Raw genomic sequence first — 60,948 nt, forward strand, 5'->3', positions numbered from 1 at the left:
CTGCATTGCCGACAGTTTTTACCCCGTAAAAACTAAGGCAGGGAAAAACGAAATCGTGCCCCAATTACATGACATTCTTTTGTCTGTCACCCCTGAGAAGGTGATTGAATGTCAAAAGAAGACACCAGTCTTCGCAAGTGTTTTGCTTCGGTAATTTCCATTGAGGAAGCTAAAACTAGAGAGACTGCCTACTTTATGGAAGCAGGAGTTTTGATGCGTAAATGGGCATCTCATGACACCATTAATGACTGGAGTGAAGTGTGTCAAGTGGTTGTTCCTACACCGTTCCGACAGCAGGTGCTGTCACTCGCCCATGACCAGGCGTGGTCTGGACACTTGGGGATCACAAAGACCTATAACCGGGTCCTTCGTCATTTCTTCTGGCCAGGTTTGAAGTCTGACGTGGTCCAATTTTGTAAAACATGTCACATGTCAACTCACTGGGAAAGTGAATCAAACAGTTCCACGAGTGCCACTCTGCCCGATTCCTGTGGTAGGGGAACCGTTTGTAAAAATTGATAATTGATTGTGTAGGTCCATTGCCGAAAACCAGGTCAGGTAACCAGTTCCTACTAACAATAATGTGCAGTGCTACTCGATACCCAGAGGCTATTCCTCTCCGTACTATAACGGCTAAGACTGTGGTGAAGGGCTCGGCGAATGTGGTTGCTGACGCTCTATCACGGGTTTACTAACTGGGGATACGTTGGCATTTATTATTGCAAAACTAGGTTTGCAATTTTTGTGGTGGGCGTGTTACGTTCCCCAGATTATGTGTTGTAGTTTGTGTATTTACATGTTTATTTCAGGAAATGGCTTCCTGAAATCCCTCAAGCAGCTGATTGGTCGACTCCATGGCTAATTGGAGAGCTGACCCCGCCCCCTCGTCAAGACGCAGCTGTCTCCAATTACCCATTCCTTCTGACGCTATATAAAAGCCAGTGTTCTGTTCAAGAGGGGATCTCTTCTTTTTGGAGGTAGAGATTTTGCTGGAGGTAGGGATTGCTGAGATTGATTGTGATAGAGGTTGATTTTGTTGGAAAGTGGTATGTTCTGTGAGTTTGTTGCTCAGATAGAGCTTATTTGACATCCTTTTGTTTCTTAGTTTGTTTGAAATTGTTTAATATTCTGTTTCATTTGTTCCCAGGGGGAAAAGGGGAAGGCACCTAGGGAGTGCTTAGGCAAGAGGCCCGCGGGCATACATATACCGGTAGCATATTCGCTGTCTAGACACACTAGGTAAGACCTGGGCGGACCACCCCTTGTATTTTGGTTAGGGCACCAGGTGGTGCTAAATTAGGTAAGTAGTGGGTAGGCAGGTAAAATAGGAGAGGGGGGGGCTTTGAGATTTACTTTCTTTGCTTTGGTTCCGTCCAGCCACTTTTCCCCATATTACCGTGTAAAGGAATAAAGTCCTTGTAAACGGTATCACATTCTGCCTGTTGTCATTCTTACTTGCACCTACAGTCCATACCTTTTTCGCTTCACGGAGAGTTTAGTTGTAGCAGGGTGTTGCGTTCCCTCTTCATAGAGGCGTGCGTAACACTCATCTCTTGGCAGTAGTTCTGTAGACTACTTTATCACTGACCTCAACCCAGAGTCTCTTAGAGTGTTCACAGTCAGTCCACTGACACCCCTATCAGATCACAGCAAAATCACAATCTACTTGAACAGTGCTATAACATTCATGAGGCATCAAAGCCAAAGGAACTGATTAATATTAAGAAATGCAATAGATGGAAGGAAAGTAGTGTGGAAATGTACTAAAAAACAATTAGGCAAAAGCAAATTTAGTCCCTTTTAGACAATTTCCTGGACAAAATGTTTCACTGTAATAGTGAAGTCTTAAACTTAGAAAACCTAAACAGTATAGTTGACCTCTCAGCTTCCCTATCAAATCTAAAACATGTAAAGCAGACAACCTAAGAAAATTAACAACAATGACAAATGGTTTGATGAAGAATAAAAAAAATAATAATAATAATTTGAGAAACCTATCCAACCAAAAACAGACACAGAAAACCTGCGCCTTCACTATGGTGAATCACTAAAACAATACAGAAATACACTACAGAAAAAGACGGAACAGCACGTCAGAAATCAGCTCAATGTAATTGAAGAATCCATAGAATCTAACCACTTCTGTGAAAACTGGAAAACTCCAAACAACACGAAGAGTTATCTTTTTGGCTCTTTAGCAAAGGACAAACAGCAAAAACATATACATGATCAAATATAAATCTTAGTATCAGCTATTAAAGACTATCAGAACCCACTGGATTCTCCAATTACATTGACTGAACTACAGGACAAAATACAAATCCTCCAACCCAAAAAGGCTTGTGGGATAGCTAATAAAAATGATAAAAAATACAGGCCACAAATTTAAATTGGCTATACTTAAACCTGTTGACATAATCTTCAGCTCTGGCATATTCCCCAATATTTAGAACCAAGACTGATCACCCCAGTCCACAAAAGTGGAGACAAATTTGACCTCAATAACTACCAGGGGATATGCGTCAACAGCAACCTTGGGAAAATCCTCTGCATTATCACTAACAGCAGACTCATACATCTCCTCTGTGAAAACAATGTACTGAGCAAATGTCAAATTGGCTTTTCACCAAATTACAGTCGACAGACCACGTATTCACCATGCACACCCTAATTGACAAACAAACAAACCAAAACAAAGGCAAAGTCTCCTCATGCTTTGTTAATTTCAAAAAGCTTTCAACCCAATTTGGCATGAGGGCCTGCTATACAAATTGATGGAAAGTGGTGTTTGGGGAAAACATACAACATTATAACGCAAACAACCACTGTGCGGTTAAAATGGACAAAAACACAGACCTTTCTTTCCACAGGTCCGGGGGGTGAGACAGGGATGAAGCTTAAGCTTCACCCTATTCAACATATACAGTGCCTTGCGAAAGTATTCGGCCCCCTTGAACTTTGTGACCTTTTGCCACATTTCAGGCTTCAAACATAAAGATATAAAACTGTATTTTTTTGTGAAGAATCAACAACAAGTGGGACACAATCATGAAGTGGAACGACATTTATTGGATATTTCAAACTTTTTTAACAAATCAAAAACGGAAAAATTGGGCGTGCAAAATTATTCAGCCCCCTTAAGTTAATACTTTGTAGCTCCACCTTTTGCTGCGATTACAGCTGTAAGTCGCTTGGGGTATGTCTCTATCAGTTTTGCACATCGAGAGACTGACATTTTTTCCCATTCCTCCTTGAAAAACAGCTCGAGCTCAGTGAGGTTGGATGGAGAGCATTTGTGAACAGCAGTTTTCAGTTCTTTCCACAGATTCTCGATTGGATTCAGGTCTGGACTTTGACTTGGCCATTCTAACACCTGGATATGTTTATTTTTGAACCATTCCATTGTAGATTTTGCTTTATGTTTTGGATCATTGTCTTGTTGGAAGACAAATCTCCGTCCCAGTCTCAGGTCTTTTGCAGACTCCATCAGGTTTTCTTCCAGAATGGTCCTGTATTTGGCTCCATCCATCTTCCCATCAATTTTAACCATCTTCCCTGTCCCTGCTGAAGAAAAGCAGGCCCAAACCATGATGCTGCCACCACCATGTTTGACAGTGGGGATGGTGTGTTCAGGGTGATGAGCTGTGTTGCTTTTACGCCAAACATAACGTTTTGCATTGTTGCCAAAAAGTTACATTTTGGTTTCATCTGACCAGAGCACCTTCTTCCACATGTTTGGTGTGTCTCCCAGGTGGCTTGTGGCAAACTTTAAACAACACTTTTTATGGATATCTTTAAGAAATGGCTTTGTTCTTGCCACTCTTCCATAAAGGCCAGATTTGTGCAATATACGACTGATTGTTGTCCTATGGACAGAGTCTCCCACCTCAGCTGTAGATCTCTGCAGTTCATCCAGAGTGATCATGGGCCTCTTGGCTGCATCTCTGATCAGTCTTCTCCTTGTATGAGCTGAAAGTTTAGAGGGACGGCCAGGTCTTGGTAGATTTGCAGTGGTCTGATACTCCTTCCATTTCAATATTATCGCTTGCACAGTGCTCCTTGGGATGTTTAAAGCTTGGGAAATCTTTTTGTATCGAAATCTGGGTTTAAACTTCTTCACAACAGTATCTCGGACCTGCCTGGTGTGTTCCTTGTTCTTCATGATGCTCTCTGCGCTTTTAACGGACCTCTGAGACTATCACAGTGCAGGTGCATTTATACTTGATTACACACAGGTGGATTGTATTTATCATCATTAGTCATTTAGGTCAACATTGGATCATTCAGAGATCCTCACTGAACTTCTGGAGAGTTTGCTGCACTGAAAGTAAAGGGGCTGAATAATTTTGCACGCTCAATTTTTCAGTTTTTGATTTGTTAAAGTTTGAAATATCCAATAAATGTTGTTCCACTTCATGACTGTGTCCCACTTGTTGTTGATTCTTCACAAAAAAATACAGTTTTATATCTTTATGTTTGAAGCCTGAAATGTGGCAAAAGGTCGCAAAGTTCAAGGGGGCCGAATACTTTCGCAAGGCACTGTATAACAACGAATTGGCGAGGGCACAAGAACAGTCTGCAGCACCTGGCCTCCCCCTACTAGAATCTGAAGTCAAATGTTTACTGTTTGCTGATGATATGGTGCTTCTGTCCCCAACCAAGGGGGGTCTACAGCAGCACCTAGATCTTCTGCACAGATTCTGTCAGACCTGGGCCCTGACAGTAAAACTCAGTAAGACTAAAATAATGGTGTTCCAAAAAATGTCCAGTTGTCAGGACCACAAATACAAATTCCATATAGACACTGTTGCCCTAGAGCACACAAAAAACTATACATACCTCGGCCTAAACATCAGCTCCACAGGTAACTTCCACAAAGCTGTGAATGACCTGAGAGATTTTGCAAGAAGGGCCTTCTATGCCACCAAAATTAGCATAAATTTCGACATACCAATTAGGTTCTGGCTAAAAATACTTGAAAGTTATAGAACCCATTGCCCTTTATGGTTGTGAGGTCTGGCGTCCGCTTACCAACCAATAATTCACAAAATGGGACAAACACCTAATTGAGACTGCAAAAATATCCTCTGTGTACAATGTAAAACATTAAATAATGCACGCAGAGTAGAATTAGGCCGATACTCGCTAATGATAAAAATCCAGAAAAGAGCTGTTAAATTCTACAACCACCTAAAAGGAAGCAATTCCCAAACCTTCCATAACAAAGCCACCACCTACAGAGAAATTAACCTGGAGAAGAGCCCCCTAAGCAAGGTGGTCCTGGGGCTTTGTTCAAGAACACAAACCGACCCCACAGAGCCCCAGGACAGCAACAAAATTAGACCCAACCAAATCGTGAGAAAACAAAAAGAAAATTACTTGACACATTGGAAGGAATTTACAAAAAACCAGAGCAAACTAGAATGCTATTTGGCTGTAAACAGAGAGTATGCAGTGACAGAATTCCTGACCACTGTGACTGACCTAAAATTAAGGAAATCTTCGACTATGTACAGACTCAGTGCGCTTAGCCTTGCTATTGAGAAAGGCCGCCAAAGGCAGACCTGGCTCTCAAGAGAAGACAGGCTATGTGCACACTGCCCACAAAATGAGGTGGAAACTGAGCTGCACTTCCTAACCTCCTGCCAAATAAATGACCATATTAGAGACACATATTTCCCACAGGTTACACAGACCCACAAAGAATTTGAAAAAACAAATCCAATTTTGATAAACTCCCTTATCTATTGGGTGAAAATACCAGTGTGCCATCACAGCAGCAAGATTTGTGACCTGTTGCCACAAGAAAAGGGCAACCAGTGAAGAACAAACAATTCTGTGAATACATCCTATATATTATGTTTATTTTCCCTTTTGTACTTGAACTATTTGCACATCATTACAACACTGTATATAGACATAATATGACATTTGAAATGTCTTTATTCTTTTGGAACGTTTGTGAATGTAAGGTTTATTTCACTTTTCTTTATGATCTATTTCACTTGTTTTGGCAATGTAAACATATGTTACCCATGCCAATAAAGCCCTTAAATTGAAATTGAATAGAGAGAGAGGGATGGAGAGAGTTACTTCCTCACTGAGTGATTCACTAACTGATATCGTGACAATGTAGTGTCAGTGTATAGAGCAATAATGGTTTTAGAATAGCCTATTCTGTGGAATGTTCACGGTGATAAAGATACTGAAGATATGAATGAAGACTTTAGTTCCTTACGTACTTCCTGACACAAATCTCTTAACTTGCATACTGAACTCCAGAGTATTCATTTTTCCACACAACTCCGTTGCTTTAGTTGCTGTTATTAGCACTGATGACGGAGAATTATATTCAACTTCAGCACACAATATGTGATGGTACATACAATATTCAGCAAACAAATATGTAGGCCTATTACTACCATTGTTGAGAACAGGCAATTAAACACAATTAAACATATGAATAAATACTGGGATTGATAAACACAATAGGCTTTACAGACATCCGATTGGAAACGTAAACACTGACAGCGATTGCATACAAATAAAACAAAAATACATTTAAAAAATACATGTAAAAACATATGCAAGGCATCCACTGCAACTCTCTGACCATATCAGTAATGAATGTCCACGACCTGAGAGAGCACATCCTTAAAGTCCCTGTGAAGTTCCTGTATAGATAGTTCTTCATTGAAATAGTAGCTTGTAACATTTTGTAGAATGTTAATTCAATGTTTGTATGTGAGGTTTTTGAGCTTGCCCCAAATCATAGCACTCAATCTACCCTACAGATGTATATTTGATTTGTGGAGTTGTGAGCCCCCTAGTGGATATGTTGTGAATAAACTCCTTTATACATCGGTGCTCACAGCGTAGACTTCACAGGCAGAGTTGATAACATCGGAGCGGATCAGTGCAGCGCAACCATTGCCTGTTCAGGATCAAAAGAAGAAACGTTACCAAATCTAACCGGTGGATAGCAAGATTACTTACAAAGTTTTGACACCACACTCGAGTCTTGACAATGCACCTGAAAGAAGAAAGCGGGCGGTTTCCATTGGAAGAAAATATTTTAAAAGTCAGCCGGAGGAATGTGTGTGCGACATGAATCATCATCATGAGCGCAGGGGAATTGACAGGCTGTAGTTGATGAGACGTATTAATGGATTTCGATTGGGTTAGAGGATTTGAAAAGCAAGCTTAATTTACCCGTGTAGAGATTAGGCATTACACAAACCTTAAACAATGATACATTTGGGATTATATATATATATATATATATATATATATATATATATATATATATAAATTATATATAAATTAAGTAAAACATATGAATCACCACATTGTTGGAGCGATTTGGTGGCCCTAGTGCATAGGCCCTACACTACAGTGTAGGCTAGTTTTGATTGTCCCAATACTGCAGGCACAACGATGAAGTTAAATTCAAACAACTACAGAGCAGGTAGTTTAGGGGTTAACTCCCAAATGTCTGTGATGAGTAAAAATGAATTAACCAAGAGATTCTTAATATAATGTCCATCCATCACAGCATACTCTTTGTTTTTGGCGTTGCATTAAAAGAAAAGGAAACTGTTCTCTTTGCTTTCAGTTGACTGTATTACATTGCATTGTTTTGTTCAGAAAAGTGGCACACCGATCAGGCCAAACTGAGTGGGAATAAATAATACACAATAGCAGTTTGGTTTTCAGACAGTGCTGATTTTGCTGAAGGACAAGCCAAATCACTGCCTCTCTCCCTTTGTATGCCTATCTCTATTCCTGTCAGCAGTTCAGATCTATACTGAACAAAAATATAAATGCAATAATGTAAAAGTTTTTACTGAGCTACAGTTCATATAAGGAAATAAATGAGGCCCTAATCTATGGATTTTACATGACTGGGCCTTGGAGGACATAGGCCCACCCACTTGGGAGCCAGCTTCTCAGTACCCCCACAGAAACCCTCCATAGAAACCTATTGAAATATAGATAATAGAATACACATAACCTTTGAAGGTGACATTCGACGGTGGGTGGACCAGCGGTCACCGTTTAAAAAGTCGACCGTTTATATTTTCCACTGTTGAAGACATGGATGTCTCATGGTATGGTGGGGTATGCAAAATGGGTTCACTTTGAGCACCTTTATCTCCTGAGTGTTTTGGCATTCAGGTCTAAAATGTCACTTTTTGAACACTTCTTTCACGGCCAAATGTATAAAGAGTTTTGTTTTAAAATCAAAAGGGATCCTCTCAAAAAGTGATTGAATTCAAATGGATTTACCCATATGTCAACCCTCTGAGTGGAGGCACACACACACACCCCTTTCTCCTTGTTAGCCCAGCATCTGTTAGCTTTTACAGAGCATTTAACTGTCATTTGTATTCTAGAGTTCCAGGATTTTCTTATACTAGAATGATCAATAAAAATGTCATCTTTAGAACTCTAACTTTTACTTTCAGTTAGGACTGTTTGACATGTATGAGGGTGATGGTGCCACTTTTCCTATGGTTTTAATGCCTGTTCTCTCTCTCTCTCTCTCTCTCTCTCTAGGCATGCAGAAGCCACCGGTGGCCACCAAACCAAAGATCACTCAGCCCCAGAAGCCAGGGCCCTCTCCATCCTCGGCTCCCAAACGAGATGGCCTCTCCCAGGCTCCCCTCGGGACACCAAAGAGGGTTAAACCAGCTGTAGCCCCCAAACCACCATGCTTCCCCAAACCATGCCTCACCACAGCGTTGGAGTCCAAACCACTCTCATCAAAGACTGTAAGTCACAATCAGACCACAGTGAACGATGGTCAGAGACCATCGGAAATGTCCAGAAGTATAGGTCTTCTGAAGTGCAGAAATGGAATACAGCATCAAGAGAACAAGAAACCAGATTGTGATTATATTATTCCAATTTGTCAGTGTAGCCAGAAGAACTGTCTGTGTGTGGGGAACGATAACACACCAGATGTAGAGATTGACAAAATTGAAAAAGACTTGAAAACGTTGCATAACAATAGCAAAATGGAGGAATCCAGAATAGAGCTTGTTCCCAAATCTCGATCTCGAGAGAACAAAGGAGACGATAACTACAAGAGCCAAGCAGTAAACAACACTTTACCAGATGTTTGTGTACAGGCTGTGTTGCTGTCCACTAATAACCACCTCTTAAACACAAATCAGAACATCAAATCAGACATTGTGACGTCAGCACACCCTGTCTAGTGCCCTCTTCCTCAGGAGAGCACCCAGAGCAATGACGCCAATGGTGGTGGTGACACCATCCCCTCCTCTTGTTCTATTGGTAGAGACACTGGCAAGCCCAATCAAAACCCATCTGTACCCCCTCCCTGTACCACGGAAACCCAGGAAGTCTGCCCTGGTTAGACAGGAAGACCCAGAGGAGGGGAGGGGTCAGGCGGAGGGGAGGGAGTGGAGGGAAACAATGGTCAGAAAGGTGATGGTGTCACTGGAGAGGAAGAGTAGCCTGTCTCTGTCTGCCAACGCACACCTGCTTGTCACGCACACAACATTCCTGACAGGACCAGTGAAAGCTGGGAGGGTCTTCCATCGTCCAGTACACCCTGCCCTCCACCTGCAGCCCCTTCCAGAAAGAAAGCCTTTCTGTCTGAACCTGAGAAAGCAGCACAGACCTCTTCCACCTCCTCCCATCCGCACCTCCCTCAGGATGTAGAGGAGGAGAATAAGGGATGGGTGGATGACTGTGTCTATGAAAAGGAGTGTTCAGTAGACAAGGAGGTGATCCATGGTGAGATTACTTGTCATCCTTTCTCGACCAGTCTGCCCAACCAGCTGGAGCTCAACTCCAACTGCCACTCGCCTTTCACCGTGCAAGATGGCCGTTGTCCCCAAGAAACCACAGGGACACAGAACCCCGTCAGCATTGGTACTGAAGAAGGAACTGTCAGAAGAGGGAAAAGGGGAGAAAGGAAAGACCTCAGACAGTGATGATGATGGACGTGTACTCGCTAAGGGCAGTCAAGATGGCAGGGCTCTAAATATGAAAGCTATGAGAGCGCTAGCTGTAACCCCAGGGGAGCGACCAGGAAGGAGCATCCTGCAGATGCTGGTATCACCTATCTCCAGTAAGAACAGCATTGGTGAAACACTGATGCTGTCCAAGCCGCCTCGCTCCACCCTGGGGAAAGGGAGAACCAAGTCCTTCTCCTCTGCCGACTTCACCCGCTCCGATGGACAGAAACTTAATTCCTTCCGGAGGCTCCTGGAGCTGAAGCTCTCTGTCAAGACGCTGCCCGAGCTGCTAGCCAAGGCAGGCCAGTCTTTAGACTGCACTGCAGCTGACGCAGAGGCTGAGCAGTATGTGAATGGTGGCGGCCAAGATATCAATTTTCAAGATCACCTGGGGATGTCGGGCTCACGCAAGTTCTCCTGTCCCCAGCTTGGGGTGATTGAGGTGGGGGTGGAGCAGAGCGTGGATGAGTTCCGTTACCTCGGAGCGGCACAGGCTCCGGAGATGGAGTATGAGAATGTGTGGTATTACGAGGAGATGCCAGAGTATGTCATCCTACCTCTGGGACTGGGGAGTGGGGGGCTGGTGGGTACACCTCCGGACCAGTCGGACTGGCACAACCACCTGTATTATGATAATATATACGAGGAACGGGAGCCGTACCATCCCCTGGAGAAACACACTGAACATCAACAGCGGAAGCATAGTGTGTAACGGTATTCGTCTTCTGAAGAAGAGGAATCATCGGACCAAAGCGCAGCATGGTAAGTGTTCATGCTTTCTTTATTAAAACTGAACACTATAACAAAATAACAAAGACAATAACCGAAACAGTCCTGAAAGGTGCAAAACCCTAAACAGAAATTAACTACCCACAAAAACCATGTGGGGAAAAGCTACCTAAGTATGGTTCCCAATCAGAGACAACGATAGACAGCTGTCCCTGATTGAGAACCAAACCCAGCCAAAACAAAGAAATACAAAAACATAGAAAAAGGAACATAGAATGCCCACCCAAATCACACCCTGACCAAACCAAAATAGAGACATAAAAAGCTCTAAGGTCAGGGCGTGACATAGTGAGAGGTTTTTCTTGCTCTTTTTGTAATTTTTGTATTTTTTCTTCTAGGTAAAGGGACCCAAATGCTTAAAAAAAAAAATATATATATATATATATATTTAAAGGATTAAACAAATGTGTGTGTTTCATTGGAGAGAGGAGAGATACTGTAGTGGGAAAGATAGATGGAGAGTGAAAGTGTCACAAAGGCAGTTGGTCTAATTCAAACCCACAGCAACACAATGTGACTAACTTTATTTGAGCTATTCCACGCAAGTGTGGACGGGAAATATTTCTGGTATCTCAGATTATTTTGGCAAAAATATTATTATGATTATCTCAAAACTAACCTTTTTGATTTTGTTCATTTTTAAACATATTGTATATCACATTTCCAGAATGGGCTCTCTAGTACTTTTGAAAATATGACCCATTTCATACATAGAGATTGACATTATAGGTCATTAACCAATCACAGCCTTCCTTTAGGATTGCACATTCAGCAAATCACTAGCAGAGTGATATTCCACTTCCACTTCACTGTTTTGGGAACAGTGGGTTACCTGCCTTGTTCAAGGGCAGAAACAGCATATTTTTACCTTGTCAGCTCAGGGATTCGATCTAACAACCTTTCGGTTACTGGCCCAGTGCTCTAACTCCTAGGCTACCATGGTTTGGTAAGAAGAATGCCCCTCTCCCCACAGGTGTGATTATTACCTCTGAGGGTTTAGAGCTTGAAGTAGTCACCTCATACAAGTACTTGGGAGTATGGCTAGACGGTACACTGTCCTTCTCTCAGCACATATTAAAGCTGCAGGCTAAAGTTAAGGTTTCCTCTATCGTAATCGCTCCTCTTTCACCCAGCTGCCAAACTAACCCTGATTCACATGACCATCCTACCCATGCTAGATTATGGAGACATAATTTATAGATCGGCAGGTAAGGGTGCTCTCGAGCGGCCAGATGTTCTTTACCCTTCGGCCATCAGATTTGCCACCAATGCTCCTTATATGACACATCCCTGCACTCTGTACTCCTCTGTATACTGGTCATCTCTGTATACCCGTCGCAAGACCCACTGGTTGATGCTTATTTATAAAACCCTCTTAGGCCTCACTCCCCCCCTATCTGAGATATCTACTGCAGCCCTCATCCTCCATATACAAAACCCATTCTGCCAGTCACATTCTGTTAAAGGTCCCCAAAGCACACACATCCCTGTGGCTGCTTTGCGTGATGTATTGTTGTCTCTACCTTCTTGCCCTTTGTGCTGTTGTCTGTGCCCAATAATGTTTGTACCATGTTTTGTGCTGCTACCAAGTTGTTGTCATGTTGTGTTGCTACCATGCTGTGTTGTCATGTGTTGCTGCCTTGCTATATTGTTGTCTTAGGTCTCTCTTTATGTAGTGTTGTTGTCTTTCTTGTCGTGATGTGTGTTTTGTCCTATATTTACTTATTTATTTTTTAATCCCAGCCCCCTTTCCCGCCAGAGGCCTTTTGGTAGAACATCATTGTAAATAAGAATTTGCTCTTAACTGACTTGCCTAGTTAAATAGAAAACTGTTCAGTGTTCTGTGCCTTGAACCAACAGCTTAGTGTGTTAGTCAGTCCACTTTATTTCAGAGTGAAACAATCATATGCATCTAACACAGATTGAGCCTCTCACAAATATAGCCATACCATAGAATATCTACTTTAAACAGGGCATGGCCCCATAATGCACAGAGAAGGAGGCTACTTGAAGTAGCAACTCACCATGGTCCAGTTCTAAACCAATACCTAACAACAATAGTTCTGCTAAGCCTCCTGCTTGGCTAGGTGGTGTTTTTGTCATATTATAGCCTGTTGGAGCCAAGGGCCTAGGATTAGGGTAGAGTTAGCGGGTTTGGAACCAGGCCTTTCTTATGTCTGTGTTGGCCTGTGACACCTTTAATTTCCTCAAGATCAAGTCAACAAGCAGATAGGTAGAGAGGAGTGACCAGCTTGGAGCAGAGCCCTCCGTAAATGTTTGGGTTGGCAATAGTGTGGACATCCAGCCAAACTACTCTGACTATGATCCAGCCAAACTACTCTGTCTGTCAAACACCTATTTCCTTTGTGTTCTCTGTGGTCACTCCAGGAAATGTTGGAATACTGGTGGATTGATGATTTTTCTTCCGTAAGAAAGACACCTCCCTGATGTGATATGCTTACTCAGGCGTTTTATACCAACAAACCTCTCCTTCCTCTCTCCCTCTTTCACCATCCTACTTTTATATCACACTCTCCTCCACCCTTTCTCTCTCCTAGGTGAGTGGTACGTGTGTGTTTTTGTGTACGTGCATTACTGACTAATCTACTGTCCTCCCAACAGGAGCTCTATAGATGAGGATGTTGGCCAGATGGATGATGAGGACATCATGGTTCACAGCTTGGACGAGGACGATGACACTTCCTCCTCCAACAAAGGGGAACCTGAGCAGCATGGGGAGAGGGAGGTGAGCTGCTAGAAAATAGAAAGAAAATATGCCACTTAGCAGATGATTTGATGTAAGGTTACTTCCAGTACAGTGAGTGCATGCATTTCTAGTATATAATCCCTATGAGAATTGAACCCACGATCTTGGTGAAAATGTAGTGATTGACTTAGTGTTTGTACCTGTGTCTGCGCTAGGCTGACAGTGGTGCCAAGGAGAGCAAGGTAGTCCACATTGCAAGGGAGATCATGAGCTCCGAGAATGTATTGTCAACGTCCTGAAGCTTCTCCATATTGTAAGTATTCTGGTATTTTGCCATCTTTGTGCTACGTTTGATACAAAAAACATGTTGACAGACTTATCATTCTCTACAGAACTGTGGCTTGCGTTTTACTGTTCATGAAATATCTAGTGAGAACTCCAGTATGTACTGTAAGTGAGACTTCTCCATTTGTGTTTTGATTATGCTAACCACTGGGGCACAGTCCACCATGAGGGACATACATTGGGTTTCTGAACTGTACACTACTTTCCTCATTCCCGCTATGCCCTCATTCCTAACAGGCAGTTAGGAAAGCCAAGGCTAGCTTTTTCAAGCAGAAATTTGCTTCCTGCAATACAAACTCAAAAAAGTTCTGGGACACTGTAAAGTCCATGGAGAATAAGAGCACCTCCTCCCAGCTGCCCACTGCACTGAGGATAGGAAACTCTGTCACCACCGATAAATCCACTATAATTGAGAATTTCAATAAGCATTTTACTATGGCTGGCCATGCTTTCCACCTGGCTACCCCGACCCCGGTCAACAGCCCTGCACCACCCCCAGCAACTCGCCCAAGCCTCCCCATTTCTCCTTCTCCCAAATCCAGTTAGGTAATGTTCTGAAAGAGCTGCAAAATCTGGACCCCTACAAATCAGCCGGGCTAGACAATCTGGACCCTTTCTTTCTTAAATTATCTGCTGAAATTGTTGCAACCCCTATTACTAGCCTGTTCAACCTCTCTTTCGTATCGTCTGAGATTCCCAAAGATTGGAAAGCTGCCGCGGTCATCCCCCTCTTCAAAGGGGGACACACTCTTGACCCAAACTGTTACAGACCTATATCTATCCTACCCTACCTTTCTAAGGTCTTCGAAACCCAAGTTAACAAACAGATTACCGACCATTTCCAATCCCACCGTACCTTCTCTGCTATGCAATCTGGTTTCGGACCTGGTCATGGGTACACCTCAGCCACGCTCAAGGTCCTAAACGATATCATAACCGCCATCGATAAGAAACAATACTGTGCAGCCGTATTCATTGACCTGACTAAGGCTTTCGAGTCTGTCAATCACCACACCCTTATCGGCAGACTCAATAGCCTTGGTTTCTCAAATGATTGCCTCGCCTGGTTCACCAACTACTTCTCTGATAGAGTTCAGTGTGTCAAATCGGAGGGCCTGTTGTCTGGGCCTCTGGCAGTCTCTATGGGGGTGCCACAGAGTCCAATTATTGGGCCGACTCTCTTCTCTGTAAACATCAATGATGTCGCTCTTGCTGCTGGTGAGTCTCGATCCACCTCTACGCAGACGACACCATTCTGTATACTTCTGGCCCTTCTTTGGACACTGTGTTACCTAACCTCCAGACGAGCTTCAATGCCATACAACTCTCCTTCCGTGGCCTCCAACTGCTCTTAAATACAAGTAAAACTAAATGCATGCTCTTCAACCGATCGCTGCCCGCACCTGCCCGCCCATCCAGCATCACTACTCTGTACGGTTCTGACAAGTAACACTTGTTAAGTGTAATGGAAAATGTATGGTGCTCTCACTGACACATATTTCAAGGGACGTGGGGACCCCCCCCCTGGTCCCCCCTCTCTTCTGTCAGCTGAGCAGTGCAGTATGTGAGCAGATGTAAACCACAGGAGATCCCTGCTACAGGGCCTGTGCCCCTTAGAGCCTATCTGGTACTGTATGTGTTGTACTCTGCCCTGTAAGCAGTTGCTGTGCTGTCCGAGTTGTCCCATGAACCACAAAAAAGCACCAAATACGTTCACCACCATCATCAGAAAGAGAAGCAGAAACAACTTTCCCTGAGAGCCCCAAGGCTTTCCTTCTCTCCTCCTTTTTTAAGAGGACTGGGTGTGTGTGTGGGGGGTATTGGAAACTAAACAGGGCTTTCATGTAAGAACATATAGAGGTCAGAGGTTGAGGATGGCTCATTCTTATGGCTCAGGTCTAAGTGCACTGAAATGTTCCAAACTTGGAACATTTGATGTGTTGTGCTTGCAGCCTAACACTTTTCTGTGTGAAAACAATAAAAGCTATACAAAAGGAAAGTGAATGGGAAAGGAGATACCTAGTCAGTTGTCAACTGAAATGTGTCTTCCGCATTTAACCCAACCCCTCTGAAAGACATTGTGTGTCTGTCTGTGTGTTGTGTGTCCTGTGTCTCTGTCTCTCCCACTGACCCATCCATCCCTCCCAAACAGAACTTCCGTGATGCGGTGGCAAAGGTGTCTCATCAAAAGTGGGAAGCCTATTATAGAGGTTCCAGATCCTGTACTACCTTCCTCAGCTCTATGAATTGAACCATGACCTGCTCAGAGAGCTGGAGGAGAGGGTCACACAATGGTACCAGAATTGTAAAATTGGAATTTGTATATTCTAGTTATTATATTTCTATTGCCAGAAGCAATGTTACCTGAATTAAAATTATATAATTAGTCTATTCAAATCAAATCAAATCAAAATCAAATCAAATTTATTTATATAGCCCTTCGTACATCAGCTGATATCTCAAAGTGCTGTACAGAAACCCAGCCTAAAACCCCAAACAGCAAGCAATGCAGGTGTAGAAGCACGGTGGCTAGGAAAAACTCCCTAGAAAGGCCAAAACCTAGGAAGAAACCTAGAGAGGAACCAGGCTATATGGGGTGGCCAGTCCTCTTCTGGCTGTGCCGGGTGGAGATTATAACAGAACATGGCCAAGATGTTCAAATGTTCATAAATGACCAGCATGGTCGAATAATAATAAGGCAGAACAGTTGAAACTGGAGCAGCAGCACAGTCAGGTGGAAGTTGAAACTGGAGCAGCAGCATGGCCAGGTGGACTGGGGACAGCAAGGAGTCATCATGTCAGGTAGTCCTGGGGCATGGTCCTAGGGCTCAGGTCAGTTGAAACTGGAACAGCAGCATGGCCAGGTGGACTGGGGACAGCAAGGAGTCATCATGTCAGGTAGTCCTGGGGCATGGTCCTAGGGCTCAGGTCCTCCGAGAGAGAGAAAGAAAGAGAGGAGGAGAGAATTAGAGAACGCACACTTAGATTCACACAGGACACCGAATAGGACAGGAGAAGTACTCCAGATATAACAAACTGACCCCAGCCCCCGACACATAAACTACTGCAGCATAAATACTGGAGGCTGAGACAGGAGGGGTCAGGAGACACTGTGGCCCCATCCGAGGACACCCCGGACAGGGCCAAACAGGAAGGATATAACCCCACCCACTTTGCCAAAGCACAGCCCCCACACCACTAGAGGGATATCTTCAACCACCAACTTACCATCCTGAGACAAGGCTGAGTATAGCCCACAAAGATCTCCGCCACGGCACAACCCAAAGGGGGCGCCAACCCAGACAGGATGACCACAACAGTGAATCAACCCACTCAGGTGACGCACCCCCTCCAGGGACGGCATGAGAGAGCCCCAGTAAGCCAGTGACTCAGCCCCTGTAATAGGGTTAGAGGCAGAGAATCCCAGTGGAAAGAGGGGAACCGGCCAGGCAGAGACAGCAAGGGCGGTTCGTTGCTCCAGAGCCTTTCCGTTCACCTTCCCACTCCTGGGCCAGACTACACTCAATCATATGACCCACTGAAGAGATGAGTCTTCAGTAAAGACTTAAAGGTTGAGACCGAGTTTGCGTCTCTGACATGGGTAGGCAGACCGTTCCATAAAAATGAAGCTCTATAGGAGAAAGCCCTGCCTCCAGCTGTTTGCTTAGAAATTCTAGGGACAATTAGGAGGCCTGCGTCTTGTGACCGTAGCGTACGTGTAGGTATGTACGGCAGGACCAAATCAGAGAGATAGGTAGGAGCAAGCCCATGTAATGCTTTGTAGGTTAGCAGTAAAACCTTGAAATCAGCCCTTGCTTTGACAGGAAGCCAGTGTAGAGAGGCTAGCACTGGAGTAATATGATCAAATTTTTTGGTTCTAGTCAGGATTCTAGCAGCCGTATTTAGCACTAACTGAAGTCTATTTCTATGACCCAGGCTATCATTCAAATCTTTTCTCATAGGATTGATAATCTAGGATCGGATCAGACAAACCCCCCCCGTCCATATTTTATTATTCATTATGATCAAAAATACTACACTCATCCTATATCAGCATTCCTACTCTGAGATGTCTGTGAATACGGGCCCGGAACCGGCACTAGCACTCAACTCTATCACCATCAACATAAATTACAACTACAAAATAATAACGCCTACATACATCACTGACATTGTGACTCACAAACAAACATCTATCATTCCTGACACAGTCGGCCAGTGGCACCTTAATTGGGGAGGACAGGCTCATAGTAATGGCTAGAACAGAATAAATGGAATGGTATCATACTCATCAAACACATGGTTTCCATGTGTTTGATACCATTCCATTCACAACCATAAATAACCACACATTTACAGGTTAATTAAGAAAGCAAAACTTAGATATGTGTTTTTGGTTGTTGATTCAACTAGATCATGCCCATTTCAAGCGTATCTTTCTAAAGAATAAGGAGTTGTGTCAGAATATTTAGGTAAGTTAGCTGGCAAACAAAATTGATCCTACCCCCCAGGGACGAGCATGGTTGGCTAGCGGACATCTTTGTGAAGAAAGGGCCCTATCTGAAGATGTACTCGACATACATCAGAGATTTTGAAAATAATGTGGCTCTACTGGACAAGCAAAACAGGAAGAACCCAGCCTTTGCTGCAGTAATGCGGGAATTTGAGGGAAACGGACTCACTGGGACAACCTGTTTTCTGTGTGTGTGATTTGTTTAAAGTGAAAGGTGTGTGTATCTTTGTTTGTTCGTCGATCTGTGATTGTGTGTACTAAAGTGTTTATTATATGTCTCAGGCTAGTCCCTGCTGTGCCAGCCTGACTCTGAAGCATTACCTACTGAAGCCTGTTCAGAGGTTTCCCCAGTATCAGCTTCTGCTCATAGGTAACTGAGGGGTCTCTTTGGTTTCACTGACAAGCTCAGTCCTGAGGGGTGTACTACAAAGTAGGATCATTAGCTAGGCTCCCATCCAATAGGCTCTATGCATTATACCGCCTCCAACGTTCTAATTTACTTCCTACCAGGTTGTTGACTTTCGGAGCGATTTCTGCTATTGTTTTTATCATTAGCTTACTAGCTATCGTCGATGCATTTCTCCGGAAGTCATCGACCCGGTAGGAAGTCAATTAGAATGTTGGAGGTGGTATAATGTATTATTGTTGGCGATAGAAATAAGTGCATGATGACGTAGCGCTCACAAAACGTACCGAATAAAAATCTAAAGTCTCCATCGTATTTTCAACAGTTTTGTCACAAAAACGGTTGCGACTAAATAGAAACATGTTCGCAGATACAGTGCGGGTAGTCTAGTCTACAGTACATGAGAAGATTACTGTGGATAATAGCAAGCATATTTTTATTTGTCAAAACGGCAGTCAAGCATCGACCATCATGTCACCAGAGTAAGACCTGTGATATTTATTGGAAAGTAGCATTAAGCTCATCATCATAATTTATTTCGTCTGTAGCAGAAGAAACTGTATGGTTTCCCGAGTTGTAGTGGGAGGACCACAACCCATTTCATTGCTTGACTACAAATTTACTTCGATATGATGGTTAATATCAATATTTGCGCATAAAGGCATTCCCACATAATTCATTTTACTGACAGAAAAGATCCCACTATGTAAAGCGAACAAATTATCTGTTCGCATTTATAAAATTACACTGAAACTTCCTGTTTCCATCACAGCTGTTGTGATTTTTTATATATATACAATATGACTTTACTCGCATAAAAACTGTGGATGGATACTGGTGAATGAGTAGGCCAGCTAACTTGGATAAATAACCAGAAATAACTGTTGATTTTCTAGTTTATTAATTAAGAATGCTAAACTTGTGTTTTTGGTTGTTGAGTCAATCAGACCATGCCCATTTCAATCCTATCTATAAGAAATAAAAGCATTTCAGAATATTTAGGTAATTTAGCTGGCTAACTCCTTGATACTGCTTTGTAGTGTATTCTCCTCTGGACTAAAAGGCATACTCAATGGAAAATGTCTTCAAAAAACCAGAGAAATGTAATAACACTTTGACAGATCATTGCACAATAACACCCAAAATAACAGCAAAAAACAGTAAACAACTCAACACATTCACATGGTCAAGTGTTTAATTTGTTGTGTTTAATTTGTTGTACATCTACTGGTCAAATAAGTGACAACTTATCATGAGTATTTGATCACCTACCAACCAGTAAGAATTCCGGCTCTCACAGACCTGTTAGTTTTTCTTTAAGAATCCCTCCTGTTCTCCACTCATTACCTGTATTAACTGCACATATTTGAACTTGTTACCTGTATAAAAGACACCTGTCCACACACTCAATCAAACAGACTCCAACCTCTCCACAATGGCCAAGACCAGAGAGCTGTGTAAGAACATCAGGGATAAATTGTAGACCTGCACAAGGCTGGGATGGGCTACAGGACAATAGGCAAGCAGCTTGGTGAGAAGGCAACAACTGTTGGCGCAATTATTAGAAAATGGAAGAAGTTCAAGATGACGGTCAATCACCCTCGGTCTGGGGCTCCATGCAAGATCTCACCTCGTGGGGCATCAATGATCATGAGAAAGGTGAGGGATCAGCCCAGAACTACACGGCAGGACCTGGTCAATGACCGGAAGAGAGCTGGGACCACAGTCTCAAAGAAAACCATTGGATTAAAATCCTGGATGGATTAAAATCCTGCAGCGCACGCAAGCTCCCCCTGCTCAAGCCAGCGCATGTCCAGGCCCTTCTGAAGTTTGCCAATGACCATCTGGATGATCCAGAGGAGGAATGGGAGAAGGTCATGTGGTCTGATGAGACAAAAATAGAGCTTTTTGGTCTAAACTCCACTCGCCGTGTTTGGAGGAAGAAGAAGGATGAGTACAACCCCAAGAACACCATCCCAACCATGAAGCATGGAGGTGGAAACATCATTCTTTGGGGATGCTTTTCTGCAAAGGGGACAGGACGACTGCACTGTATTGAGGGGTAGATGGATGGGGCCATGTATTGCGAGATCTTGGCCAAGAACCTCCTTCCCTCAGTAAGAGCATTGAAGATGGGTCGTGGCTGGGTCTCCCAGCATGAAAACGACCCAAAACACACAGCCAGGGCAACTAAGTAGTGGCTCTGTAAGAAGCATCTCAAGTTCCTGGAGTGGCCTAGCCAGTCTCCAGACCTGAACCCAATAGAAAATCTTTGGAGGAAGCTGAAAGTCCGTATTGCCCAGCGACAGCCCTGAAACCTGATGGATCTGGAGAAGGTCTGTATGAAGGAGTGGGCCAAAATCCCTGCTGCAGTGTGTGCAAACCTGGTCAAGAACTACAGGAAACGTATGATCTATGTAATTGCAAACAGAGGTTTCTGGACCAAATATTAAGTTCTGCTTTTCTGATGTATCAAATACTTATGTCATGCAATAAAAGGCAAATTAATTACTTAAAAATCATACAATGTGATTTTCTGTATTTTTGTTTTAGATTCAGTCTCTCACAGTTGAAGTGTACCTATGAATAAAATTACAGACCTCTACATGCTTTGTAAGTAGGAAAACCTGCAAAATCGGCAGTGTATCAAATACTTGTTCCCCCCACTGTATATATTCAATATGTAGTTTTAGAATTGTTCCACAATCCCCCCCCATAGGAACATAACACAAGAATGTCCTTCACAGAGGACTGAAAAGGAACCAGACCTTTTTATTTGGCACTAGAGCTCAAACTCCCCTCAATAGAATAAATAACGTTAAAAGGTAACCCTCTAGCCATCAGATTGGCCCTCTCAGAGGCCAGGCCCATAGGAACCAAATCTCCGGCTTTGCGTGCCAAACCTGGCCATGTGTCGCCCGAAGGGAGAGCATGTACACACTACTCCACAGCAATGGGGAGCACCAAGGTTAGGAGGGAGAGAGACTGGGTCCCTCACTGTATGCCACTACCGCCATAAATATTGCTGGTTCTGACCAGCACAAGCTGGCCCGACAAAGGTGGAAGGAAGCACCTGATACCCTTAGGGGGATGTGTCTGTCATCAGCATCCTGCATGTTACAACTCAACTCATGGGAGCCCCCTGACAATAACAGTGGGTCCCACCACTGGGCCAGAACCTGTAGGCCCGATGGGGACACCCAAAGCAACCGGTTTAGACTGTGAAATGCGTTTATGTGAGCGACTTGCACTCAGCGCTGGAAAGGCCACAACACCAATAACCCCAGGGGAATGGCTTCTACCACAGAAGTCATCCTCCCCATTAGGCCTAGGCACTGGTGAAAACACACTGCCGTGACCCAGCTGAAATTTGATTAATCAGAGCCAGAGTGAGTCGAACTCGAGACCCAGAAATGGAACACGCTGAGAGTCAGACAGCAAATTTTCTGGTTTCCTATGAAGCCTAGAGACTGAGTATAGGAAACCAGCATGTGTGCATGTAACACTGCTTGCCCCCAGCCCGTCAACTGTAACAGCTGGCGGCTCGTGATGCATTCTGAATTCATAGACTCTTAGGTGCTTGCTGAGGACACATAGGTCTCGACCAGGATTTACCGGCTGTACCAGCCGTCCTGGAGCCAACATGGAATCCACTCGGATTGCCCGCTTCAGAAACAGTCGATGTGATGACCCCACAGAAGTGTGGGGAACGCGCAACAAATGGGGTCGCGCAACAAATGGGGTCGCGCAACAAATTGTACCCTGTACCCTGACGTCACTGTTCACATGATCCAGAGCAACACTGCGCATTCAAGCCATTGGTTCGAGCAGAAAACGAGCCTCCTGTCAAGTGCCATCTGAAGGAGTGGGACGCCACATTGTGGACTGGGGGAGATTGGTTCTTCTTCCCTTTCCACTGCTCTCGACCACCATTTGTCTGGATGTGGCGAATGAACATTTTCCATTGAACCCACATTCAAATCAAATCAAATTGTAATAGTCACATGCACCGAATACAACAGGATACAACAGAATACAACCTTACAGTGAAATGCTTACTTACGAGCCCCTAACCAACAATGCAGTTAAATAAAATACAGATAAGTGATAAAAGTAACAAGTAATTAAAGAGCAGCAGTGAAATAACAATAGTGAGACTATATACAGGGGGGTACTGATACAGAGTCAATGTGCAGGGGCACCGGTTATTTGAGGTAGTATGTATATGTAGGTAGAGTAATTAAAGTGACTATGCATAGATGACAACAGAGAGTAGCAGTGGTAAAGAGGAGGGGGGCACTGCAAATAGTATGGGTTGCCATTGGACTAGATGTTTAGGAGTCTTATGGCTTGGGGGTAGATGCTGTTTAGATAACTCTTGGACCTAGACTTGGCACTCCGGTATCGCTTGCTGTGCGGTAGCAGAGAGAACAGTCTATGACTAGGGGGGCTGTAGTCTTTGACACTTGTTAGGGCCTTCCTCTGACACCGTCTGGTATAGAGATCCTGGATGGCAGAAAGCTTGGCCCCAGTGATATACTGGGCCATTCACACTACCCTCTGTAGTGCCTTGTGGTCGGAGGCTGAGCACTTGCCATAGCAGGCATTGATGCAACCAATCAGGAAGCTCTCGATGGTGCAGCTGTAGAACCTTTCAAGGATCTGAGGACCCATGCCAAATCTTTTCAGTCTCCTGAGGGGGAATAGGTTTTGTTGTACTGTCTTCACGATTGTTTTTGTGTGCTTGGACCATGTCAGTTTGTCGGTGATGTGGACACCAAGGAACTTGAAGCTCTCAACCTGCTCCACTGCAGCCCGTCGATGAGAATGGGGATGTGCTCGGTCCTCTTTTTCCTGTAGTCCACAATCATCTCCAATGTCTTGATCACGTTGAAGGAGAGGTTGTTGTCCTGGCACCACACGGCCAGGTCTCTGACGTCCGTCCTATAGGCTGTCTCGTCAGGCCTACTACTGTTGTGTCATCGGCAGATTTCATGATAGTGTTGGAGTCGTGCCTGGCCTTGCAGTCAGGAGTGAATATGGAGTACAGGAGGGGACTGAGCTTGCACCCCTGAGGGGCCCCTGTGTTGAAGATCAGCGTGGCGGATGTGTTGTTACCTACCCTTAACACCTGGAGGCGGCCCATTAGGATGTCCAGGATACAGTTGCAGAGGGAGGTGTTTAGTCCCAGGGTCCTTAGCTTATTGATGAGCTTTGTGGGCACTATGGTGTTGAACAATGAGCTGTAGTCAATGAATAGCATTCTCACATAGCTGTTCCTTTTGTCCAGGTGGGAAAGGGCAGTGTGGAGTGCAATAGAGATTGCATCATCCATGAATCTATTGGGGCGGTATGCAAATTGGAGTGGGTCTAAGGTTTCTGGGATGATGGTGTTGATGTGAGCCATGACCACCCTTTCAACGCAGTTCATGGCTACAGACTTGAGTGCTATGGGTCGGTAGTCGTTTAGGCAGGTTATCTTCGTGTTCTTGGGCACAGAGACTGTGGTGGTCTGCTTAAAACATATTGGTATTACAGACTCGGACAGGGAGAGGTTAAAAATGGCAGTGAAGACACTTGACAGTTGGTCAGCGCATGCTCGCAGTACACGTCCTGGTAATCCGTCTGGCCCTGCGGCCTTGTGAATGTTGACCTGTTTAAAAGTCTTACTTACATCGGATGCGGTGAGCGTGATCACACAGTCTTCCGGAACAGCTAGTGCTCTCATGCATGTTTCAGTGTTATTTGCCTCGAAGCGAGCACAGAAGTAATTTAGCTCGTCTGGTAGGCTCGTATCACCGGGCAGCTCTCGGCTGTCCTTCCATTTGTAGTCTGTAATGGGCGGTGTAGTATGATTCGAATTCACATGTGGGAGATACAAAACTTTTGACACCCATGAACTCTGGAACTTTGGATTGACGACTGTTTATGCGCCAAGGTTTGCCTGACGCCTGCCACTCTGGGTTCGGGGGCTCCAGCAATCGTTGTCATACCCCAACTGGCAGTGTCACTTGGGGGCACTTTTGTCACATCGAGCTTCACTTGGTTTAGGCAGTAGGATGTGTCCCGGCACCTAGCACTGTACCGCACATATTTAACAATAGACTCAGATAAAAAAAATGCTATCATGGAGGTTATCATGCCCACCAGTGCCCCTTGTGGACAGAGTGAATAGCCCAACTCCTTACTCTTACCTTGGGGAAATGTACACTACATCGCCAATAGTAGGTGGACACCTGCTCGACGAATCTCTCATTCCAGTCAAGTTCATCCACACCAATCTCGACAAACCCATTTACAGTTGAAGTCGGAAGTTTACATACACTTAGGTTGGAGTCATGAAAACTTGTTTTTCAACCACTCCACAAATTTTTGGTTAACAAACTACAGTTTTGGCAAGTCGGGTAGGACATCTCCTTTGTGCATGACACAAGTAATTTTTCCAACAATTGTTTACAAACAGATTATTTCACTTATAATTCACTGTATCACAATTCCAGTGGGTCAGAAGTTTACATACACTAAGTATCTAAGCATGCCTTTAAACAGCTTAGAAAATTGCAGAAAATGATGTCATGGCTTTAGAAGCTTCTGATAGGCAAATTGACATAATTTGAGTCAATTGAAGGTGTACCTGTGGATGTATTTCAAGGCCTACCTTCAAACTCAGTGCCTCTTTGCATGACATCATTGGAAAATCAAAAGAAATCAGCCAAGACCTCAGAAAAAAAAGTGTAGACCTCCACAAGTCTGGTTCACCCTTGGGAGCATATTCCAAACGCCTGAAGGTACCACGTTCACCTGTACAAACAACAGTATGCAAGTATAAACACCATGAAACCATGCAGCCGTCATAACGCTCAGGAAGGAGACGCGTTCTGTCTCCTAGAGATGAACGTACTTTGGTATGCAAAGTGCAAATCAAACCCAGAACAACAGCAAAGGACCTTGTGAAGATGCTGGAGGAAACAGGTACAAATGTTTCTATATCCACAGTAAAAAAAAGTCCTATATCGACATAACCTGAAAGGCTGCTCAGCAAGGAAGAAGCCACTGCTCCAAAACCGCCATAAAAAAACAGGACTAAGGTTTGCAACTGCACATGGGGACAAAGATCGTACTTTTTGGAGAAATGTCCTCTGGTCTCAAACATAGAACTGTTTGGCCATAATGACCATCGTTATGTTTGGAGGATAAAGGGGGAGGCTTGCAATCTGAAGAACACCATCCCAACTGTGAAGTACGGGGGTGACAGCATCATGTTGTGGGGGTGCTTTGCTACAGGAGGGACTGGTGCACTACACAAAATAGATGGCTTCATGAGGATGGAAAACTACGTGGATATTTTGAAACAACATCTCAAGACATCAGTCGGGAAGTTAAAGCTTGGTCATAAATGGTTCTTCCAAATGGACAATAACCTCAAGCATACTTCCAAAGTTGTGGCAAATGGTTTAATGGCAACAAAGTCAAGGTATTGGAGTGGCCATCACAAAGCCCTGACCTCAATCTTATAGAAGATTTGTGGGCAGAACTGAAAAAGCCTGCGCGAGCAAGGAGGCCTACAAGCATGACTCAGTTACACCAGCTCTGTCAGGAGGAATGGGCCAAAATTCCCCCAACTTATTGTGGGGAGCTTGTGGAAGGCTACCCGAAATGTTTGACCCAAGATAAACAATTTTAAAGGCATTGCTACCAAATACTAATTGAGTGTGTGTAAACATCTGACCCACTGGGAATGTGATGAAAAAAAAAATTATTCTGGCATTTCACATTCTTAAAATAAAGTGGTGATCCTAACTGACCTAAGACAGGGAATTGTTACTAGGATTAAATGTCAGGAATTGTGAAAAACTGTAAGAAAGCGTTTCACTGTAAGGTCTCTACAGCTGTGGTATTCGGCGCATGTGACAAATACATTTTGATTTGATACAGAAGATAGCCCTATTTGGTAAAAGACCAAGTCCCTATTATGGCAAGAACAGCTCAACTAAGCAAAGATAAATTACAGTCCATCATTACTATAAGACATGGTCAGTCAATGCGGAACATTTCAAGAAGTCGCAAAAACCATCAAGCGCTGTAATGAAACTGGATCTCATGAGGACCGCCACAGGAAAGGAAGACCCAGAGTTACCTCTGCTGCAGAGGATAAGTTCATTAGTTACCAGCCTCAGAAATTGCAGCCCAAATAAATGCTTCACAGAGTTCAAGTAACAGACACATCTTAAGATCAACTGTTCAGAGGAGATGCTGTGAATCAGGCCTTCATGGTCGAATTGCTGAAAAGAAAGGACACCAATAAGAAGAGACTTGCTTGGGATAAGAAACACGAGCGATGGACATCTGATGAGTCCAAATTTTAGATTTTTGGTTTCAACCGCTGTGTCTTTGTTAGACACAGAGTAGTTGAACGGATGATCTCCGCATGTGTGGTTCCCCCCGTGAAGCATGGAGGAGGAGGTGTAATTGTGTGGGAGTGCTTTGTTGGTAACACTGTCAGGAATTTATTTAGAATTCAAGGCACACTTAACCAGCATAGCTACCACAGCATTCTGCAGCGATACACCACCCAATCTGGCTTGCGCTTAGTGGGACTATAATGTTTTTTTTTAACAGGACAATGACCTAACACACCGCTAGGCTGTGTAAGGGCTATTTGACCAAGGAGAGTGATGGGGTGCTGCATCAGATGACCTGGCCTTCACAATCACCCAACCTCAACTCAATTGAGATGGTTTGGGATGAGTTGGACCACAGAGTGAAGGAAAGCAGCCAAAAGGTGCTCAGCATATGTGGGAACTCCTTCAAGACCATTGGAAAAACATTCCAGGTGACGCTGGTTGAGAGAATGCAAAGAGTATGCAAAGAAGGTGGCTACTTTGAAGAATCTAAAATCTATTTTGATTTGTTTAACACTTTTTTGTTCCTACATGATTGCATATGTGTTATTTTATAGTTTATAATATTTTCTATTATTCAACAATGTAGAAAATAGTAAAAATACAGAAAATGTATTTGTAATGTGTAGGTGTGTCCAAACTTTGGACTTGTACTGTATGAAAATAAGTTATGTTTTGATTTTTAATACGTTTGCAAAAAAATCTAAAAACATGTTTTCGCTTTGTTATTATAGGGTATTGTGTGTAGATTGCTGAGGATTACATGGTTTACACATACTGAGACAGAAGGCCAGCATCCCGGAGTCGCCTCTTCACTGTTGACGTTGAGACTGGTGTTTTGCCGGTACCATTTAATGAAGTTACCAGTTAAGGACTTGTGAGGCGTCTGTTTCTCAAACTAGACAATGTAATGTACTTGTCCTCTTTCTCAGTTGTGCACTGGAGCCTCCCACTCCTCTTTCGATTCTGGTTAGGGCCAGTTTGCGCTGTTCTGTGAAGGTAGTACACCGCGTTGTACGAGATCTTCAGTTTCTTGGCAATTTCTCGCATGGAATAGCCTTCATTTCTCAGAACAAGAATAGACTGACGAGTTTCAGAAAAAAGTCTTTGTTTTTGGCCATTTTGAGCCTGTAATTGAACCCACAAATGCTGATACTCCAGATACTCAACTAGTTTAAAGAAGGCCAGTTTAATTGCTTCTTTAATCAGAACAACAGTTTTTAGCTGTGCTAACATAATTGCAAAAGAGTTTTCTAATGATCAATTGGCCTTTTAAAATGATAAACTCCATTAGCTAACACAACATGCCATTGGAACACAGGAGTGATGGTTGTTGATAATGGGCATCTGTACGCCTACGTAGATATTCCATTATCAATCTGCCGTTTACAGCTACAATAGTCATTTACAACATTAACAATGTCTACACTGTATTTCGGATCAATTTGATGTTATTTTAACGGACAAAAAAATGTGCTTTTCTTTTAAAAACAAGGACATTTCTAAGTGACCCCAAACTTCTGAACGGTAGTGTAAGTATTCAGACCTTTTGCTATGAGACTCGAAACTGAGCTCAGGTGCATCCTGTTTCCATTGATCATCCTTGAGACGTTTCTACAACTTGATTGGAGTCCACCTGTGATAAATTCAATTGATTGGACATGATTTGGAAAGGCACACACCTGTCTATAAAGGAATTGTCCGTAAGAGCTTTGAGACAGGATTGTGTCGAGGTACGGATCTGGAGAAGGGTACCAAAACATTTCTGCAGCATTGAAAGTCCCTAAGACCACAGTGGCCTCCATCATTCCTAAATAGAAGAAGTTTGTAACCACCAAGACTCTTCCTAGAGTTGAGCAAAGAGGGGAGAAGGGCCTTGGTCAGAGAGATGACCAAGAACCCACTGGTTACTCTGACAGAGCTCCAGAGTCCCTCTGTGGAGATGGGAGAAACTTCCAGGACAACCATCTCCGCAGCACTCCAGCAATCAGTAGTAGAGTGGCCAGACGGAAGTCACACCTCAGTAAAAGGGACCTGACAGCCTGCTTGGAGTTTGCCAAAAGGCACCTAAAGGACTCTCAGACCATGAGAAACAAGATTCTCTGGTGTGATGGAACCAAGATTGAACTCTCTCGCCTGAATGCCAAGCGTCACGTCTGGAGGAAACCTGGCACCATCCCTACGGTTAAGCATGGTGAAGGCAGCATCATGCTGTGGGGATGTTTTGAACGGCAGGGTCTGCGAGACTCGTCAGGATTGAGGGAAAGATAAACAGAGCAAAGTGAGATCCATGATGAAAACCTGCTCCAGAGGGCTAAGTGCCTTAGACTGGGGCGAAGGTTCACCTTCCAACAGGACAATGACTGTAAGGACAAGTCTCTGAATGTCTTTGAGTGGCCCATCCAGAGCTCGGACTTGAACCCGATCTAACATCTTTGGAGAGACCTGAAAATAGCTGTGCATAGACACTTCCCATCCAACCTGACAGAGTTTGAGAGGATCAGCAGAGAAGAATGGGAGAAACTCCCCAAATACAGGTGTTGCAACAAGCTCATACCCAAGAAGACTCGAGGCTGTAACTGCTGCCAAGTGCTTCAACAAAGTACCGAGTTAAGGGTCTGAATACTTATGGAAATGTGATTTTTTTTCTCCCCAGCTTTTATTTTAATACATTTTCAAAAATGTCAAATAACATGTTTTTTCTTTGTGTGAATGTTATTTTTCTGTTATTTTAATAAATGTGCAAAAATGTCTAAACCTGTATTGTGTGTAGACCTACATTGTTTTGTGTGTAGATTAAGGGGGGGGTATTGAATCCATTGTAGAATAAGGCTGTAATGTAACAAAATGTGGAACAAGTCAAGCAGTCTGAATACTTTCCAAATGCACTGTACATACAAAGTTAAGTCTCTAAGTCAAACGGTGCGACGGATAAGAGCATTGAAGTGAGGCCGCGTATAACAGCAACCCTATAGGCCAATCTGTGCCATTATTTTTGACCAAGTTACTCATGGCCTCTAGTCTGTGTGCCAAATTTGAAAAGTTGCCAATCCATGCTTGAATTATTTATTAGTCAAGGAACAATTATTCATAGAATAAAAATAGCTTTGCTGTGAAACCCTAATAAGGGATTAGTAGGTCTGCAGGTCTGAATAATCTATGTTATGATTGATTGTCCATTACTTTTAGCCAATGGCAAAATTGTGGTGCAGATGTTGCTTGGGAAAAACAGTAGGCAGGGTGTCCAGGGGTCCTCTCCTGGAATTTAACATTTTAAAACTAATTTCCTGCAATTCTACAGTTTGACATGACTTACTTTGCCTCTTTTGAAGGGTATATAGAGTGGTATTTTGAAAACAGAGTATGAGGGCTCCCAAGTGGCACAGTGGTCTAAGGCACTGCATCTCTACAGACCCTGGTTCGATTCCAGGCTGTGTCGAACCGGCCGTGATTGGGGGTCCCATAACACGGCGCACAATTGGCCCAGTGTTGTTCGGGTTAGGGTTTGGCCGGGGTAGGCCGTCATTGTAAATAAGAATTTGTTCTTAACTGACTTGCCTAGTTAAAGGTTCTATTAAAATTAAAATGAAGTTTAAAAGTTCATATTCATATCCAAATAATGGTGTTGACTCATCCTATACTCGTATTGGTGGCCAAAGAATAAATGAGAGATTCTTTATTTTTACAAAACCCCACCTCAAACAAATCACTTGTTCCTGCTGAGGAGGAGCTGGCCAATCAGCGGTCTACTTGCATGAACGTTTTAAAGACGGGTATACTCCCACACCATTCCAACATAGAAAATCTTTTTAAAATTTATTTTAAACATACTTAATTCCAGGAAACTATTTAAGTCATATTGTAGTTAATTATAGGCCATACATCTGGAAACACTGGACAGTTCCTGTAAACACAGTTGACCAACAGCAGGGGATAAAATAATATAAGGAATTGTGTTAACAGCAGGTGACAGTGGACACACTACGGCATTAGCTACATTGTCATTAATTGCAAAACTCGAATGACATGGTTGAACTGAGGATACACCAGGACTCAAAACAAAAAGTCCTGCGGATCACGGAAAGGCCACAACTTTGGTTTAAAAGCCTTCAGTTGTGATATTCAACAGAATACGCTACATTTCGCAAGCCTTCCGATTCGCGATGCCCGGGTGTTTGAGCTAATGCGCAGAAGCATCACAACGTGTTGAGGAAAAAGGTCACGAACTCTGACCCTGCCTGAAGCAGGAGCAAAAGACAGAAAAATAACATTAATTTATTACCTATACAAACAGCATACAACAAGCAGAGCAGGTAAGACAACTGAATTGTGCGCGAAAGCTGCCATGAAAAAACACGTCATGCATCACATAATGAAGAATACATTTGCCAAGCCAGCAGCCCGAGGGGAAGCTGCCATTAGCTAACGTAGCTAGTTCGTAGACTTTGCTATTGATTCCGGACCAAGAGTGCACCAAAACCGGCAAGTAATGAGATATCAAAACCATACGGATACTCGGTGTTATTTGTCACTAAACGACAGTGTAATTAGCTAACTCAAACAAATCGATATTCGCGTGCCAGTTATTAGCTAAAACGTGTATGCTAGCAAGCGGGCTAGCTGTGAATCCTGTACGAGAATGCTAACTAAAATTACCTAGCGCGAAGAAATTGGCTCGATTTCCGAAGCTGATGTTCAAATATGAACACCTAGCTAAATGTTCGTTTGTATTGGACCAACAACAATTTGAAACGATTCCAAATTGATTTTCAATGGTTAGCTAACGTTAAATTTGTGCGTTCTTATTCCTTGTTGTCAACCGCGAAGTCCCGCCACTCGCTGGCTGCGTTTTGGTATGGGCCTTGAACCCTAGCGTGCTTTAACCCTTCAATGTTGACCTTTCACCTACAGGAAAAGAAATACCTTTATCTTCCGTATCGATTTGAAATAGTTAGCTACTAGACCAGAGCGTGTTTGTTGTACTTACAACCATCGATATTAATGTAAGGCTAGTTAACGAACTACATGTTGTGTGATATTTCTCAGCTTGGTGAAGACGGCCACAAATGCAGATACCAAGCATGCTAGGCCGTGCAATTATACCACGGTGTGTCCCATAGTTAGCTAGTCGGCTAGCATGCACATCCCGAGTTGATCAACCCCTAACGTCGTTACTCTCACGAAGTTAAGTCAAAACAAAAATAGTCTGTACTAGATTGACTAACCCTCCTGTTTTCTCACATTTGTAGCAACCAACGACCTAGCTAGCTTCCTGCATAGGACATGGGCAGGCATTTCAAAAACATGTTGCTTGCTAGCTAGTAAAACGGAACAAATGTTGTTGTTGGCAGGGCAAACCCGATTTGGTGATTTCTGTTATGATCCAAATAAATCACAGCTCGTTTTTGGACTCGTTTTACCGGATTAAGTAGAATGCCATTGGAAATGAATGTTCAAAGTTCAATGTCTATATCTAAAATGTAAGTTGACAAAACATTTTTGATAAATATCCTAATGTCAAACCGCAGTTTGTGTCCAAATCTATGACCAATATGAAGAAACAGATTTCAGAATATCAATCTACACATGTGCCACAATAATAACAATATTACTTGTATTTGTTTTTTTGTTTAAAAATTAAGACCTTATAAACTGCACACACACCGAAAACCCAGTTTTGATAAGTGGCAATAAATCACTCAGAAATGTGCTCAAAAAAACATATGGAAACTGGAGATATATATATATTTTTACATCAACTGGTTAGAGGACAACCTTCAGAACACAGTCATCATGTAATTTCGTTTTTTAAATTCAAGTGGGTCTCCAACGCGGTAGGCTAAGTGTAACGCAACACTTTTGTTAATCCATCGATATGAGGTTGAAATCAATAGGTCAGGAGGCAAACGTTTGGGGTGTAGCACTGTTTAAACGAACACTATTCAAAGGCCACAATGAAACTTGGAATAACATCTACTTGGTTGTTTAGAGGAGACCTTTAGGAGGCTTATATATACTGAACAAAAAATTTACTGCAACAATTTCAAAGATTTTACTGAGTTATAGTTCATATAAGGAAATCAGTCAATTGAAATAAATTCGTTAGGTTCTCATCTATGGCTTTCACATGACTGGGAATACAGATATGCATCTGTTGGTGAGAGATACCTTTAAAAAATAGGTAGGGGTGTGGATCAGAAAACCAGTCAGTGTCTGTCTGACCACCATTTGCCTCATGCAGCGCGACCCATCTTCTTCCCTTAGAGTTGATCAGACTGTTGATTGTGGCCTGGGGAATGTTGTCCCACTCCTCTTCAATGGCTGTACGAAGTTGCTGGATATTGGTGGGAACTGGAACACACTGGTGTACACATCTATCCAGAGCATCACAAACAGGCTCAATGGTATGCAGGCCATGGAAGAACTGGGACATTTTCAGCTTCTAGGAATTGTGTACAGATCCTTGCGACATTATCATACTGAAGCATGCGGTGATGGAGGCGGATGAATTGCACAAAAATGGGCCTCAGGATCTCGTCACAGTATCTCTGTTCATTCAAATTGTCATCCATAAAATGCAATTGTGTTTGTTGTCTGTAGCTTATGCCTGACCATACCATAACCCCACCAAGGGGCACTCTGTTCACAATGTTGGCATCAGTAAACTGCTCTCCCACACAATGCCATACACATGGTCTGCGGTTGTGAGGCCGGTTGGACATACTGCCAAATTCTCTAAAACGAAGTTGGAGGCAGCTTATGGTAAAGGAATGAATATTACATTCTCTGGCAACAGCTCTTGATGGACATTCCTGTAGTCAGCATGCCACTTACACACTCCCTCAACTTGAGACATCTGTGGCATTGTGTTGTGACAAAACGACACATTTTAGAGTGGCCTTTTATTGTCCCCAGCACAAGGTGCACCTGTGTAATGACAGTGCTGTTTAATCAGCTTCTTGAAATGCTACACCTGTCAGGTGGATGGCAACCAACTTTAAGGTGCATTACTGCCACCAACTAGACTGGAGTGTGTGGATCTTGTTCATCGTTCAATCACCAACGTGATGCTTGTAAAAACCAATGAGTCGATGGGAGAGGCAGGACTTGCAGCACACCAAGCGTCTAAAATAGAACCAAGTTCTCAAGTGACTGTTGACGCATGTGTAGGGCTGTTACAGTGACCCTATTACCGCCACGCCAGCGGTCAAGAGTCATGACTGCAGTCAAATTCCACATGCTCAAGCTTTGATGCTCATTAGCAGCCTACCAAACTTGCTAATTGCCTGGTACTCAGCAGTCTTATTGTCCCGCTAATCACTCTCACTGCAATGCAAATGTAATCTAAAATCAAATCAAACACTTCATGAGCGCTCATGTTGTGCAACATTCTATAGGCTATGCAATAGAATGAGAAAACAAAGTTTTGATGGACTCTATTAAAAAGAGGATCCCATCATCTTTCTATAGGCTAGACCTACTATATTTATTTATTTCTCAACTTTCCTAATATTAAGCACATTCCTTTGCTTTAAAACAGGTATAACTGACTAGTTATCCCCTTCTCTTTCTGCTGTTCCGAGACAAAATGGTCCATTCTAAATTGAAACTAATTTCACAGATATAGTATATGTAAAGGCAAGCTCTGACGCTCGCTGGATCTGGCAGAGCTTGAAACTATTACGGACTACAAAGGGAAACCCAGACGCAAGCTGCCCAGTGACGCGAGCCTACCAGATGAGCTAAATGCCTTTTATGCTCGCTTCGAGGCAAGCAACACTGAAGCATGCACGAGAGCACCAGCTGTCCAGACAGATTACCTTGACGTGTACTCAAAGCATGCGCGGACCAACTGGCAAGTGTTTTCACTGACATTTTCAACCTCTCCCTGACCGAGTCTGTAATACCTACATGTTTCAGACCACCATAGTCGCTGTGCCCAAGGGAGCAAAGGTAACCTGTCTAAATGATTACTGCCCCATGGCACTCACGTTGGTAGCCATGAAGTGCTTTGAAAGGCTGGTCATGGCTCACATCAACACCATCCTCCTGGACACCCTAGACCCACTCCAATTCGCATACCGCCCCAACAGATCCACAGATGATGCAATCTCAATCGCACTCCACACTGCCCTGTCTCACCTGGACAAAAGGAACACCTATGTGAGAATGCTGTTCATTGACTACAGCTCAGCGTTCAACACCATAGTGCCCACGAAGCTCATCACTAAGCTAAGAACTCTGGGACAAAACACCTCCTTCTGCAACTTGGACTTCCTGATGGGCTGCCCCCAGGTGGTAAGAGTAGGTAACAACACATCTGCCACACTGATCCTTAACACTGGGGCCCCACAGGGGTGTGTACTTAGTCCCCTCCTGTATTCCCTGTTCACCCACGACTGTGTGCCCAAACACGACTCCAACACCATCATTAAGTTTGCTGATGACACAAAAGTGGTAGGCCTGATCACCAACAACGATGAGACTACTTGTAGGGAGGAGGTCAGAGAACTGGCAGTGTGGTGTCAGGACAACAACCTCTTCCTCAGTGTGATCTAGACAAAGGAGCTGATCATAGATTACAGGAAAAGGCGAGCCGAACAGGCCCCCAAAAATCCAGAGTTTAAAGTTCCAAACTATTATGGTCCAAACATCACAAAACAGCCTTGAAGAGGACACGACAAAACCTTTTCCCCCTCAGGAGACTGAAAATATTTGGCATGGGTCCCCAGATCCTCAAAAGGTTCTACAGCTGCACCATCGAGAGTATCCTGACCAGTTGCATCATCGCCTGGTATGGCAACTGCTTGGCATCTGACCATAAGGCGCTACAGAGAGTAGTGCGAACGGCCCAGTACATAACTGGGGCCAACCTCCCTGCCATCTAGGACCTATACAATCGGTGGTGTCAAAAGAAAGCCCATAACATTGTCAGAGAGTCCAGTCACCCAAGTTATAGACTGTTTTCTCTGCTAACGCACAGCAAGCGGTACCTGAGCGCCACATCTATGACCAAAAGGCTCCTCAACAGCTTCTACCCCGGAGCCACAAGACTGCTGAACAATAAATAAAATCACCACCGGACAATTTACATTGAGTATCCCAGCACACTGACTCGGTACCGGTACCCCCTGTATATAGCCTCATTATTGTTATTAATTTTTATTGTAGTCTGCTTGGTAAATGTTTTTCTTGAATATTAAATGAATACTCTTCTTGAACTGCACTGTTGGTTAAGGGCTTGTAAAGTAAGCACTTTTCACAGTAAAGTCTACAGTTATTGTATTCATTTTCAATACAAATAAAATTTGTTTTGAAGTTAAGAATAGTCTGATGGGTGACAATATTAGCCTATCAGTTGTGAATGATTCCCAGCGTGTGCAGTAAGGCAAGAAACAGCGCATGCCCCCTTTTTTTTTTATTTTTTACAACTTTTCCAAATCATAGTCGCACACCTCATGTAGCCTAGCCCATAGACCTATATGCTGATACGGTTTGTATCACAACTAAAGTGGTCAAATAACTTAAGCACATTTAATTTGCTTTACAGCCGGTGTAGAGCCAAACTGGCATGCAATTTAGGGAAGATAATTTTTACCACATTCACCTTTAAGCATTAGATGCATAAACACATTTGCGGTCACTTTTAAGAAAAGTGTTTTCCTGCTAATTGCATCTTGGAACTTTCACGTTTGTGTGCACATTGCTGCTCTTATAATGTGAAGAAATGGCCCAGTAGTTTCTGATCTGTTTATTAGCCTCATTGCCTTCATTTGGAATCTATCACATCCCACAACTGTCCCAGAGTATGTTTGGAGTATTTATTTCTTGCACAAGTTGACCAATAGAATAGGTCAACTTTTGTACTATGGGGGGACAGTAGTTTTTTTTTTTTTTTTAACTAGGCAAGTCAGCATAGAACAACTTATTTTCAATGATGGCCTAGGAACAGTGCCTTGTTCAGAGGCAGAATGACAGATATTTACCTTTGTCAGCTCAGGGATTCGATCTCGCAACCTTTTGGTTACAAGTCCAACGCTCTAACCACAAGGCTACCTGCCACCCCATAGGCTAGTGTTTTTGCTGTTCGTTAGGCCTACTCATCTTGTTAGCTGACAAACTAAATGTGGACAGTTCTAACATCTTCAATATGCACCTCGGAATTCGATAAGAAGGACGCACGCAGTTGCGTCTGTCTTCACTTGTAGCCTACTTCGGAGTTGAGATGCCTGTGAGAAGGAACCGATCACGTGACGGGTATTGGCTAATCAAAATTGAGATATCTGAGCGGTGCTTCGGAGCACGGTGATTGGCAGCCGGGCGAAGGGAATTATAATTATTATATTCAGCCCAAGGGTACAACGGCCACTTTCGCTGCAAAAGGCATTAAAAATGATTTTTTTAGGGGGCATTACGGCCACAAGGGGATTTGTATCTACTGTAGCCCACAGCCACATGTCATAGCCAGATCAGGGCCTAACATAAGCACAACTCACAGTATGCTATTCTGTTCTGAAATAGACTGCATTTTCTTCATAGTGTGTTTCTTCAGACCTGTCTAAAATAAATAATACATTTATTGTAACGGTGTAGGCTATATTACATGTATTTATTAGACTTTTTAAAATGTAGATGTTCCAAAGGTCTGCATCAGCGGCTTGTAGCTTTTGTGTGGAAGCCAAGAGCTGCTAAACATGTTTGTTAATTAAAGGCCAATTACCGTGAAACCAGCAGTTACTATTAGCTTGACAATCACAGGCTGACAATTTCATGACTGTCACAGTCCTACGCGCGTGAGCATTTTGGATGAAATGATTGAATAACATTTATTCTGTAACATTCGTGTACGCTAAGTGGCCGGTTTGGTCAGCATGCAAGTCCTGCGCACCCCAGCATGTGACCAAATCAACGGTACAACACCAAAGATATTGATTAAAAAAATAATTGATGTTATCGTGATGACTAAACTTTTATTCTAACATCACCAATCTGAAGTAAAATAGGATGTCATTCCACAAAATTTTATGGGGTGAAAATGCAAGTTTGTGTAAGGTAGTAACACAAACGGTCCACATTAGGGAAATTAGCGCAATCCAAAATACATTTATATGGCAACATAATTCAACATGGCAATTAAGATGATATATGTTGCCCAATCACAAACCATTGCAACAATGACATCGTTTTCTCACTAATTTAACCATTTAGAGAGTTTAAAAATGCTCTCAAACAACGTTTTACCGGGCGCTCTACACTAGAGCTATAGTGTCTGTGCAGCAGCCTGAACATTTGACGTCCATAATTATGGTATGTAAGAATGTAGGCCTATGTTTGTCCTCTCATTGTATAGACCTGTTACTGGCCCATCCGTATGGCCTAGTACTAACTATATTGTGTCTATTTTGTGTTTTGCTATGATCTTAATAAGCCCATTTGCTACACATCTCACTCTCTGAGAACTTGTTCTGATGCAAATATGTTTATCAGCGATTTTCAATGCATACCCAGTAACTGAAACATTCCTTCCTTCCTACACAGTTTGATGTGCCTCCTTGGGGCTTTGATGTGAGCAGCAGCAGAAGGAAACAGAATCAGCGTCATGGACAGACAGACTCAGAGGATTCAGCTGGTGTCAGCTGATGGTGGCATGATGGGACACCGTATCCAGGTAGTGTAACGGACAAGTCATTTCCTGCTCTGAGACATGGCTGTGACCTCCACGTCTCAGGTTATCCCTTACCCCTAAACTATTGGTCAAGGCTATTATTAGTCAACATCCGCATGACTAGTACCTTCATATGACTTCAAGGTTAAACAATAGCAGAACGTACAGCATCAGGGTTAGATTCCAGACAGTATACTAACCCAACATAATTTGGCTGATGTATTTCTGTTATTCTCATATAAGTTGACTTGAATATTCTCCTCTCCTTTCCTTCCAGATTGTGACAGACCAGTCCACGGGCCAGAAGATCCAGATCGTCACTGCATTGGAGCAGGGTTCTGGTGGGAAGCAGCAGTTCATCCTGGCTAACGCAGACTACTCCACGGCAGGCAAGGTAATCCTAGCCAAACAAGAGGCCTCGTCCCCGGGCAAGGTGATCCTGGCGGCCCCAGACGGTTCAGGGGTAAATCAGCTGCTGTTTGCCTCCCCTGACCTGGCTGGCCAGCAGATCCAGGTAGAGGCCTCGGCCTGCACCACCAATATTCTAGTCTCTTACTACCTTCTATTCAGAATATTGCTATCCACAAAATTCTGGTTCCCCTAGCATAGATTAAAGCTACGATCTCTGATGAGTTTTTCAGTCAAACAACCGCCCACCATTTGTTTTGGTATACAGCTGAGGGATGGGGTTAGGGAAATGTAACCCCTCTCAAATTCATATTAGACAGCACTCTATATGCAAGGATTGACAGTCCATTTAGTCCAGTACAATGCTTAATCTGTGAGCGAAACAGGCCCCTAGAAGTATCTTTGACATCTGATATGAATGCCTCTTTTGCTTTTTGTGTGCGTTGTATTTCCAGTTTGTGACGGAAGGGTCAGACCAGGCCCTTTCCAAGCCCGTGGTGGAGTACTGTGTGGTGTGTGGAGACAAGGCATCAGGTAGGAATGAAATGCACTTGAACTTGTCTGACCCTTCTTGAACCCTCTCTTCTCGTTGTGTGACTGATCCTGTCCCCCTCCCCCCTCCCTTCTCCTTGCCCAGGTCGTCACTATGGGGCAGTGAGCTGTGAGGGCTGTAAGGGTTTCTTCAAACGCAGCATCAGGAAGAACCTGGTTTATACATGCAGGGGGTCCGGAGAGTGTGTCATCAACAAGCACCACAGGAACCGCTGCCAGTACTGCAGACTTCAGCGCTGCATGGTCCTGGGCATGAAACAGGACTGTGAGTACCTGCCCCAATCACTTACTGATGTTCACATAGGTATATAATGTTAAACAAACATGCTTTTCTAACATGTAATTTAAGAAATGGTGTCAGTTTGTCAACATCTGCAATGTTCCACAATACCCTGTGTTGTTACTAGTCCGTATGTTTGAGGGGATCAGTTTGAGCAAAGTGGAGGTATTGATCACATAAAGGCTGTTTTACACACCCACTCTAAGAACCCAAATCATTTGATTTCATTTATATATTCCAATATTTCTTTCTGACTGTCCACATAGTAGCACACAGTTGCAATGCTAAATTCCTGTCACTTTTACATTTTGGGAGGGTTTTCATGATAAAGGCATGTCATGTGCAAAAAAGACACTTCCGAGCAATTCTTTTTCGATCTGAGCGTTCAAGGCAGAGGTCACATATGGAGGAACGGTTTTGTATCAGGATTCAGATCTACTAAAGCCTTGTTCACATTGGCAGTTTGAAGTGACTCAAAACATTTATTTTCCATATCTGATTTAAAATCTGTTCTTTTTTCTGCGGTCTGAACAGCCAAAAAGCACATGGAATTAGATATTTCAAGCCACATTTCAAACCACATTTGTAGGTGGTTTGAAATCCGATACACATCAGATTCCTGGCCACGTGACTTGTCTGAACAGTCAACTCTGATTTATTTGACTGTTATTTGGCATATCTTGTTGCTTCCTAGCTATGCTGTTGACAGTTTTGACAAAAACGTGTGGTAGGATGTTAATTGTTTACAAACAAATGAGTGAATGTGCTAGAAAGCTAAACAGCTAGGCCTACCTAGCTAGCTAGTTGACTGCTGTGGCTAGCCAAAAAGTTGGATCATCTTATCCTTTGAAACTTTAAAAGCGTTCTTACACTATGATTTTTAACATTTAAAGCAACTGGGAAATGTCCATGGCTGGCATTGTTGTCACCTTAGCTTGATAACTTCTGAGTGATAGGAAGCACGAGCACCACCACCAATCAGCCTACACCACTGCGCACACATCCATTGTTGCTATAACAACTAGCGTAGACATGTCAGCAAATGACTGCTGTCTGAACACACCCAAATCCTGTTTGGTCACTTGTAACTTGCTGTTTGGATAGTCAGTATTCAAAAATTGATTTGTAAAACAAAACTTATTTGAGCATTATGGCCTGCAGTGTGAACAAAGCTTTAGACTATTTTTACACAGATTACTCAGATTCCATGTGTTTTTTTTGTTTGTTTGCTGTTTACACATTAAGAAAATATCAGATATGCAAATGATTTGGCGGAAGTTCTGAATTTAGCTGCCTGAGTAAACACAGCCATAATTAGTAGTTATTTGGGATGGAAGGTGACTTGTAAATCACTGGTTCTGTGTAGTCCGACTGCAATGTAGTCGATCACAAAATGCACATAAGCATGGCGGATTAAAGTTAACTGTTCTCTTCCTCTCTCTCAGCCGTTCAGTGTGAGAGGAAGCCGGTGGAGGTATCCAGAGAGAAGTCTATCAATTGTGCTGCATCTACGGAGAAGATCTACATCAGGAAGAACCTGTGTAGTCCTCTGGCTGCCACGCCCACCTTCGTCACCGACAAGGAAACCGCCAGGTACTACAAGGAGACAGCCAGGTACTGCAGCTGGCTTAAGGGCCCCATCACATTGAGCAACGCAGCATACAATTATAAAACCAACTCTTATGTATTTCATTGGGGAAGTTGGTTTGGAGTGGTGGAATATAGGCGCCTGAGGTCACACCAAACACAGCCTCAAAAGGCACAGGGTACATACTCCACCGTAAAGCTCTGTGTGGGATGCGTTACCAGTGTGTGTGAGCCCTAATTAATTAGTTGATGTTACTGATTAAGCTGGAGTGGACACACCTGTGTTCCCATGTAGAAATCAGTCCATAGAGTCCACTCAGAGAGAAAGAGGTGAAGTCAAGAGGGATAACTGGTCCCAAAATCTGTCTTCTCCAGCAGGTGGCTTTTAAAAATATTTTTTTCCACTCACCGAGCAAGGAGTTTTTGTATGAAGGTTAGTAAGAGGGTTGAATTTGGTTAACAAAAAAATCTAATTGCTTATTTGCTACGCGTGGCTTATTTGATCAAATAGAAGTTCCGTAATGCTTAGGTTGCACGGATATAAGTAGGAAATGCGACAACCCGGCAACTTCGACAAAAACCCCCACTTTATATCGGAGTTGTTCCTGTTCACGCGTATCTGCCCTCCGACTACCCTTTCTTTTTGTTGTTAGAGTGGCCACTTGAGTATCTGAGAAGACTAACCATTGTTTCACAGTCTCAATCATTCCTAATTGGACCTCCAATTCATCTGCACCGATTGGAAAATACTTCACAGGTGAAAACAATAGGGTGGAAGCTCAAAATTGGCTGAGTTTAGACAGGCAGCCCAGTTCTGATATTTTTTTCACTAATTGGTCTTTTGACTAATCAGATCAGCTCTGAAAAAGATCTGATGTGAACAGATCTGATGTGATTGGTCAAAAGACTTGGGGTGCCTGTCTAAACGCATCCAAAATAGGCTAGCTTTCAACCTTTTTTCCAGATTAGTGTAAATGAAGAGGATGGTTAGGGTAAACTGACTATATAGCCATTTGGCTGCATTTATACAGGCAGCCCAATTCTGATATTTTTCCACTAACTGGTCTTTTGACAGATCAGCTCTTTTGCTATTAATTGGGCAAAATATCCGAATGTGTAAACGCACCCTTCGAGATCTCTGTGGGATTAGATGGTAGAATGGTAGAATTGAAGTGTTTGTGTTTGCAGATCAACCAGTTTGCTGGAGTCGAGCATGCTCCTCAACATCCAGCAGCCATTCCCCAAGCTGGAGAACACCATCCTGCTCCCGACATCCCCTGAATCGGTTAGTAACTGCAGCACACGTGGGGGGACAAAGTACAAATTATTATACAAATTAATTTAATTTCATAGTTAGCTCGCATCCACCCGTGGGCTTAAACTCATCTTTTTGAGTTTTAAAATTTGTATTTTTTAAGTACACATTCAAAGCATACATACCACAGAGCCAAAAAGTTAAATGTAGTATGTAAAAAATAATTAAAAAAAAAAAAAACACCCTCCCATTGCCTTCAGAAATGATTCATACCTCTTGACTTATTCCACATTTTGTTGGGTTACAGCTTAAATTCTAAATGGGTAAAATAGATTTCAGATATTTCTGTATTTCATTTTCAATAAATTTGCAAAGCTGTTTAAAAACATGTTTTCACTTTGTTATTATGGGGTATTGTGTGTAGAAAAAATATATACAGTGCCTTGCGAAAGTATTCGGCCCCCTTGAACTTTGCGACCTTTTGCCACATTTCAGGCTTCAAACATAAAGATATGAAACTATTTTTTTGTGAAGAATCAACAACAAGTGGGACACAATCATGAAGTGGAACGACATTTATTGGATATTTCAAACTTTTTTAACAAATCAAAAACTGAAAAATTGGGCGTGCAAAATTATTCAGCCCCCTTAAGGTAATACTTTGTAGCGCCACCTTTTGCTGCGATTACAGCTGTAAGTCGCTTGGGGTATGTCTCTATCAGTTTTGCACATCGAGAGACTGAAATTTTTTCCCATTCCTCCTTGCAAAACAGCTCGAGCTCAGTGAGGTTGGATGGAGAGCATTTGTGAACAGCAGTTTTCAGTTCTTTCCACAGATTCTCGATTGGATTCAGGTCTGGACTTTGACTTGGCCATTCTAACACCTGGATATGTTTATTTTTGAACCATTCCATTGTAGATTTTGCTTTATGTTTTGGATCATTGTCTTGTTGGAAGACAAATCTCCGTCCCAGTCTCAGGTCTTTTGCAGACTCCATCAGGTTTTCTTCCAGAATGGTCCTGTATTTGGCTCCATCCATCTTCCCATCAATTTTAACCATCTTCCCTGTCCCTGCTGAAGAAAAGCAGGCCCAAACCATGATGCTGCCACCACCATGTTTGACAGTGGGGATGGTGTGTTCAGGGTGATGAGCTGTGTTGCTTTTACGCCAAACATAACGTTTTGCATTGTTGCCAAAAAGTTACATTTTGGTTTCATCTGACCAGAGCACCTTCTTCCACATGTTTGGTGTGTCTCCCAGGTGGCTTGTGGCAAACTTTAAACAACACTTTTTATGGATATCTTTAAGAAATGGCTTTCTTCTTGCCACTCTTCCGTAAAGGCCAGATTTGTGCAATATACGACTGATTGTTGTCCTATGGACAGAGTCTCCCACCTCAGCTGTAGATCTCTGCAGTTCATCCAGAGTGATCATGGGCCTCTTGGCTGCATCTCTGATCAGTCTTCTCCTTGTATGAGCTGAAAGTTTAGAGGGACGGCCAGGTCTTGGTAGATTTGCAGTCGTCTGATACTCCTTCCATTTCAATATTATCGCTTGCACAGTGCTCCTTGGGATGTTTAAAGCTTGGGAAATCTTTTTGTATCCAAATCCAGCTTTAAACTTCTTCACAGCAGTATCTCGGACCTCCCTGGTGTGTTCCTTGTTTTTTATGATGCTCTCTGCGCTTTTAACGGACCTCTGAGACTATCACAGTGCAGGTGCATTTATACGGAGACTTGATTACACACAGGTGGATTGTATTTATCATCATTAGTCATTTAGGTCAACATTGGATCATTCAGAGATCCTCACTGAACTTCTGGAGAGAGTTTGCTGCACTGAAAGTAAAGGGGCTGAATAATTTTGCACGCCCAATTTTTCAGTTTTTGATTTGTTAAAAAAGTTTGAAATATCCAATAAATGTTGTTCCACTTCATGATTGTGTCCCACTTGTTGTTGATTCTTCACAAAAAAATACAGTTTTATATCTTTGTTTGAAGCCTGAAATGTGGCAAAAGGTCGCAAAGTTCAAGGGGGCCGAATACTTTCGCAAGGCACTGTATAATGCATTTTGAGTTCAGGCTGTAACACAACAAAATGTGGAATAAGTCAAGGGGTATGAATACTTTCTGGAGGCACACTATAAGTGAAGACCATCGCTTCCAGGGCAATAGGAGACACCGTATTTATATTTATACTCAGCCGCGGGCCGGAAGAATCATGTCCAAACCAATTTACGATTGGACAAATTGCGGGTGCATAGAAATACTATTTTAAAGTTCGGTATGGGTAGTCTTCCTACGTCTTTCCCTCTATGTAATTGTTAATTTTATCAGGGGAAACTGCAGTTTTATTGACACCGCACTATGGATTTGTTCCCGATAGCCAGAAAGGAAATTCAGTCGTGACAATAGATATTCTGCCGGTTAAAGCAACTGGGATGTTAGTCTGTGATGAGATCTGATTGAACCGATTCGAGCATCCTGTTAAAAGTTTCAGGCAAGGGTTTTATCTAAGGAAGGAAATATATCTATTCACAAATATTTAAAATGGGAAACGATTGGGACTCCATTATTAATAGTGGTGCTGATTCTCCCTTGTGCCTCTCCATAGAATGACCCATGTCAGGGTGACCTGAGCACCCTGGCCAACGTGGTGACATCACTGGCTCACCTGAACAAGGCCCGGGAGATGAGCGACATTACAGACGGCAATGACCTAATGGGTGTGGACGACACCCTTAGCAACGGAGACAGCTCAATGGCGGATCTCCAAGGAGACGAACAGACCGCCAGTGACATTACGCGGTGAGGAGGATTTTAAAGCCACTTTCTGGAATTTTGTTTTATTCTCAGATCCCAGATTGTATCTATTTTTAACCCCCTGGAGTCGCTTAAATCGAAGTTACATAACAACAACAAAAAACATAAAAATCTGTCAGTTTAAATTATTTTTTTTTTTAAATTGGCTGCATATCAAATCTATCGCATCCGCCAGTGTCGCACTTCCGCATCTGCGGTGAAAGGTGACAGAGCTCGAGTGGTGTTTGTCAGACCACGATACATCCCTAAAATCGGCCTTCTTATGTAAATGTCTACAGTGTCCGTATGGTTTGACCTACGGGGGAGACTCACGAACACAATGGCGTTCTCCGTTTTGCTCTACGAGGAGACCCGTCCGAAGTCGGTACCGTTGATGTGCCGACTTCTGTTTGGTACTGTCTGACCCGTTTGGGCTATAAACCAATGGGACCCCACTGTGGAAAGGGGAGATTCTCACAAACACAATGGTGCTCTGTTTTGCTCAAGGACCACCACACGTGTTACTGGACTCGTCTGAAGGTACTGTTTCAACAACAAAAAAACGAATGGAAGTATGAAGGTAGTTTTGTTCCTACTCAAAAAAGGGGTTCAATATTGTAAAAATAAAATGTAAAAAACAGGAAATATTTTGTATAATTTTTTAAATTATATCCTAGATTTAAGACGGACACTTCAAAACCTTGTTATTTATTTTGACTGTCCTTTTTGCCAATTATGAATGTGTTATTCAATGTGTTTCTATGGGCTTCAGTAGTAAAGGCCAAAATCTACCTAAAATCCAAATCAAATAGCTAAATGATCCATATTATGACCATCTTAAAACAATTCCATATGTCAGCTTAGCATCCCCCCTCCCCCAACGTCTTTAAAGAATTTTAATAGGTAAAATGTAATCTGCTTGGATTGACTATCAGCAGTGCTGATTTTAGAGCTGATAAATGTTCTGAGTGTATCAGAAGGAACTTAGGAGTTGTGTTTTCTGTATATCATGGGGCTCAAATTGAATTTTTTCCAGTCAAGGGCCATGTGGTTCCTGTGTTCCTGCCTCAGTTAATTAGGTTTTGTGCTGGTTAGATATTTCCTATACCAAGATCTGTCAAGCTTGAAGCTTGTTTTCCTTTCTGCAGTCTATTTCTGTATCACTTTCTGAACCTCAACACTAATAGACCTTTTTACCTCTAAGAAAGTAAAGACAATATAAGTACTTTTAGAGATGAATGCAGTGACTTCAGAAAGTATTTACACCCCTTTATTTTTTTCTACATTATGTTGTTAAAGCCTGAATTTTAAAATGGATTACATTGAGATTTATTGGTCACTTGCCTACACACAATACCCCATAATATCAAAGTGGAATTATGTTTTTAATTTTTTTAAACAAATGAATAAAAAATGAAAAGCTGAAATGTCATGAGACAATAAATATGTATTCCATCCCTTTCTTATGGCAAGCTTAAATAAGTTCAGGAGTAAAACTGTGCTTGAACAAGTCGCATAGTAAGTTGCATGGACTCATTTTGTGTGCAATAATAGTGTTTAACATAATTTTTGAAGGACTACCTCATCTCTATACCCCACACATACAATATCTGTAGGATGCCTCAGTCAAACAGTGAATTTCAAAGAGATTCAACCACAAAGACCAAGGACATTTTCCAATGCCTTGCAAAGAAGGGCATCTATTGGTAGATGGGTAAATTACACTTTGGATGGTGTCTCAATAAACCCAGTCACCACAAAGATACAGGTGTCCTTTCTAACTCAGTTGCCGGAGAGGAAGGAAACTGCTCCGGTATTCCACCATGAGGCCAATGGTAAAACAATTAGGATTTAATGGCTGTGGTAGGAAAAAACTGAGGATTAATCAACATAGTAACTACAAACTTAATTGACAGAGTGAAAATAAGGAAGCCTGTACAGAATAATTTTGTTTCCAAAACATGCATTCTGATTGCAATAAAGTAAATATAAATAAATATAAATAAAGTATTACGAAAGTAATACTGCAAAAAATGTGGCAAAGCAATTAACTTTTTGTCCTGAATACAGTGTAATGTTTGGGGCAAATACAACATTACTGAGTACCACTCTCTCATATTTTCAAGCATAGTGGTGTCTGCATCATGTTATGGCTATGCTTGTAATCACTAAGGACTGGGGAGTTTTTCAGGATAAAAAATAAACTAAATGGAGCTAAGCACAGGCATAATCCTAGTGGAAAATCTGGTTGTCTGCTTACCCAGACACTGGACGATTAATTCACCTTTCAACTGGACAATAACCTAAAACATAAGGCCAAATCTGCACTGGAGTTGCTTACCAAGAAGACAGTGAATGTTCCTGAGTAGCCGAGGTAGATTTAGGTCAAAACTATGGCAAGACCTGAAAATGGTTGTCTAGTAATGATCAACAACCAATTTGACAGAGCTTAAATCATTTTATGGAAGAATAATGGGCAAATGTTGCATAATCCAGGTGTTGAAAGCTCTGATTTACGCTGAAATACTTTATGTAAATTAGATTTCTGTATTTAATTTTTACTAAATGTGTAAATATGTCTAAACATGTTTAGACTTTGTCGTTGAGGTATTGTGTGTAGAGAGTGATATAGAACATCTATTTTAATCAATTTTGAATTCTGGCTGTAACACAACAAAATGTGGAATAAGTCATGCGGTTTGAGTCATTTCTGAAGGCACTAAGTGTACTAGTTTGAACTGACTTGTGTGTGTTTGTGTGTAAAGGGCTTCTACACTACAGAGCCAAAACAGAGATGTACTGAGCTGGCCTGATTACGCATCCACCATAATTGATGGAACCGTGCTGGAAAGGACAATGAGAAAAAAAAAACATCAGAGCCAGAAGAGTTCGGGTTTAAGTCGGCACTATAGTGTGAATCGAGCACTAATTTGTTGATTGACTTGTTCTGTTGTCTCGCTCTCCCACCTCCCCAGAGCGTTTGACACCCTGGCCAAGGCCTTGAATCCTGGTGATGGCTCAGCGGGAGACTCTCTGGAGGCCACGTTGCAGTTGATGTCAGGGGACCAGTCAGGCCCTGTGGTGGAGCTGGAGGGGCCCCTTCTCTCAGACAGCCACGTCCCCTTCAAGGTGAGGTCCAGGGGCCATGCTCAAAAGTAGTCCACTATAATGGGAAAAGGGTGCCACTTGGGACGCTACCCTACTCAAAGGCCCAGGGGCTGACTATAACTTGAATCCATTTTTAAATCAGGTGTTATCTTAAAATGGAAATTTATTCTCAGTACGTCATAGAGTGCTTAAGGAATCAAGAGGCCCTGAACTCATTTGCTATGGCAACTTCATTTCCCTGCAGGGATTAATAAATATAATTCATCAATCAACTTTTTAAAATATATTTTCTTTAAGTCTAATGTCTAGGCCCATTCTTTCTCAATCATGATGTCTCTCTTGCTCACGTTCTTTAGTTGATGATGCCTTTGCCCATGCCTGAGTACCTAAACGTGAACTACATCTGTGAGTCGGCCTCAAGACTCCTCTTCCTGTCCATGCACTGGGCGCGCTCCATACCTGCCTTTCAAGCCTTGGGGTGAGTCTCTACCTACCTACTGGTCTCATTCTGTGTCTCTAATTCTCTTCCACTGAATTGGAAGGTGTAAGTAAATGGAAGATGTAAGTATTCAGACCCCTTTACCCTTTTCACATTTTGTTACATTACAGCCTTATTCTAAAATGGATTAAATAAATGTTTTACCTCAACAATCTGCACACAATACCCCATAATGACGAAGCATAAACAGGTTTTTAGAAGTCTTTGCAAAACAAAACGAAATACCTTATTTACATAAGTATTCAGACCATTTGATATGAAACTTGAAATTGAGCTCAGGGTGCATCCTGTTTTCATTGATCATCCTTAATGTTTCTACAATTTGATTGGAGTCCATCTGATGTAAATTCAATTGATTGGACATGATTTGGAAAGCCCCACACCTGTCTATATAAGGTCCCACAGTTGACAGTACATGCCAGAGCAAAAAGCAAGCCGTGAGGTCGAAGGAGTTGTCCGCAGATCTCCGAGACAGGATTGTGTCGAGGCACAGATTTGGATAAGGGTACCAAAACATTTCTGTAGCATTGAAGGTCCCCAATAATACAGTGGCCTCCATAATTCTAATTCTTAAATGGAAGATGTTTGGAACCACCAAGACTCTTCCTAGAGCTATCCGCCTGGCCGAACTGAGCAATTGGGGGAGAAGGGCCTTGGTCAGGGAGTTAACCAAGAACCTGATGGTCATGTGTTCATGATGGTCACGCTCTGGAGTTCCTCAGTGGAGATGGGAGAACCTTTCAGAAAGACAACCATCTCTGCAGCACTCCGCCAATCAGGTCTTTATGGTAGAGGGGCCAGATGGAAGCCACTCCTCAGTAAAAGGCACATGACAGCCCATTTGGAGTTTGCCAAAAGGCATATTAAGGACTCTCAGACCATGAGAAACAAGATTCTCTGGTGTGATGAAACCAAGATTGAACTCTTTGGCCTGAATGCCAAGCGTCACGTCTGGAGGAAACCTGGCACCATCCCTACGGTGAAGCATGGTGGTGGCAGCATCATGCTGTGAGGATGTTTTTCAGCAGGGAGGACTGGGAGACTAGTCAGGATCGAGGCAAAGATGAACAGAGCAAAGTACAGAGAAATCCTTGATGAAAACCTGCTCAGGACCTCAACAGGACAATGACCCTAACCACACAGCAAAGTCAACGCAGAAATGGCTTTGAGATAAGTCTCTTAATGTCCTGGAGTTCCCCAGCCATATCCTGGACTTGAACCCGATCGAACATCTCTGGAGAGACCTGAAAATAGCTGTGCAACAACGCTCCCCATCCAACCTGACAGAGCTTGAGAGGATTTGCAGAGAAGAATGGGAGAAACTCCCCAAATACAGGTGTGCCAAGCTTGTAGCGTCATACCCAAGAAGACTCGAAGCTGTAATCACTGCGTCAACAAAGTACTAATTTAAAGGGTCTTGATAGTTATGTAAAGGTGATATTTCAGTTTTCAAATTTAGCAACCATTTCTAAATACCTGTATTTGCGTTGTCATTATAGGGTGTTGTGTGTAGATTGGGGGGGACAAGTTAATCAATTTTAGAATAAGGCTGTGACGTAACAATGTGTGAAAAGTCAAGGGGTCTGAATACTTTCCGACGGCACTGTATATGCAAACTGCCGTGTGTATCAGTCAGCATTTTTCTGCCTACTGGCCAGAGCACCAAAATGGAAGTATTTGTGTGTCATCCTCTGATTTTAAATGCAGCGTATATTAATATATTCTCCATGCATGCATTTTAATAAATTAAATGCATCCTGTATTTCCCAGTGATATTGCCACTAACCTGGTGAAGTCCTGTTGGAACAAACCGTTTGCCCTGTGCCTGGCTCGATGTGCCAACATTTTGAATGTTGTCTTTTTCTCCATAGTGGTCTCGATAATGACATTAACCTGATGAAGGCTTGTTGGAATGAGCTGTTTGCTCTGGGCCTGGCTCAGTGCGCCAACGTTATGAATGTCGCCACCATCCTGGCTGCCATCATCAACCACCTGCAAACCAGCCTACAAGAAGGTACAGGAGGTGGATTGTACAAATGAATACATATTTATCAGTGTTTACAATAATTGCCAGCAGATTTTTATCCAAAGCGCCTTCCAGTATGGAGGGTGTGATTTATGCAGCAAACATATTTCCAGGCTCTATCTCAATTGATAAAAATCTGTCCTCCTCGTTGTCTCCTTTTTATCATAATCTGGACTGATTCAAAAAGACTTGACTGGGAAAAACAATATGGTGGAAGGGAAGCTCATCATTAGGCTAGCTTTCACCTGGTCTTTTTTTTTTTTTTTTGAAAGATCAGTGGATATGAAGGAGAGGAAGGATTTTAGACAAAGAGCCCCAGTGTCCTTCTCCAGTCTTCCTCTTCTGTTCATTCCCTGTCCCCCCCTCCCCTGCAGAGAAGCATCTGCTGAGTCAGAGCCACAGTAAGCTTTTTGTTGTGGGAAAACATGGGGGTGTTTAGTATTTTAAATGATTTACGCTCCCCTGTTTCCCCCCCTATAGAGAAGCTGTCCCCAGAGCGAGTGAAGCTGGTGATGGAACACATCTGGAGGATGCAGGAGTTCTGTAACAGCATGGCCAAACTGTCCCCTGACTCGTATGAATACGCCTACCTCAAAGCCATCGTCCTCTTTAGCCCTGGTGAGTGGTGGCTGGAGAGAGTGCTAAAGAGGGACTGATGCAAACACTCACTGCCGAGTTCCATACTGCCTCTGGATGCAACGTCAGCACAAGAACTGTTAGTCAGGAGCTTCATGAAATGGGTTTACATGGCCAAGCAGCCGCCCAAGCCCAAGATCACCATGCGCAATACCAAGCGTCTGCTGGAGTGACGTAAAGCTTGCTGCCATTGGACTCTAGAGCAGTGGAGACGCATTCTCTGGAGTGATGAATCTTGCTTCACTATTTGGCAGTCCGACGAACAAATCTGAGTCTGGCAGATGCCAGGAGAATCCTACCTGCCCGACTGCATAGTGCCAACTAAGGTTTGGTGGAGGAGGAATAATGGCCTGGGCTGTTTTATAGTTCGAGCTAGGCCCCTTTGTTCCAGTGAAAAGAGATCTTAATGCTACAGCATACAATGACATTCTAGACGATTCTGTGCTTCCTATATCGACATGACAATGCCCCTGTGCTCAAAGTGAGGTCCATTCAGAAATGGTTTGTTGAGATCGGTGTGGAAAAACTTGACTGGCCTGCACAGAGCCCTGACCTCAACCTCCATCTAACACCTTTGGGATGAATTGGAATGCCGACTGCAAGCCAGGCCTAATCGCCCAACCTAAGTGCCCCAACCTCACTAATGCTCTTGTCGCTGAATGGAAGCAAGTCACCTCAGCAATGTTCCAACATCTATTGGATAGCCTTCCCAGAAGAGTGGAGGCTATTATAGCAGCAAAAAGGGGAACCAACTCCAAATTAATGCCCAGATTTTGGAATGAGATGTTCGACGAGCAGGAGTCTACATACTTTTGGCAATGTAGCGTAAATAAGAAACTGTTGCATGACTCAACTCACTTCCGTGAAAAATGTTGTCACACGATTACGTTCATTGGGCCAACCTCCTGGACACACATTATGCCTATATATTTATTTAGAATTTAAACAAAATATTTTTATACATATAATCTTTTTTACTATTAAGCTTGTTCAATGGTGAGTCTGTCCCATGCAGTAACACGGCGAATTGTTGCTCGCCCCTTCTTATTGTAGTTAGGTGCTGCCCTTCAGACAACAGTTCCCAGATCCTCAGCAAACTATTTAAACAAAAGAAAGTACACTGGACCATGACTCCCCATGGATTTGCTGTGTACATAAAAGGGAGAGTTATTATAAATGTGGAGTTGCACCCTTTCCTTTTGCTTAATCTACTTGTTCTGCGTCTTTGCCAAGAACTATACTGAACAAAAATATAAACGCCATTTCAATGATATAAACCATTTCAATGATTTTACGGCGTTCATATGTGGAAATCAGTCCATTTTAAATAATTAATTAGGCCCTTATCTATGGATTTCACATGACTGGGAATAAAGATTTGCATCCCGTTACCTATACCTTAAAAGAAATGTGCCTTACATTGGGCTTTAGGATCTCATCACGGTATTTCTGTGCATTCAAATTGCCATCGATTTTAAAATGCAATTGTGTTCATTGTCTGTAGTTTATGCCTGGTTATACCACAACCCCAATGCCACTATGTTGACATCAGCAAAACGCTCGCCCACATGACGCAATACACGTGGTCTGCAGTTGAGGCCGGTTGGCCGTACTGCCAAATTCTCTAAAACGACGTTGGAGGCGGCTTATGGTAGAGAAATGAACATTCAATTATATGGCAACAGCTCTGGTGGACATTCTTGCAGTCAGCTTGCCAATTGCTTGCTCCCTCGAAGCTTGAGACATCTGTAGAATTGTGTTGTGACAACTGCACATTTTAGATTGGCCTTTTATTTTCCCCCAGCACAAGGTGCACCTGTGTAATGATCATGCTGTTTAATCAGCTTCCCGATATGCCACAGCTGTCAGGTGGATAGGTTATCTTGGCAAAGGGGGGATGTAAACAAATTTGTGCACACCATTTGAGAGAGATTTTTTTTTGTGTGTATAAAGAATTTCTGGGATCATTTATTTGAGTTCAAGAAACATAGGACCAACACTTTACATGCGTTTTATATTTTTGTTCAGTGTATAAAAGACAGCAGTGAAATAGAAACATGTAGATAGTCAGTGAATGTTGTTTGGTACCATGGTGATTTGTCTGATGCGGTACCGTTCCCTTTGTTTAATGAACTTGTTCTCTGTGTGTGTGCATGCTATAGACCACCCAGGCATTGACAACACCTTACAGATCGAGCGGTTCCAGGAGAAGGCTTACATGGAGCTACAGGACTATGTTACCAGGACCTACCCAGAAGACTCCTATCGGTCAGTAACTCGCTACATTCTACCACTATATCCAACTATAACATCATTTCCTCGATCATTCATCTTCCAATTCTGTTTCTCGACCACTGTTTTTGCCTCCCTCAATTAAATTGTCAAATTTGAATGCTTTCCTGCCTTCAATTATAAATGATTTATTGGCATAACATTCACATTAATATTATTGCCAAAGCAAAGATCCATAACATTCTAAAATGTCTCTACCTGTCAGGTTATCCAAGCTGTTGCTGCGTCTCCCGGCCCTGCGGCTGATGAGTGCAGCGGTGACAGAGGAGCTGTTCTTCGCTGGCCTCATCGGCAACGTGCAGATAGACAGCATCATCCCGTACATCCTCAAGATGGAGTCCACTGACTACAACAGCCAGGTGGCCCCTGGAGTTTGACCTTTTGACCTGACCCACTCCGACCTGGTCGCCACAGCAGCCTAGAAGCGTCTCCTGGTCACTGTGGCAACTTCACCTGCAGGCCAACTGTAGGGCTGTAGGCGAGCTTCCAAGGTAAAAATGCAGGGTCGTGTTCATTAGGGCACACCATTAGCAAAAAAAAAAACATCTGTGGGAAGTTCAGATCGTGCCTCCATGTTCTTTTTTTTGCTCGCTCCATTTTGGATTGTTTTTCTTTCCGTTTTGTACCTACTGAACACAACCCAGGTTGGCTGCATTGCTGTGTGTCCACCTCCCTAAACAGAATCTGAAGGTTTTCTCAATAGAATCAGATGACCTTCAATGCTGAAACAATCCTCTTCTTTGACAACCTGATTATAGCTCAAGAATGTGTGTGTGTGTGGACTACTATGTAGTCCACACACACACACATACAGCCGCCACGCCTAATGTTATCCTCAGCTTCAACAAATGAACTTTGAGTGAGTCAATCAAGCTTCGTAAATTGTGCTCTTTAGTAATGTACATTTACATATGTAGGATAAATGTTGTTGCTGAGAATTTTCCTGCACAACAGGAAATGCAAACTTTTGTGTATTCAGGGTTTAAAAAGGCTTCTGAAGTTTGTACTTTCCGCTTTAAAATGTCTGACTTGATTTGCCTTGATAGCATTTTTTTTAAATCAACCCCTACAGATTTATTTTGTCCACATTATTCACATTTCCTGTTTCAGCCGGATTATTTTCCTGCTGTTGCAAACTGGCTCAAATTAAGATCCTTCATGTGTTCTTTATATCCCTTCATTTTGTGCTTCTGATCCTGTTTGTATTTTGATGAACGGACAGGGGAGCTGTTTTACTTTTTCCGAGTGCCCGCCTCATCTGGTTTCAACATGCACTTGTATTATTTTCCCCCCCAAAATTGGAGGAACTTTTTGTCAATGTTGGTTTGCCATGATGTGATCAGTTAAGGTTATAACCTTTATGGTATTTGTTTGCTAATCCAAAGGAAAAGGCTTGTATCGTGAGTCAACTCTTGTCTAACTTGGAACTCAAAGTATCATGTATGTATGTGTAAATATGTATATAGAAATATGTGGAGAAAAGGCAATCATGGACAAAAGATGCTTAATTACAAGAATTTTCAGCTTTTTGACATGTAAATGTAGTTGCTAAAACAATTGTCAAGTCATTTCAAAATAAAATGACATTTCAATGGTCAATCAAATGTATTATAGAATTATTCATACTTTTCAATGATGGGGTGACCTTTTTTGATGACCACTTCAGTTGTAGCCTGGTTCCAGATCTGTTTAAGCTATTGTTACGAAACCAATAACTAGCCTGCTAATATTGTTGCACTTGCTTTGTCTAGCGATCTTAGGCCTAGTCTGTAACCTGAATGTGTGCATTTGTGAGAAGTCAGTGTATGTGCCTTGGTGTTGAATGTACCCTACATGTGCCCAGGGCAGTGCTTCATTTGTAAATCGGGAGGTGCCAGAACAAAAATGAGCGTGATAGGGGGGGGGGGGGCTGTGAATGCATGAAAAAATATACAAATTGTATTCGGCGCAGATGTTATTGCGAGTGTAGCATAATGCTTGTGTTCCTAGTTCCAACAGTGTAGTAATACTTAACAATACACATCTAAAAAGTAAAATAATGGAATTAATATATATTAGGTAGAGCAATGTCTGGAGTATAAATATAAATGAATTATATAGTACCAGTCAAAAGTTTGGACACCTTCTTTTTTAAGGGTTTTTATTTTTACTATTTTCTACATGTAGAATAATAGTGAAGACATCAAAACTATGAAATAACACCTATGGAATCATGTAGTAACCAAAAAAGTGTTAAACAAATAAAAATATATTTTGAATTTGAGATTCTTCGAAGTAGCCACTCTTTGCCTTTGACAGCTTCGCACACTCTAGGCATTCACTCAACCAGCTTCATGAGGTAGTCACCTGGAATGCATTTCAATTAACAGGTGTGCCTTGTTAAAAGTTAATTTGTGGAATTTCTTAATGCGTTTGAGCCAATAAGTTGTTTTGTGACAAGGTAGGGGTGGTATACAGAACATGGCCCTATTTGGTAAAAGACCAAGTCCATATTATGTCTTAACAGCTCAACTAAGCAAAGAGAAATGACAGTCCATTACTTTAAGACATGAAGGTCAGTCAATGTGGAAAATTTCAAGAACTTTGAAAGTTTCTTCAAGTGCAGTAGCAAAAACCATCAAGCACTGTAATGAAACTGGATCTCATGAGGACCGCCACAGGAAAGGAAGACCCAGAGTTACCTCTGCTGCAGAGGATAAGTTCATTAGAGTTACCAGCCTCAGAAATTGCAGCCCAAATAAATGCTTCAAAGAGTTCAAGTAACATATCTTAAGATCAACTGTTCAGAGGAGACTGCGGGAAATCGGGCCTTCATGGTCGAATTGCTGCAAAGAAACCACTACTAAAGTACACCAATAAGAAGAAGAGACTTTTGTACTTCCGGCGCCGACAGAGATGGCCGCCTCGCTTCGCGTTCCTAGGAAACTATTCAGTTTTTTTACGTGTTATTTCTTACACTAGTACCCCAGGTCATCTTAGGTTTCATTACATACAGCCGAGAAGAACTACAGTAGTTTTTTGGAATTGTTAGTTAGATTACTTGTTCGTTATTACTGCATTGTCGGAACTAGAAGCACAAGCATTTCGCTACACTCGCATTAACATCTGCTAACCATGTGTATGTGACAAATAAAATTTGATTTGATTTGACTTGCTTGGGCCAAGAAACACGAGCGATGGACATTAGACCGGTAGAAATCTGTCCTTTTGGTCTGATGAGTCCAGATTTGAGATTTTTGGTTCCAACCGCTGTGTCTTTGTGAGATGCAGAGTAATTGAACGGATGATATCTGGATATGTGGTTCCCACCGTGAAGCATGGAGGAGGAGGTGTAATTGTGTGGGAGTGCTTTGCTGGTGACACTGTCAGTGATTTATTTCGAATTCAAGGCACACTTAACCAGCATAGCTACCACAGCATTCTGCAGAGATACACCACCCCATCTGGTTTGCGCTTAGTGGGACTATAATTTGTTTTTTAACAGGATAATGACCCAACACACAACCTCCTAGGCTGAGAGTGATGGAGAGTGATGGAGTGCTGCATCAGATGACCTGGCCTCCACAATCACCCAACCTCATCCCAATTGAGATGGTTTGGGATGAGTTGGACTGCAGAGTGAAGGAAAGCAGCCAACAAGTGCTCAGCATATGTGGGAACTCCTTCAACACCATTGGAAAAGCATTTCAGGTGAAGCTGGTTGAGAGAATGCCAAGAGTGTGCAAAGTTGTCATCAAGGCAAAGTGTGGCAATTTTCTTCCACATTTTGTTACGATACAGCCTTATTCTAAAATTGATTTAAAAAAAATCATTCATCAATCTACACAATACCCATAATGACAAAGCAAAAACAGGTTAAACAAAAATAGTTGCTACTCTATTAAAAATAAAAAACTAATCACATTTACGTAAGTATTCAGACCATTTACTCAGTACTTGAAGCACCTTTGGCAGTGATTACAGCCTCCTAGTATTTTAGAGTATGACGCTACAAGCTTGGCACACCTGTACTTGGTGAGTTTCTCCCATTCTTCTCTGCAGATCCTCTCAAGCTCTGTCAGGTTTGATGGGTAACGTCGCTGCACAGCTATTTTCAGGTCTCTCCAGAGATGTTTAATTGTGTTCAAGTCTGGGCTCTGGTTGGGCAACTCAAGGACTCCTGAAGCCACTCCTGCATTGTCTTGGCTGTGTGCTTAGGGTGGTCTTCCTGTTGGAAGGTGAACCTTCGCCCCAGTCTGAGGTCCAGAGTGCTCTGGAGCAGGATTTCATAAAGGATCTCTATGTACTTTGCGCCATTCATCTTTGCCTCAATTCTGACTAGTCTCCCTGTCGCTGAAAAACATCCCCACAGCATGATGCTGCCACCACCATGCTTCACCGTAGGGACGGTGCTAGGTTTTTTCCAGATGTGACGCTTGGCATTCAGGCCAAAGAGTTCAATCTTGGTTTCATCAGACCAGAGAATCTTGTTTCTCATGATCTGAGAGTCCTTTAGGTGCCTTTTGGCAAACTCTAAGTGGGCTGTCATGTGCCTTCCATCTGGCCACTCTACCATAAAGGCCTGATGGGGAGCATCACACATCCGCGGAGAAGGTGAAAAGCTTATAGTTCCTTGGCGTACACAATTTGACAATCTGAAATGGTCCACCCATATAGACAGTGTGGTGAAGAAGGCGCAACAGCGACTTCAGGAGACTGAAGAAATTCAGCTTGGCCTGTAAGACCCTCACAAACTTTTACGGATGCTTCATTGAGAGAGTCCTGTTCGGCTGTGTCACCGCTTGGTACGGCAACTGCACCATCTGCAACCGCAGGGCTCTCCAGAGGGTGGTGCGGCCTGCCCAAAGCATCACCTGGGGCACACTGCCTGCCCTCCAGGACATCCGGTGTCACAGCAAGGCCAAGGAGATCATCAAGGACCTCAGCCACATTCTGACTGATGGCAGCCCATTCTTGCATAATCAATGCTTGGAGTTTGTCAGAATTTGTGGGTTTTTGTTTGTCCACATGCTTCTTGAGGATTGACCACAAGTTCTCAATGGGATCAAGGTCTGGGGAGTTCCCTGGCCGTGGACCCAAAATATCGATGTTTTGTTCCCCGAGCCACTTACTTATCACTTTTGCCTTATGGCAAGGTGCTCCATCATGCAGGAAAAGGCATTGTTCGTCACCAAACTGTTCCTGGATGGTTGGGATAAGTTGCTCTCGGAGGATGTGATGGTACCATTCTTTATTCATGGCTGTGTTCTTAGGCAAAATTGTGAGTGAGCCCACTCCCTTGGCTGAGAAGCAACCCCGCACATGAATGGTCTCAGGATGCTTTACTGTTGGCATGACACAGGACTGATGGTAGCGCTCACCTTGTCTTCTCCGGACAAGCTTTTTTTCCGGATCCCCCAAACAATCGGAAAGGGGATTCATCAGAGAAAATGACTACCTCAGTCCTCAGCAGTCCAATCCCTGTACCTTTTGCAGAATATCAGTCTGTCCCTGATGTTTTTTCCTGGAGAGAAGTGGTGGCTTTGCTGCCCTTCTTGACACCAGGCCATCCTCCAAAAGTCTTCGCCACACTGTGCGTGCAGATGCACTCACATCTGCCTGCTGCCATTCCTGAGCAAGCTCTGTAATGGTGGTGCCCCGATCCCCCAGCTGAATCAAATTTAGGAGACCTGGCGCTTGCTGGACTTTCTTGGGCGCCCTGAAGCCTTCTTCACAACAATTGAACCGCTCTCCTTGAAGTTCTTGATGATCCGATAAATGGTTGATTTAGGTGCATTCTTACTGGCAGCAATATCCTTGCCTGTGAAGCCCTTTTTGTGCAAAGCATTGATGACGGCACATGTTTCCTTGCAGGTAATCATGGTTGACAGAGGAAGAACAATGATTCCAAGCTCCACCCTCCTTTTGAAGCTAGTTATTCGAACTCAATCAGCATGATGGAGTGATCTCCAGCCTTGTCCTCGTCAACACTCACACCTGTGTTAACGAGAGAATCACTGACATGTTGTCAGCTGGTCCTTTTGTGGCAGGGCTGAAATGCAGCGGGAATGTTTTTTGGGGGATTCAGTTCATTTTTGCATGGCAAAGAGGGAATTTGCAATTAATTGCAATTCATCTGATCACTCTCCATAACATTCTGGAGTATATGCAAATTGCCATCATACAAACGGAGGCAGCAGACTTTTAAAATTAATATTTGTGTCATTCTGAAAACCTTTCGCCACGACTGTACAGAGCATTCGGAATGTATTCAGACCACTTTATTTTTTTCACATTTTGTTACGTTACATCTTATTTTAAAATTGATTAAATCGTTTTCCTCATCTTCACACAATACCCCATATTGACTAAGTGAAAACTGTTTATTTGTAATTTTTGCAAATGTATAAAAAATTGAAATCTCTTATTTACATAAATTTTTCAGAGCTCAGGTGCATCCTGTTTCCATTGCTTATCATTGATGTTTCTACAACTTGATTGGAGTCCACCTGTGGTTAATTCAATTGATTGGAAATTATTTGGAAAGGCACACACCTGTCCATATAAAAAGGCCCCACAGTTGACAGTGCATTTCAGAACAAAAACCAAGCCTTGAGGTCGAAGGAATTGTCTGTAGATCTCCGAGACAGGATTATGTCGAGGGACAGACCTGGGGAAGGGTACCAAAAATGTATTCAGCGTTGAAG

The 60,948-nt window shown here is 42.8% G+C and overlaps 1 protein-coding gene across 10 annotated transcripts; it reads left to right on the forward strand.

The window, feature by feature from the left end:
• The first annotated feature begins 31,059 nt into the window (after positions 1 to 31,059).
• nr2c1 (nuclear receptor subfamily 2, group C, member 1) lies at positions 31,060 to 55,861 on the forward strand. Of its 10 annotated transcripts, none has more exons than XM_024424215.2 (15): positions 31,062 to 31,464; positions 38,690 to 38,819; positions 39,094 to 39,330; positions 39,680 to 39,758; positions 39,862 to 40,041; positions 41,502 to 41,649; positions 42,832 to 42,928; positions 45,514 to 45,707; positions 48,677 to 48,830; positions 49,166 to 49,287; positions 51,180 to 51,322; positions 51,709 to 51,735; positions 51,815 to 51,952; positions 54,133 to 54,238; positions 54,468 to 55,861. In XM_024424215.2, exons 2-15 carry the CDS (start codon positions 38,751 to 38,753, stop codon positions 54,637 to 54,639), a joined length of 1,866 nt encoding a protein of 621 aa, XP_024279983.1. In that variant the 5' UTR covers positions 31,062 to 31,464; positions 38,690 to 38,750; the 3' UTR covers positions 54,640 to 55,861. The 10 variants fall into 10 exon arrangements, with proteins under 10 accessions (XP_042179315.1, XP_024279983.1, XP_024279979.1 ...); XM_024424211.2 differs by having other exon boundaries at positions 31,063 to 31,464; positions 41,502 to 41,670; XM_024424219.2 differs by having other exon boundaries at positions 31,066 to 31,464; positions 39,094 to 39,210; positions 39,671 to 39,758; positions 41,502 to 41,670.
• Positions 55,862 to 60,948: the final 5,087 nt, after the last annotated feature.

Source organism: Oncorhynchus tshawytscha, linkage group LG06 (assembly GCF_018296145.1).
Source record: "Oncorhynchus tshawytscha isolate Ot180627B linkage group LG06, Otsh_v2.0, whole genome shotgun sequence".
Taxonomy (NCBI): domain Eukaryota; kingdom Metazoa; phylum Chordata; class Actinopteri; order Salmoniformes; family Salmonidae; genus Oncorhynchus; species Oncorhynchus tshawytscha.

Bases quoted from the DNA above. Each gene is read 5' to 3' on its own strand.
- nr2c1 (XM_024424211.2), top strand. From the start codon at position 38,751: ATGGACAGACAGACTCAGAGGATTCAGCTGGTGTCAGCTGATGGTGGC. The intron at 45,708-48,676 runs GTGAGGAGGATT...CCACCTCCCCAG, and splicing joins ACCGCCAGTGACATTACGCG to AGCGTTTGACACCCTGGCCA. The intron at 49,288-51,179 runs GTGAGTCTCTAC...TTTTCTCCATAG, and splicing joins CCTGCCTTTCAAGCCTTGGG to TGGTCTCGATAATGACATTA.